The sequence below is a fragment of the Trachurus japonicus genome, unplaced genomic scaffold (genome assembly GCF_045865225.1).
Source record: "Trachurus japonicus isolate A0001 unplaced genomic scaffold, Traja_1.0 AP030224.1".
Taxonomy (NCBI): Eukaryota; Metazoa; Chordata; class Actinopteri; order Carangiformes; family Carangidae; genus Trachurus; species Trachurus japonicus.
In genome coordinates this window covers 3321-75409 of record NW_028220357.1, presented here as the reverse complement: position 1 = coordinate 75409, position 72089 = coordinate 3321, and the positions used below count along the sequence as shown (strand labels likewise).

Sequence of the window (72089 nt, the reverse complement as noted above, 5' to 3'; positions counted from 1 at the left end):
AATGGATGCATTTGTTGTTATTTAAAACAGTTTAGAATTTTTTTTTTTGAACCATTACTAATATAGAAGAAACAATATCTGAAGTGTAAAGTAGAATAATATAGAAGTAGTTACAATCCGTTAAAGGGCAGAATAACTACAACATATCTGAAGGGTAAAAGTTAAACATGTAAATAAAAAGTTTGAGGAAAATGTAGAAATCCTGCATCTTTATAGTTTAACAGTTGAATGGTTGAAATCTGAAATAGGTGAGAAAAAAATTAAAAAGAAGAACTTATAAGAAGGATGTTGGAAAATTGCTTGAATTTTTGAAGATTGGTGTGGAAAAAATAGGTCTACTCAAATGAATAAATATATTAAGAGCTTGAAAGTATTTGTTGAACAAATATGTATAAAAATGAAGCAATACCTGAAGTGTATAACTTGTAAGCAAGAGACTGAATGATAGGGAATGGATGCAAATCCCAGAATTGTTTAAGTGTAAAAAATAGTGTGAAAATATAAATTTATAAATGAAAAATATGAAACTCCTTACATGGTTGAGAAATGGCCTGAAATTGTTGGAATTAATGAGGAAAAAGTCAAAGTCCTTCAAAGTAAAATGTACGGATTGAAGGTGGAAAAGTCTAAAGTCAGGACATGAAGAAGCTCCAAATCCTGAAATATCCATTATGAGAACTGGGGTATATATAGAAATGGGGTAGAAACAAGGAAACAAGGAATGAAGTAAAAAGAAAGAGAAAGGGAGTAGAAAGAAAGAAAGAGGACTGAAATGATGTGCAATGGATGCAAATGCCAGAAAAGTTTAAGATACGTGTAAAAAAGAGTGTGAAGATATACATTCATAAATGAAAAATGTGAAAGTCCTTAAATGGTTGAGAAATGGTCTGAATTGTTGGAATTAATGAGAAAAAGTTCAAGTCCTTCAAAGTAAAGGGTTAAAGAGGAAAGTCAGGACATGAAGAAGCTCCAAATCCTGAAATCTCCATTACAAGAATAAACAGAAATGTATGTAAGAGAAATAAATTATTAGAGATGTTTAAAAATTCCCCTCAAAGATATGAACTCATTTAGAGGCTGATTATGAGCTGTAAGCCAGTGTGTCTCTGTGTCTGTGTGTCTGTGTGTGTGTGTGTGTGTGTGTGTGTGTGTGTGTGTGTGTGTGTGTGTGTGTGTGTGTGTGTGTGTGTGTGTCTCTCACTCTGTCTGCACCACACAGAGAAGAGCAGTGAGATTTGAGCTCTGTGCAGCTCCGAACAACAGCCTCTGAAAAGAGAACGTACCTCTTAACAGAATGTGGTCATGACTATCGGGGCAAGGAGACCTTCCTGAGCGAGCCAATGTGCATTAAATGTTTGTAGGGCAAAAACTTTTCTCACCGTCGCAAGAAAGATAAGGAGGTCATTTCTGCTTTTCTCAGAAAATCTGCTCCTACTTTACAATGGGAGTCAATGAGAGGAAGAGAGGGAACTGGCTGCACTTAGAGGCTCCCAGTTTAAATTCTGTTAGCCTCTCTGCGTTTTCGAGCACACTGTGAGACACAGGACAAGTTTGTCTACCAAAGTGGGGGAAAATTATGTGTCCAGAGTGAAATTTGTGGCCGTGGTGACAGGATAGAGAGCAAAGTGTCAGAGGATTTTTTGAACCTCTGTCACTCTAGCTGATGTCATCACCACTCTACCTCTGAACATTCCGTGCCATTGACTTGCATGTTAAATTTGAATTTTGTCAAAAAATGATCATGAACAGTTGAAGTGTACTGATCAATAACGGTAGAAGATATGAAAAAGTTGAATGTACCGTGAATACTTGAAAGTTTTGTGAACATTTTAAAAGTGGAATGAAGTCTGTAGGTGAAAGTATGTTGAAGCAGTTGAAGTTCAAAGAAGGAGAAGATTTTAAGAGTTTGAAGACCGTTTCAATGTATTCCTATGGGAAAAAAATTTCAATAAAGTTTGAATATTTTGAAAAGTATGAATGATATGAAAAAGTTGAATACATCCAATGATCTCCTGAAGAAGCCGCACGTTTTGATATATGAATTGTTTGAATGTTATGAAGTATGAAGAAGTAGTTGAAGACCGAAAAAGGGAAGAAGAAGTAAGAATAATAATAATAATAAAGATTTGAATAACAATAGTGTGAATGCTTTCAGCATTCACCCTAACTAGAGAATGCATTTCCTAAAGGAAATACGGGTGAATGCTGAAAGCTGGAAGCTGAATGAGCTGAATAAAATTGTTGAAACTATGCTGAATTAAGTTAAGAAAACTGCTGAAGAAATCTTGAATATATGAAGAGTATGAAATGGTTTGAAATTACTTGAATTGTTGAAGATCAGTATGAAGAAATTGAAAGTCCTGAAGTCTACTCAGATTTACTTAAAAACTGACAGTTTTGAAAACATTTTTGAACCATACTAATGTAGATTAAACAATATCTGAATAGTAAAAGTAGAAGATGAAAGATGGAGGATGTATGAAATGGGTGGTAATTACTTGAATTAATGAAGAATAGTATGAATGAATTGAAAAGCTTGAGTCTACTCAAAGAAGTTTAAAACTGGTGGCTTGAAAACATTGTTGAACCATTACTAATTTATGAAAGAATATCTGAGGAATAAAAGTAAAATAACATAGAAGTTGTTACAATCCTTTAAAGGGAAGGATAAGTTAGAATAACTACATCATATCTGAAGGCTAAAAGTCGAGCATGTAAGAGTAGAAGGGTTGAAATCTGAAATACGTGAGAAAAGATTAAAAAGTAAAACTTATAAGAAGGACGTTGAATTTGTAAGAAATGTTTGGAAAATTACTTGTAAGCAGGAGGCTGAATGATTATGGAATGGATGCATTTGTTGTTATTTTAAAACAGTTAGAATTTTTTTTTGAACCATTACTAATATAGATGAAACAATATCTGAAGTGTAAAAGTAGAATAATATAGAAGTAGTTACAATCCGTTAAAGGCAGAATAACTAAAAATAACTACAACATATCTGAAGGGTAAAAGTTAAACATGTTAATAAAAAGTTTGAGGAAAATGTAGAAATCCTGCATCTTTATAGTTTAACAGTTGAATGGTTGAAATCTGAAATAGGTGAGAAAAAAATTAAAAAGAAGAACTTATAAGAAGGATGTTGGAAAATTGCTTGAATTTTTGAAGATTGGTGTGGAAAAAAATAGGTCTACTCAAATGAATAAATATATTAAGAGCTTGAAAGTATTTGTTGAACAAATATGTATAAAAATGAAGCAATACCTGAAGTGTATAACTTGTAAGCAAGAGACTGAATGATAGGGAATGGATGCAAATCCAGAATTGTTTAAGTGTAAAAAATAGTGTGAAAATATAAATTTATAAATGAAAAATATGAAAACTCCTTAAATGGTTGAGAAATGGCCTGAATTGTTGGAATTAATGAGGAAAAAGTCCAAGTCCTTCAAAGTAAAATGTAAGGATTGAAGGTGGAAAAGTCTAAAGTCAGGACATGAAGAAGCTCCAAATCCTGAAATATCCATTATGAGAACTGGGGTATATATAGAAATGGGGTAGAAACAAGGAAACAAGGAATGAAGTAAAAAGAAAGAGAAAGGGAGTAGAAAGAAAGAAAGAAAGAAAGAAAGAGACTGAATGATGCCAGAATTGTTTAAGATACGTTAAAAAAAGAGTGTGAAGATATACATTCATAAATGAAAAATGTGAAAGTCCTTAAATGGTCTGAATTGTTGGAATTAATGAGAAAAAGTTCAAGTCCTTCAAAGTAAAGGGTTAAAGAGGAAAGTCAGGACATGAAGAAGCTCCAAATCCTGAAATCTCCATTACAAGAATAAACTGAAATGTATGTAAGAGAAATAAATTATTAGAGATGTTTAAAAATTCCCCTCAAAGATATGAACTCATTTAGAGGCTGATTATGAGCTGTAAGCCAGTGTGTCTCTGTGGTTGTGTGTCTCTCTGTCTGTGTGTGTGTGTGTGTGTGTGTGTGTGTGTGTGTGTGTGTGTGTGTCTGTGTGTCTGTGTGTCTCTCTCTCTGTGTCTGCACCACACAGAGCAGAGCAGTGAGATTTGAGCTCTGTGCAGCTCCGAACAACAGCCTCTGAAAAGAGAACCGTACCTCTTACCAGAATGTGGTCATGACTATCGGGGCAAGGAGACCTTCCTGAGCGAGCCAATGTGCATTAAATGTTTGTAGGGCAAAAACTTTTCTCACTGTCGCAGGAAAGATAAGGAGGTCATTTCTGCTTTTCTCAGAAAATCTGCTCCTACTTTACAATGGGAGTCAATGAGAGGAAGAGAGGGAACTGGCTGCACTTAGAGGCTCCGAGTTTAAATTCTGTTAGCCTCTCTGCGTTTTCGAGCACACTGTCAGACACAGGACAAGTTTGTCTACCAAAGTGGGGGAAAATTATGTGTCCAGAGTGAAATTTGTGGCCGTGGTGACAGGTTAGAGAGCAAAGTGTCAGAGGATTTTTGAACCTCTGTCACTCTAGCTGATGTCATCACCAGTCTAGCTCTGAACATTCGTGCCATTGACTTGCATGTTAAATTTGAATTTTGTCAAAAATTATCATGAACAGTTGAAGGGTACTGATCAATAATGGTAGAAGATATGAAAAAGTTGAATGTACCGTGAATACTTGAAAGTTTTGTGAACGTTTTAAAAGTTGAATGAAGTCTGTAGGTGAAAGTATGTTGAAGCAGTTGAAGTTCAAAGAAGGAGAAGATTTTAAGAGTTTGAAGACAGTTTCAATGTATTCCTATGGGAAAAAAATTTCAATAAAGTTTGAATATTTTGAAAAGTATGAATGATAATGAAAAAGTTGAATGGATCCAATGATCTCCTGAAGAAGCTGCACGTTTTGATATATGAATTGTTTGAATAGTAGAAAGTATGAAGAAGTAGTTAAAGACCGAAAAACGGAAGAAGTGTACAGAATAATAATAATAATAATAATAATAATAATAAAGATTTGAATAACAATAGTGTGAATGCTTTCAGCATTCACCCTAATAATAATATTAATAATAATAAAGATTTGAATAACAATAGTGTGAATGCTTTCAGCATTCACCCTAACTAGAAAAAGCATTTCCAAGAATGGAAATGGTGTGAATGCAATGCTGAATGAGCTGAAGAAAGAAAGAAAGAAAGAAAGAAAGAAAGAAAGAAACAAACAAACAAACAAACAAACAAACAAACAAACAAACAAACAAACAAACAAACAAACAAACAAAGAACTAAAAAGACATAAATGGAGTGAAAGAAAGAAAGAAAGAAAAACAAAGGAAGAGAAAAGGAGTAGAAAGAAAGAAAGAAAGAAACAATCAAGCAAACAAAGAAGTAAAAAGACAGAAATGGAGTGAAAGAAAGAAAGAAAGAAAGAATAGATAGATCAGAGGGGTTAAAAAATAGGGAGGGGTACAGATAGATAGATAGATAGATAGATAGATAGATAGATAGATAGATAGATAGATAGATAGATAGATAGATAGATAGATAGATAGATAGATAGATAGATAGATAGATAGATAGATAGATCAGAGGGGTTAAAAAATAGGGAGGGGTATAGATAGATAGATAGATAGATAGATAGATAGATAGATAGATAGATAATAGATAGATAGATAGATAGATAGATAGATAGATAGATAGATAGATAGATAGATAGATAGATCGATCGATCAGAGGGGTTAAAAAATTGGGAGGGGTATAGATAGATAGATAGATAGATAGATAGATAGATTAGATAGATAGATAGATAGATAGATAGATAGATAGATAGATAGATAGATAGATAGATAGATAGATAGATAGATAGATAGATAGATAGATAGATAGATCAGAGGGGTTAACAAATAGGGAGGGGTATAGATAGATAGATAGATAGATAGATAGATAGATAGATAGACAGATAGATAGATAGATAGATAGATAGATAGATAGATAGATAGATAGATAGATAGATAGATAGATAGATCAGAGGGGTTAACAAATAGGGAGGGGTATAGATAGATAGATAGATAGATAGATAGATAGATAGATAGATAGATAGATAGATAGATAGATAGATAGATAGATAGATCAGAGGGGTTAACAAATAGGGAGGGGTATAGATAGATAGATAGATAGATAGATAGATAGATAGATCCTATGTCCTAGGCTCCACCTGGAATTACACTACTATTTATAGAGGTGGAAAGGTTAAATGTCTGAACTGAAATTCATGAGAAAAATATAAATTGTTGGAGATGTTTACATCAAAAGTATAAAATAATTGAGAGGCTGATGAATTTGAGCTGAAAACCTGTGTGTGTGTCTGGGTGTGTGAGTCTGACGGTCTCTCTGTCTGTGTGTACATGTGCAGAAAGTAAAACTGTTGATAAGCGCCACAGAACTCCTCTCTCCCTAATGATCTGATTGATTGGCAGCCTGCCCTCAGAAGTTACCATGGCGACTACCATGCTTACATTTTACTGTATGGAACAGTGTTGTGTTTGTGTGTTTGTCTGTTTGTGTATGCGTGCATGTGTGACTGTGTGTGAGTGTCTGTGTGTGTCTGTCTGTGTGAGTGTGATGCCTGTGTTTGTGCGTGGACATCCTCTGTCAGTCTGGTTTATCATGTGTGTGTGTGGGGCTGTGTTTAAAAACATCTTAACGAGCGGCCAGGCTGCACCTGACCTGTTCTATTAATAGACATGATAACGAGCTGGCCCCAACAGCTGGACCAACTGCACACAGAGCAGAGCAGAGCAGAGAGATTTGAGCTCTGTGCAGCTTCCCAAAACAGCCCAGAAAAAGAGAACCGTAACTCTTATCAGAATGTGGTCCTGACCATCGGGGCAAGGAGACCTTCCTGAGCGAGCCAATGTGCATTAAATGTTTGTAGGGCAAAAACTTTTCTTGCCGTCGCAAGGTAGAAAAGGGGGGCATTTCTGTTTTTCTAAAAAAATCAGCTCCTACTTTTATATTGAAGTGGATGAGCCACTGGAGCGGGTCTAGCTGGACAATTAGGCTCACTGAGACAATTCTGTAAGTCTGTCTGCTGTTTTGAGCACATCAGATGAGACACGACAAGTGTGGCTACAAACCGGTGAGGAAATCATGTGTCTAGAGTTTAATTTGTGGCCATGCTGGCAATTTATCCAGAAAAAATCCTGAATGTTTTTTCGATCCCTCTCACTCTAACGATGATGTCACTCACTCTAAGCCCTGCTCGTTAAGCGCAATACACAACCATTATAAAGTTGGATTTTGTCGAAAATTTTAATGATTTTAAAACAGCCAAATACCTAAAAACTGTTGAAGATATCAATAAGCTGAGTAATATGTGAATAGATTAAAAGTTCGTCTACAGTTTAAAAGTCAAATGGAGTCTGTGGGAGAAAGTATGCTGACGTTTTAGAGGTTCAAAGTAGTAAGAAAATTTTAAAAGTTTGAAGATGTTTTCAATGCATTCCTATGGGAAAAAATTAGCAGAAAAAGTTAAATATTTTAAAAAGTATAAATAGTTAAAAAGAGAAAAGTAATGCCGATAAAGTTCAAAAAAAGCTGCACGTTTTGATATATGAATTGTTGAAATCGCACAAAGTATGAAGGACTAGTTTAAAACCGTAGAAAGGCGGAAAGTAGTAAGAAGAAAAACTAGAAAAAACATTTCCAAGAATGGAAATGGTGTGAATGCTTCCAGCAATGCTGAATGAGCTGAAGAAATTGTTGAAAGAAAGAAAGAAAGAAAGATTGAAACAAGAGAGAAAAAAGAAAAGGACAGAAAGAAAGAAAGAAAGAATCAAACAAACAAAGAAGTAAAAAGACAGAAATGGAGTGAAAGAAAGAAAGAAAGAAAGAAAAAAGAAAGAAAGAAAGAAATGGAGTAAAAACAAAGGAAGAGAAAAGGAGTAGAAAGAAAGAAAGAAACAATCAAACAAACAAAGAGGTAAAAAGACAGAAATGGAGTGAAAGAAAGAAAGAAAAAAGAAAGAAAGAAAGAAATGGAGTAAAAACAAAGGAAGAGAAAAGGAGTAGAAAGAAAGAAAGAAACAATCAAACAAACAAAGAGGTAGAAAGAAAGAAAGAAAGAAAGAAAGAAAGAAATGGAGTAAAAACAAAGGAAGAGAAAAGGAATAGAAAGAAAGAAAGAAACAATCAAACAAACAAAGAAGTAAAAAGACAGAAATGGAGTGAAAGAAAGAAAGAAAGAAGAAAAAGAGAGAGGGGGATGATAGATAGAAAGAGGTAGATGGATGGATGGATGGATAGAGAGGGAAGGATAGAAAAAGTTACGTAAAATACAAATGAAGGAGTAGAAGAAAGAAAGAAAGAAAGAAAGAAAGAAAGAAAGAAAGAAAGAAAGAAAGAAAGAAAGAAAGAAAGAAAGGAAGAAAGAAAGAAAGAAAGAAAGAAAAAAAGGAGACAGGGGTTAAAAAATAGGGAGGGGGATGATAGATAGATAGATAGATAGATAGATAGATAGATAGATAGATAGATAGATAGATAGATAGATAGATAGATAGATAGATAGATAGATAGATAGATAGATAGATAGATAGATAGGACACATGTTAAAAGCTGCATCCTATGTCCTAGGCTCCACCTGTAATTGTACTACTATTAATAGAGTTGGAAAGACTAAACGTCTGAACTTAAATTCATGAGAAAAATATAAATTGTTGGAGATGTTTACATCAAAAGTATAAAATAATTGAGAGCCTGATGAATTTGAGCTGAAAACCTGTGTGTGTGTCTGGGTGTGTGAGTCTGACGGTCTCTCTGTCTGTGTGTACATGTGCAGAAAGTAAAACTGTTGATAAGCGCCACAGAACTCCTCTCTCCCTAATGATCTGATTGATTACACCTGTGTGGCAGCCTGCCCTCAGAAGTTACCATGGCGACTACCATGCTTACGTTTTACTGTGTGGAACAGTGTTGTGTTTGTGTGTTTGTCTGTTTGTGTATGTGTGCATGTGTGACTGTGTGTGAGCGTCTGTGTGTGTCTGTCTGTGTGAGTGTGATGCCTGTGTTTGTGCGTGGACATCCTCTGTCAGTCTGGTTTATCATGTGTGTGTGTGGGGCTGTGTTTAAAAAACATCTTAACGAGCGGCCAGGCTGCAGCTGCACTGTTTATAGACTTTGATAACGAGCTGGCCCCAACAGCTGGACCAACTGCACACAGAGCAGAGCAGAGCAGAGAGATTTGAGCTCTGTGCAGCTTCCCAAAACAGCCCAGTAAAAGAGAACCGTAACTCTTATCAGAATGTGGTCTGACTACTGGGGCAAGGAGACCTTCCTGAGCGAGCCAATGTGCATTAAATGTTTGTAGGGCAAAAACTTTTCTTGCCGTCGCAAGGTAGAAAAGGGGGGCATTTCTGTTTTTCTAAAAAAATCTGCTCCTACTTTTCTATTGAAGTGGATGAGCCACTGGAGCGGGTCTAGCTGGACAATTAGGCTCACTGAGACAATTCTGTAAGTCTGTCTGCTGTTTTTGAGCACATCAGATGAGACACGACAAGTGTGGCTACAAACCGGTGAGGAAATCATGTGTCTAGAGTTTAATTTGTGGCCGTGCTGGCAATTTATCCAGAAAAAATCCTGAATGTTTTTTCGATCCCTCTCACTCTAACGATGATGTCACTCACTCTAAGCCCTGCTCGTTAAGCGCAATACACAACCATTATAAAGCTGGATTTTGTCGAAAATTTTAATGATTTTAAAAACAGCCAAATACCTAAAAACTGTTGAAGATATCAATAAGCTGAGTAATATGTGAATAGATTAAAAGTTTGTCTACAGTTTAAAAGTGAAATGGAGTCTGTGGGAGAAAGTATGCTGAAGTTTTAGAGGTTCAAAGTAGTAAGAAGATTTTAAAAGTTTGAAGATGTTTTCAATGCATTCCTATGGGAAAAAAATTGCAGAAAAAGTTAAATATTTTAAAAAGTATAAATAGTTAAAAAGAGAAAAGTAATGCCGATAAAGTTCAAAAAAAGCTGCACGTTTTGATATATGAATTGTTGAAATCGCACAAAGTATGAAGGACTAGTTTAAAACCGTAGAAAGGCGGAAAGTAGTAAGAATAAAAATAAAAGAGAATAAAGATTTGAATAACAATAGTGTGAATGCTTCCGCATTCACACTAATAAAGAAAATGGCCGAACCGAATAACAATAGTGTGAATGCCTTTTGCATTCACACTAACTAGAAAAAGATAGCATTTCCTGCAGAAAATGCGTGTGAATGCTGAAAGCAGCTGAACGCTGTTGCTGAAGCAATGCTGAATCAGCTGAAGAAATTGTTGAATCAATGCTAAATTAGTTGACGAAACTGCTAAAGCAATGTTGAAAAGACTAATGCTAGAGTAGAGTAGAGTAGAGAGTAGAGGAATACTTTATTCATCCCTAGGAGGGAAAAAGCTGAAACATATAACTTGTAGTGTGAGATGAATGCCTTTTTAAAGGTAAAAAGCAGTAGAAATGCTAAAGGGAGAAGAAAACATTGAAATTCTGCATGTTTAAATGTAATGGTTAAATAGTTGAAATCTGCAGCTAACCTAACAGGAAGGACAACTGATGAACCAGCACTAACATAGCCGAAGCAATGGCTGAGAATATATTTAAAAGTAGAAGATGTGAGACTTTGTATGAAATGGCTGGAAATTACTTGAATTGTCAAAGAAGAGTTTGAAAAATTCCTGAATTTGGAAAAAAGTTAATGCCTACTGAAATACATTGTAAACTGACAGCAGAAGAACATTGTTGAAGAATATAGATCATTAGCATTAGCTGAGAAGTAGAACATGTAAACAGCGGGTTTAATGGTGTGAAATGGTTGAGAAGAGCCTCAGTAGTTTAGGATACGTGTAAAACAATGTGTTCAACATGACCAAAATGGGGAAATGTGTATTTTCAGTTTAAATAGCTAAAGAACAAAATTAACAGCAACGAGTCCATTAACTACAACAGGAAGATAGAGAGGTACACAAAACAGTCAGACAACTGTAGGAAAAGTGTGTGTGTGTGTGTGTGTGTGTGTGTGTGTGGTGTGTGTGTGTGTGTGTGTGTGTGTGTGTGTGTGTGAGGAAGATATACATAAAGTTCTGACCTGACAACTGTATGAAATGTGTGTGTGTTGGACGTGTGTGTCTGTTTGTGTATGGTTAGTGTGTGTCCATTTGTGTGTGTGTTTGTTGTGTGTGCATGTTTGTCTGTTTGTGTGTAATTGTGTAAATTGTGTATGTGTTTGGTAAGTGGTTGTATGTTTGGTGTGTGTGTGTGTGTGTGTGTGTGTGTGTTTGTGTGTGTGTGGTAGTTAGTGTGTGTCCATTTGTGTGTGTGTGTGTGTGTGTGTTGGATGTGTGTGTATGGTGAGTGTGTGTCCATTTGTGTGTGTGTGTCCATTTGTGTGTGTGCGTGTGTGTGTATGGTGTGTGTGTGTGTGTGTGTGTGTGTGTGTGTGTGTGTGTGTGTGTAGTAGTAGTTAGTGTGTGTCCATTTGTGTGTGTGTGTTGGATGTGTATGCATGGTGAGTGTGTGTCCATTTGTGTGTGTGTTGGATGTGTGTGTATGGTGAGTGTGTGTCCATTTGTGTGTGTGTGTGTGTGTGTGTGTGTGTGTGTGTGTGTGTCCATTTGTGTGTGTGTGTGTGTGTGTGTGTGTTGGATGTGTGTGTGTGTGTGGTAGTTAGTTTGTGTCCATTTGTGTGTGTGTGTGTGTGTGTATGACCGACAGACAGTCAGACAGAGAGAATGTGTGTGCGTTGCCATGGTGACGTTGCCATGGTGAGGTTACCATGGTGAGGTTGCCATGTTGAGGTTACCATGTAACTGTTGGCTGGTGGCTTTAAGGCATGGTGGCAGCTTTAACCATAGGCTTTAACTGCTCTGTGACACCCTCAAACAGATCTAATGTACGACAAATCTGTACTTAGTACGAGCAAAAGGTTTACATTTTCCGAACCATAAGGCCTTGCTGAATGCGTCCGTGTCACTTTGGTGTTTCTAGAGTAAAAATTGTTGATTGTGTCGCAGGTTGGAAACTTTGGGACGTTTAGAAAATCAGCGCCTACTTTTGAATGGGAGTCAATGAGAGGAAGGGAGGGAAGTGGCCGCACTCGGAGGCTCCCAGTTCAAATTGTGTTCGTCTCTCTGGTTTTTTGAGCACATGAAGAGATCAAGGATGAGCTTGTCTACAAGCATGCCCGAAATTATGTGTGTAGAGTGTAATCTGTGGCCGTACTGACAGGATAGAGAGAAAAATGTGAGAGGATTTTTAGACCCTCTGTCACTCTGCCAACTGCCAACGTCCGAACATTCCGTCCCATTGACTTTCATGTTAAATCTGAATTTTGTCAGAAATTTTAATGATTTTAAAACTATACATATATCTGAAACTGTTGAAGATATCAATAAGCTGAGATATAGCTGAATAGTTGAAAGGTTTGTGAACAGTTTAAAAGTTGAATGAAGTCTGTAGCTGAAAGTATGCTGAAGCTATTAGAGGCTGAATGAAGCAGAAGATTTGAAGAGTTTGAAGACTGTTTCAATGTATTTCCTATGAGAGAAAAATTGCACAAAAAGTTAAATATTTTAAAAAGTATAAATAGTATGAAAGAGAAAAATAATAGCAATATTGTCCTGAAAAAGCTGCACGTTTTGATATATGAATTGTTGAAATAGCACAAAGTATGAAGGAGCAGAAAACTGCTGAAAAAGGGTGAAAGAAGTAAGAATAATAACTAGAAAAAGATAGCATTTCCTGCAGAAAATGCGTGTGAATGCTGAAAGCAGCTGAACGCTGTTGCTGAAGCAATGCTGAATGAGCTGAAGAAATTGTTGAATCAATGTTAAATTAGTTGACGAAACTGCTAAAGCAATGTTGAAAAGACTAATGCTAGAGTAGAGTAGAGTAGAGTAGAGTAGAGTAGAGAGTAGAGGAATACTTTATTCATCCCTAGGAGGGAAAAAGCTGAAACATATAACTTGTAGTGTGAGATGAATGCCTTTTTAAAGGTAAAAAGCAGTAGAAATGCTAAAGGGAGAAGAAAACATTGAAATTCTGCATGTTTAAATGTAATGGTTAAATAGTTGAAATCTGTAGCTAACCTGACAGGAAGGACAACTGATGAACCAGCACTAACATAGCTGAAGCAATGGCTGAGAATATATTTAAAAGTAGAAGATGTGAGACTTTGTATGAAATGGCTGGAAATTACTTGAATTGTCAAAGAAGAGTTTGAAAAATTCCTGAATTAGGAAAAAAGTTAATGCCTACTGAAATACATTGTAAACTGACAGCAGAAGAACATAGTTGAAGAATATAGATGGAGCATTAGCTGAGGAGTAGAACATGTAAACAGCGGGTTTAATGGTGTGAAATGGTTGAGAAGAGCCTCAGTAGTTTAGGATACGTGTAAAACAATGTGTTCAACATGACCAAAATGGGGAAATGTGTATTTTCAGTTTAAATAGCTAAAGAACAACATTAACAGCAAGGAGTCCATTAACTACAACAGGAAGATAGAGAGGTACACAAAACAGTCAGACAACTGTAGGAAAAGTGTGTGTGTGTGTGTGTGTGTGTGTGTGTGTGTGTGTGTGTGTGAGAGAGAGAGTGAGGAAGATATACAAAAGTGTGTGTGTGTGTGTGTGAGTGAGGAAGATATACAAAAAGTTCTGACCTGACAACTGTATGAAATGTGTGTGTGTTGGACGTGTGTGTCTGTTTGTGTATGGTTAGTGTGTGTCCATTTGTGTGTGTTTGTTGTGTGTGCATGTGTGTCTGTTTGTGTGTAATTGTGTAAATTGTGTATGTGTTTGGTAAGTGGTTGTATGTTTGTTGGGTGTGTGCGTGTGTGTGTGTGTGTGTGTGTGTGTGTGTGTGGTAGTTAGTGTGTGTCCATTTGTGTGTGTGTGTGTGTGTGTTGGATGTGTGTGTATGGTGAGTGTGTGTGTGTGTGTGTGTGTGTTTGTGTGTGTGTGTGTGGTAGTTAGTGTGTGTCCATTTGTGTATGGTGTGTGTGTGTTGGATGTGTGTGTATGGTGAGTGTGTGTCCATTTGTGTGCGTGTGTGTTGGATGTGTGTGTATGGTGTGTGTGTGTGTGTGTGTGTGTGTGTGTAGTAGTTAGTGTGTGTCCATTTGTGTGTGTGTGTTGGATGTGTATGCATGGTGAGTGTGTGTCCGTGTGTGTGTGTGTTGGATGTGTGTGTATGGTGAGTGTGTGTCCATTTGTGTGTGTGTGTGTGTGTCCATTTGTGTGTGTGTGTGTGTGTGGTAGTTAGTGTGTGTCCATTTGTGTGTGTGTGTGTGTGTGTGTATGACCGACAGACAGTCAGACAGAGAGAATGTGTGCGTTGCCATGGTGACGTTGCCATGGTGAGGTTACCATGGTGAGGTTGCCATGGTGAGGTTACCATGTTGAGGTTACCATGTAACTGTTGGCTGGTGGCTTTAAGGTATGGTGGCAGCTTTAACCATAGGCTTTAACTGCTCTGTGACACCCTCAAACAGATCTAATGTACGACAAATCTGTACTTAGTACGAGCAAAAGGTTTACATTTTCCGAACCATAAGACCTTGCTGAACGCGTCCATGTCACTTTGGTGTTTCTAGAGTAAAAATTGTTGATTGTGTCGCAGGTTGGAAACTTTGGGACGTTTAGAAAATCAGCGCCTACTTTTGAATGGGAGTCAATGAGAGGAGACAGGGAACTGGCCGCACTCAGAGGCTCCCAGTTTAAATTGTGTTCGTCTCTCTGGTTTTTTGAGCACATGAAGAGATCAAGGATGAGCTTGTCTACAAACATGCCCGAAATTATGTGTGTAGAGTGTAATCTGTGGCCGTGCTGGCAGGATAGAGAGAAAAATGTGAGAGGATTTTTAGACCCTCTGTCACTCTGCCAACTGCCAACGTCCGAACATTCCGTCCCATTGACTTTCATGTTAAATCTGAATTTTGTCAGAAATTTTAATGATTTTAAAACTATACATATATCTGAAACTGTTGAAGATATCAATAAGCTGAGATATAGCTGAATAGTTGAAAGGTTTGTGAACAGTTTAAAAGTTGAATGAAGTCTGTAGCTGAAAGTATGCTGAAGCTATTAGAGGCTGAATGAAGCAGAAGATTTGAAGAGTTTGAAGACTGTTTCAATTCATTTCCTATGAGAGAAAAATTGCAGAAAAAGTTAAATATTTTAAAAAGTATAAATAGTATGAAAGAGAAAAATAATAGCAATATTGTCCTGAAAAAGCTGCACGTTTTGATATATGAATTGTTGAAATAGCACAAAGTATGAAGGAGCAGAAAACTGCTGAAAAAGGGTGAAAGAAGTAAGAATAATAATAATAACTAGAAAAAGATAGCATTTCCTGCAGAAAATGCGTGTGAATGCTGAAAGCAGCTGAACGCTGTTGCTGAAGCAATGCTGAATGAGCTGAAGAAATTGTTGAATCAATGCTAAATTAGTTGACGAAACTGCTAAAGCAATGTTGAAAAGACTAATGCTAGAGTAGAGTAGAGAGTAGATGAATACTTTATTCATCCCTAGGAGGGAAAAAGCTGAAACATATAACTTGTAGTGTGAGATGAATGCCTTTTTAAAGGTAAAAAGCAGTAGAAATGCTAAAGGGAGAAGAAAACATTGAAATTCTGCATGTTTAAATGTAATGGTTAAATAGTTGAAATCTGTAGCTAACCTAACAGGAAGGACAACTGATTAACCAGCACTAACATAGCCGAAGCAATGGCTGAGAATATATTTAAAAGTAGAAGATGTGAGACTTTGTATGAAATGGCTGGAAATTACTTGAATTGTCAAAGAAGAGTTTGAAAAATTTCTGAATTAGGAAAAAAGTTCATGCCTACTGAAATACATTGTAAACTGACAGCAGAAGAACATTGTTGAAGAATATAGATCATTAGCATTAGCTGAGGAGTAGAACATGTAAACAGCGGGTTTAATGGTGTGAAATGGTTGAGAAGAGCCTCAGTAGTTTAGGATACGTGTAAAACAATGTGTTCAACATGACCAAAATGGGGAAATGTGTATTTTCAGTTTAAATAGCTAAAGAACAAAATTAACAGCAACGAGTCCATTAACTACAACAGGAAGATAGAGAGGTACATACAAAACAGTCAGACAACTGTAGGAAAAGTGTGTGTGTGTGTGTGTGTGTGTGTGTGTGTGTGAGAGAGAGTGAGGAAGATATACAAAAGTGTGTGTGTGTGTGTGTGTGTGTGTGTGTGTGTGAGTGAGGAAGATATACAAAAAGTTCTGACCTGACAACTGTATGAAATGTGTGTGTGTTGGACGTGTGTGTCTGTTTGTGTATGGTTAGTGTGTGTCCATTTGTGTGTGTGTTTGTTGTGTGTGCATGTGTGTCTGTTTGTGTGTAATTGTGTAAATTGTGTATGTGTTTGGTAAGTGGTTGTATGTTTGTTGGGTGTGTGTGTGTGTGTGTGTGTGTGTGTGTGTGTGGTAGTTAGTGTGTGTCCAATTGTGTGTGTGTGTGTGTGTGTGTGTGTGTTGGATGTGTGTGTATGGTGAGTGTGTGTCCATTTGTGTGTGTGTGTGTGTGTGTGTGTCCATTTGTGTGTGTGTGTGTTGGATGTGTGTGTATGGTGTGTGTGTGTGTGTGTGTGTGTGTGTGTAGTAGTAGTTAGTGTGTGTCCATTTGTGTGTGTGTGTTGGATGTGTATGCATGGTGAGTGTGTGTCCATTTGTGTGTGTGTGTGTGTGTGTGTGTGTGTGTTGGATGTGTGTGTATGGTGAGTGTGTGTCCATTTGTGTGTGTGTGTCCATTTGTGTGTGTGTGTGTTGGATGTGTGTGTGTGTGGTAGTTAGTGTGTGTCCATTTGTGTGTGTGTGTGTGTATGACCGACAGACAGTCAAACAGAGAGAATGTGTGTGCGTTGCCATGGTGACGTTGCCATGGTGAGGTTACCATGGTGAGGTTGCCATGGTGAGGTTACCATGTTGAGGTTACCATGTAACTGGTGGCTGGTGGCTTTAAGGCATGGTGGCAGCTTTAACCATAGGCTTTAACTGCTCTGTGACACCCTCAAACAGATCTAATGTACGACAAATCTGTACTTAGTACGAGCAAAAGGTTTACATTTTCCGAACCATAAGACCTTGCTGAACACGTCCATGTCACTTTGGTGTTTCTAGAGTAAAAATTGTTGATTGTGTCGCAGGTTGGAAACTTTGGGACGTTTAGAAAATCAGCGCCTACTTTTGAATGGGAGTCAATGAGAGGAGAGAGGGAACTGGCCACACTCAGAGGCTCCCAGTTTAAATTGTGTTCGTCTCTCTGGTTTTTTGAGCACATGAAAAGATCGAGGATGAGCTTGTCTACAAGCATGCCCGAAATTATGTGTGTAGAGTGTAATCTGTGGCCGTGCTGACAGGATAGAGAGAAAAATGTGAGAGGATTTTTAGACCCTCTGTCACTCTACCAACTGCCAACGTCCGAACATTCCGTCCCATTGACTTTCATGTTAAATCTGAATTTTGTCAGAAATTTTTAATGATTTTAAAACTATACATATATCTGAAACTGTTGAAGATATCAATAAGCTGAGATATAGCTGAATAGTTGAAAGGTTTGTGAACAGTTTAAAAGTTGAATGAAGTCTGTAGCTGAAAGTATGCTGAAGCTATTAGAGGCTGAATGAAGCAGAAAATTTGAAGAGTTTGAAGACTGTTTCAATGTATTCCTATGGGAAAAAAATTGCACAAAAAGTTAAATATTTTAAAAAGTATAAATAGTATGAAAGAGAAAAATAATAGCATAAATGTCCTGAAAAAGCTGCACGTTTTGATATATGAATTGTTGAAATAGCACAAAGTATGAAGAACGAGTTAAACGCAGAAAAAGGGAAGAAGACTCAGAATAATAATAATAAGTTTAAAGAAACAAAATGGCCGAACAGAATAACAATACTGTGAATGCTTCCAGCATTCACACTAATAAGTATAAAGATTTGAATAACAATAGTGTGAATGCTTCCAGCATTCACACTAACTAGAAAAAGCATTTCCAAGAATGGAAATGGTGTGACTGCTGACAGCAACTGAACGCTGTTGCAGAATTAGCAAATAGTGCAAGCTGTGATCACCATACAAATGTTTGACCAAGGTCAGAATCGAACCCACATCCTCATGGTCATTAGACTTCCACTCTGCCTCTAGGCCACGGTGCACACACAGTTGCAGAGACTGTTGTCTGTTAATGATCTGCACACTGTCAACATCAAGAAAGCTTGAGAGTCAAGCTTGAATGACTTAGAATGAAAATGTCTGTGAATTTCAGGCTGAGCACTAACCATATGGCCACAGAGAACCTGAGTTACAACGAGCTTTATACTATGAGGAATCAAAGACTGTCCAATGACAGCTGAATAATTGGAATCAAAAGTCAAGCAATGAAGTGAAAAGACTGAGGCAGGAATCGAACCCATGACCATATGATCACTAAACCTTTACTCTGCCACTCGGCTACAGAGAGCACACTGCATTCAAGACTGTTGTCATTCATTGTAATGTGATGATGTGCTGCAAACTGGTATGAGTAATCAAGGAGATAACAAACACCTGTAACCAATTGAAGGCGGGGGAGGAGAGCAGAATTCAACATAACATAATAAGTGTTCTTCCCTTGGATTCGAACCAGTGACGTTAGGGTTGGCAAGCAGTTACCCTACCCACTACACTACAGTGGAGTTGTGAAGAAGAGAGGTTGAGACTTTGATGAATGTGAGATTTTTTGTGAAAAAGTTAAATATTTGAAAAAGTATAAATAGTTAAAAAGAGAAAAGTAATGCCGATAAAGTTCAAAAAAAGCTGCACGTTTTGATATATGAATTGTTGAAATAGCACAAAGTATGAAGGACTAGAAGAAGACCGTAAAAAGGCGGAAGAAAATGGCCAAACAGAAGAACAATAGTGTGACTGCTTCAGCAGTCACACTAACTAGAAAAAGATAGCATTTCCTGCAGAAAATGCGTGTGAATGCTGAAAGCAGCTGAACGCTGTTGCTGAAGCAATGCTGAATGAGCTGAAGAAATTGTTGAATTAATGCTAAATTAGTTGACGAAACTGCTAAAGCAATGTTGAAAAGACTAATGCTAGAGTAGAGTAGAGAGTAGAGGAATACTTTATTCATCCCTAGGAGGGAAAAAGCTGAAACATATAACTTGTAGTGTGAGATGAATGCCTTTTTAAAGGTAAAAAGCAGTAGAAATGCTAAAGGGAGAAGAAAACATTGAAATTCTGCATGTTTAAATGTAATGGTTAAATAGTTGAAATCTGCAGCTAACCTGACAGGAAGGACAACTGATGAACCAGCACTAACATAGCCGAAGCAATGGCTGAGAATATATTTAAAAGTAGAAGATGTGAGACTTTGTATGAAATGGCTGGAAATTACTTGAATTGTCAAAGAAGAGTTTGAAAAATTCCTGAATTAGGAAAAAAGTTAATGCCTACTGAAATACATTGTAAACTGACAGCAGAAGAACATTGTTGAAGAATATAGATCGAGCATTAGCTGAGGAGTAGAACATGTAAACAGCGGGTTTAATGGTGTGAAATGGTTGAGAAGAGCCTCAGTAGTTTAGGATACGTGTAAAACAATGTGTTCAACATGACCAAAATGGGGAAATGTGTATTTTCAGTTTAAATAGCTAAAGAACAAAATTAACAGCAACGAGTCCATTAACTACAACAGGAAGATAGAGAGGTACATACAAAACAGTCAGACAACTGTAGGAAAAGTGTGTGTGTGTGTGTGTGTGTGTGTGTGTGTGTGTGTGTGTGTGTGTGTGTGTGTGAGAGAGAGAGTGAGGAAGATATACAAAAGTGTGTGTGTGTGTGTGTGTGTGTGTGTGTGTGTGTGTGTGTGAGTGAGGAAGATATACAAAAAGTTCTGACCTGACAACTGTATGAAATGTGTGTGTGTTGGACGTGTGTGTCTGTTTGTGTATGGTTAGTGTGTGTCCATTTGTGTGTGTGTTTGTTGTGTGTGCATGTGTGTCTGTTTGTGTGTAATTGTGTAAATTGTGTATGTGTTTGGTAAGTGGTTGTATGTTTGTTGGGTGTGTGCGTGTGTGTGTGTGTTTGTGTGTGTGTGTGTGGTAGTTAGTGTGTGTCCATTTGTGTGTGTGTGTTGGATGTGTGTGTATGGTGAGTGTGTGTGTGTGTGTGTGTGTGTGTGTTTGTGTGTGTGTGTGTGGTAGTTAGTGTGTGTCCATTTGTGTGTGTGTGTGTTGGATGTGTGTGTATGGTGAGTGTGTGTCCATTTGTGTGCGTGTGTGTTGGATGGTGTGTATGGTGTGTGTGTGTGTGTGTGTAGTAGTTAGTGTGTGTCCATTTGTGTGTGTGTGTTGGATGTGTATGCATGGTGAGTGTGTGTCCATTTGTGTGTGTGTGTGTGTGTGTGTGTGTGTTGGATGTGTGTGTATGGTGAGTGTGTGTCCATTTGTGTGTGTGTGTGTGTGTGTGGTAGTTAGTGTGTGTCCATTTGTGTGTGTGTGTGTATGACCGACAGACAGTCAAATAGAGAGAATGTGTGTGCGTTGCCATGGTGACGTTGCCATGGTGAGGTTACCATGGTGAGGTTGCCATGTTGAGGTTACCATGTAACTGGTGGCTGGTGGCTTTAAGGTATGGTGGCAGCTTTAACCATAGGCTTTAACTGCTCTGTGACACCCTCAAACAGATCTAATGTACGACAAATCTGTACTTAGTACGAGCAAAAGGTTTACATTTTCCGAACCATAAGACCTTGCTGAACGCGTCCATGTCACTTTGGTGTTTCTAGAGTAAAAATTGTTGATTGGGTCGCAGGTTGGAAACTTTGGGACGTTTAGAAAATCAGCGCCTACTTTTGAATGGGAGTCAATGGGAGGAGAGAGGGAACTGGCTGCACTCGGAGGCTCCCAATTTAAATTGTGTTCGTCTCTCTGGTTTTTTGAGCACATGAAGAGATCAAGGATGAGCTTGTCTACAAGCATGCCCGAAATTATGTGTGTAGAGTGTAATCTGTGGCCGTGCTGACAGGATAGAGAGAAAAATGTGAGAGGATTTTTAGACCCTCTGTCACTCTACCAACTGCCAACGTCCGAACATTCCGTCCCATTGACTTTCATGTTAAATCTGAATTTTGTCAGAAATTTTAATGATTTTAAAACTATACATATATCTGAAACTGTTGAAGATATCAATAAGCTGAGATATAGCTGAATAGTTGAAAGGTTTGTGAACAGTTTAAAAGTTGAATGAAGTCTGTAGCCTAAAGTATGCTGAAGCTATTAGAGGCTGAATGAAGCAGAAGATTTGAAGAGTTTGACGACTGTTTCAATGTATTCCTATGGGAAAAAAATTGCAGAAAAAGTTAAATATTTTAAAAAGTATAAATAGTATGAAAGAGAAAAATAATAGCATAAATGTCCTGAAAAAGCTGCACGTTTTGATATATGAATTGTTGAAATAGCACAAAGTATGAAGAAGTAGTTAAACACAGAAAAAGGGAAGAAGACTCAGAATAATAATAATAATAATAATAATAAGTTTAAAGAAACAAAATGGCCGAACAGAATAACAATACTGTGAATGCTTCCAGCATTCACACTAATAAGTATAAAGATTTGAATAACAATAGTGTGAATGCTTCCAGCATTCACACTAACTAGAAAATTTCCTCTCGGGAAATTTTGAATGGGCCACGGGAGCTACTGCGGGTTGTGCCATCTCTGTCAACATGGGAATCAAACCCACGATCTTAAGGTCAAGACAGAGCTGATCAGACAGACACATGATCATCTTTCTATAAGCACTGATATGGAGGAGCTGTAACCACATTAGGTTAACTGTGTGTGTGTGTGTGTGTGTGTAGGTGTGTGTGTGTTTGTGTGTGTGTGTGTGTGTAACTGTAATCACATGAAGCTGGCTCTAGAGTCTGTGTGTGTGTGTGTGTGACTGACTTGACACATAGTTAGTTAGTAGCTGCATCCTGTGTCAGTCTGATTTAGCTGTGTCTGTGTTTATAAACATTTAAACGAGCGCCAGGTGGATTGTTTATGAAGTTAACGAGCTCTGGCCTGAGGATCAAAGAGGTTACCACGGCGATAGGGGCCCCCGCAGGCTGAGACAGACAGAAACGTGGAGAAAAACAGCCATTTTCTGCCTCTAAACCGGCCTCACAATTAGGCTTAGCATGACAAAACGGTAACTCCTATCAGAACAAAACACAGATCAATGTTGCTCTAAGGACTTACTGAAAATTTCGGTACGATTTGGTGTTTCTACAGTAAATATTTTGGCGACGCTGGCAGTTTTAAAACATCAGGCCGTTCTGCTCCTCTCAGAAAATATTTGTATTGGACTCAATGAGGAGCAGGGACAGACGTGGCCGCACTCAGAGGCTGATTCTGTAAGTTCTGTAAGTCTCTCTGATATTTTGAGCACATGACATGAGAGATAACAAGTTTGTCTTACAAATTCTGAAAAAATTATGTCTGTAGAGTGTAAATTGTGGCCGTGGTGGCAATTTATCCAGAAAAAATACAGAATGTTTCTTCACTCTCTCCCACTCTAACCGATGATGTCACGCACTCTGACACGAACATTCCATGCAATACACACCCATTATAAACTCATAATTTCTCCAAAAATGATCATGGTCATTGATCAGGGATTGATCAAAAACTATATGACCTATCAAAACGTGGAGTAATACGACAATACACAAGACTTGTGTCTACTGTTTAAAGTTTAAATGGAGTCTCTAGGTGAAAGTATGCCTGAGCAGTAGACTTTTGTTAAACTCCAATGATTGGTCTTTTTCGGTCTTTTTTTTTTCGCCCGTCCCATTGACTTACATGCAAAATTTTTGCGCAGTTTTTCGCGACTACGTCGCGAAAAATTCGTAAACTGTTGAGAAAAGTAATAGCACACCGATCCCGATCAGGACGCACGTTTTGATATATAATTTGTCCTGCAACTCTTCGAGTTGCAGGACTAGTAGCGCATCGAAAATCGGCCGGAAGTGGAAAAATAATAATAAGAAGAAAAAATCCACACAATAACAGTAGTGCCCGGGCTTCGCCCGGGCACTGGTCCCTGCAGCTATTTCATAGCTGTTGGGACCAGTGCCCGGTGCGATTGCCCGTGGCCCTAACTAGAAAATTTCCTCTCGGGAAATTTTGAATGGGCCGCGGGGCTACTGCCGATTTTGCCATCTCTGTCAACATGGGAATCAAACCCACGATCTTAAGCGCAAGACAGAGCTGATCAGACAGACACATGATCATCTTTCTATAAGCACTGATATGGAGGAGCTGTAACCACATTAGGTTAACTGTGTGTGTGTGTGTGTGTGTGTGTGTGTGTGTGTGTGTGTGTGTGTGTGACACCAACAAGGTTTAACTTTAAAACCAGATTAAATCATGGTTTAAGTTTAAATTCTGTTGCACGTTAACTGTGTTTTAATCACATGAAGGTGTGTGTGTGTTTGTGTGTGTGTGTGTGTGTGTGTGACTGTAATCACATGAAGCTGGCTCTAGAGTCTGTGTGTGTGTGTGTGTGTGACTGACTTGACACATAGTTAGTTAGTAGCTGCATCCTGTGTCAGTCTGATTTAGCTGTGTCTGTGTTTATAAACATTTAAACGAGCGCCAGGTGGATTGTTTATGAAGTTAACGAGCTCTGGCCTGAGGATCAAAGAGGTTACCACGGCGATAGGGGCCCCCGCAGGCTGAGACAGACAGAAACGTGGAGAAAAACAGCCATTTTCTGCCTCTAAACCGGCCTCACAATTAGGCTTAGCATGACAAAACGGTAACTCCTATCAGAACAAAACACAGATCAACGTTGCTCTAAGGACTTAATGAAAATTTCGGTACGATTTGGTGTTTCTACAGTAAATATTTTGGCGACGCTGGCAGTTTTAAAACATCAGGCCGTTCTGCTCCTCTCAGAAAATATTTGTATTGGACTCAATGAGGAGCAGGGACAGACGTGGCTGCACTCAGAGGCTGATTCTGTAAGTTCTGTAAGTCTCTCTGATATTTTGAGCACATGACATGAGAGATAACAAGTTTGTCTTACAAATTCTGAAAAAATTATGTCTGTAGAGTGTAAATTGTGGCCGTGGTGGCAATTTATCCAGAAAAAATACAGAATGTTTCTTCACTCTCTCCCACTCTAACCGATGATGTCACGCACTCTGACACGAACATTCTGTCCAATACACACCCATTATAATCTCATAATTTCTCCAAAAATGATCATGGTCATTGATCAGGGATTGATCAAAAACTATATGACCTATCAAAACGTGGAGTAATACGACAATACACAAGACTTGTGTCTACTGTTTAAAGTTTAAATGGAGTCTCTAGGTGAAAGTATGCCTGAGCAGTAGACGTTTGTTAAACTCCAATGATTGGTCTTTTTCGCTCTTTTTTTTTCGCCCGTCCCATTGACTTACATGCAAAATTTTGCGCAGTAAATCGCGACTTACGTCGCGAAAAATTCGTAAACTGTTGAGACAAGTAATAGCACAGTGATCCCGATCAAGCCGCACGTTTTGATATATAATATGTCCTGCAACTCTTCGAGTTGCAGGACTAGTTGCGAATCGAAATTCGTCCGGAAGATGAAGGAGAATAATAATAACTAGAAAATTTCCTCTCGGGAAATTTTGAATGGGTCACGGGAGCTACTGCGGGTTGTGCCATCTCTGTCAACATGGGAATCAAACCCACGATCTTAAGGTCAAGACAGAGCTGATCAGACAGACACATGATCATCTTTCTATAAGCACTGATATGGAGGAGCTGTAACCACATTAGGTTACCTGTGTGTGTGTGTGTGTGTGTGTGTGTTGTGTGTGTGTGTGTGTGTGTGTGTGTGTGTGTGTGTGTGTGTGTGTGTGTGTGTGTGTGTGTGTGTGTGTGTGACTGTAATCACATGAAGCTGGCTCTAGAGTCTGTGTGTGTGTGTGTGACTGACTTGACACATAGTTAGTTAGTAGCTGCATCCTGTGTCAGTCTGATTTAGCTGTGTCTGTGTTTATAAACATTTAAACGAGCGCCAGGTGGATTGTTTATGAAGTTAACGAGCCCTGGCCTGAGGATCAAAGAGGTTACCACGGCGATAGGGGCCCCGCAGGCTGAGACAGACAGAAACGTGGAGAAAAACAGCCATTTTCTGCCTCTAAACCGGCCTCACAATTAGGCTTAGCATGACAAAACGGTAACTCCTATCAGAACAAAACACAGATCAACGTTGCTCTAAGGACTTACTGAAAATTTCGGTACGATTTGGTGTTTCTACAGTAAATATTTTGGCGACGCTGGCAGTTTTAAAACATCAGGCCGTTCTGCTCCTCTCAGAAAATATTTGTATTGGACTCAATGAGGAGCAGGGACAGACGTGGCCGCACTCAGAGGCTGATTCTGTCAATTCTGTAAGTCTCTCTGATATTTTGAGCACATGACATGAGAGATAACAAGTTTGTCTTACAAATTCTGAAAAAATTATGTCTGTAGAGTGTAAATTGTGGCCGTGGTGGCAATTTATCCAGAAAAAATACAGAATGTTTCTTCACTCTCTCCCACTCTAACCGATGATGTCACGCACTCTGACACGAACATTCCATGCAATACACACCCATTATAAACTCATAATTTCTCCAAAAATGATCATGGTCATTGATCAGGGATTGATCAAAAACTATATGACCTATCAAAACGTGGAGTAACACGACAATACACAAGACTTGTGTCTACTGTTTAAAGTTTAAATGGAGTCTCTAGGTGAAAGTATGCCTGAGCAGTAGACTTTTGTTAAACTCCAATGATTGGTCTTTTTCGGTCTTTTTTTTTCGCCCGTCCCATTGACTTACATGCAAAATTTTTGCGCAGTTTTTCGCGACTACGTCGCGAAAAATTCGTAAACTGTTGAGAAAAGTAATAGCACAGCGATCCCGATCAGGACGCACGTTTTGATATATAATATGTCCTGCAACTCTTCGAGTTGCAGGACTAGTAGCACATCGAAATCTGGCCGGAAGTGGAAAAATAATAATAACTAGAAAATTTCCTCTCGGGAAATTTTGAATGGGCCGCGGGGCTACTGCCGATTTTGCCATCTCTGTCAACATGGGAATCAAACCCACGATCTTAAGCGCAAGACAGAGCTGATCAGACAGACACATGATCATCTTTCTATAAGCACTGATATGGAGGAGCTGTAATCACATTAGGTTAACTGTGTGTGTGTGTGTGTGTGTGTGTGTGTGTGTGTGTGTGTGTGTGTGTGTGTGTGTGTGTGTGACTGTAATCACATGAAGCTGGCTCTAGAGTCTGTGTGTGTGTGTGTGTGTGTGACTGACTTGACACATAGTTAGTTAGTAGCTGCATCCTGTGTCAGTCTGATTTAGCTGTGTCTGTGTTTATAAACATTTAAACGAGCGCCAGGTGGATTGTTTATGAAGTTAACGAGCTCTGGCCTGAGGATCAAAGAGGTTACCACGGCGATAGGGGCCCCCGCAGGCTGAGACAGACAGAAACGTGGAGAAATAGAGCCATTTTCTGCCTCTAAAACCGGTCTCACATTTAGGCTTAGCATGACAAAACGGTAACTCCTATCAGAACAAAACACAGATCAACGTTGCTCTAAGGACTTACTGAAAATTTCGGTACGATTTGGTGTTTCTACAGTAAATATTTTGGCGACGCTGGCAGTTTTAAAACATCAGGCCGTTCTGCTCCTCTCAGAAAATATTTGTATTGGACTCAATGAGGAGCAGGGACAGACGTGGCCGCACTCAGAGGCTGATTCTGTAAGTTCTGTAAGTCTCTCTGATATTTTGAGCACATGACATGAGAGATAACAAGTTTGTCTTACAAATTCTGAAAAAATTATGTCTGTAGAGTGTAAATTGTGGCCGTGGTGGCAATTTATCCAGAAAAAATACAGAATGTTTCTTCACTCTCTCCCACTCTAACCGATGATGTCACGCACTCTGACACGAACATTCCATGCAATACACACCCATTATAAACTCATAATTTCTCCAAAAATGATCATGGTCATTGATCAGGGATTGATCAAAAACTATATGACCTATCAAAACGTGGAGTAATACGACAATACACAAGACTTGTGTCTACTGTTTAAAGTTTAAATGGAGTCTCTAGGTGAAAGTATGCCTGAGCAGTAGACTTTTGTTAAACTCCAATGATTGGTCTTTTTCGCTCTTTTTTTCCCGCCCGTCCCATTGACTTACATGCAAAAATTTTGCGCAGTAAATCGCGACTTACGTCGCGAATAATTCGTACACTGTTGAGAAAAGTAATAGCACACCGATCCCGATCAGGACGCACATTTTGATATATAATTTGTCCTGCAACTCTTCGAGTTGCAGGACTAGTAGCGAACCGAAAGTTGGCCGGAAGTGGAAAAATAACTAGAAAAAGCATTTCCAAGAATGGAAATGGTGTGACTGCTGACAGCAACTGAATGCTGTTGCAGAATTAGCAAATAGTGCAAGCAGTGATCACCATACAAATGTTTGACCAAGGTCGGAATGTATGGAAGTTTTTCTGTGCCATCTGAGTTTGAATATGAATCTCTAAGACTGAATTTTTTAGCATCAAAATCAGACTTTGAATTTTAAAAACCATCAAATTTCTAGCACTGAATTTTTTTTTGCCTCTTGATTTTTTTTTAAATGTTGAAATAAATTCAGTGTAAAGAAAATCAATGTCTCAAAATATTCTGTTTTTCAAAATTCGACATGTAAAAAAAATTCAACATAAAAAAATCTGTATAAAAAAAAAAATCAGTTTCTAAAAAAAATTCACCATCTCAAAAAATTCAGTGTCCAAAAATTCAACTACAAAAATTCAACGTCTCAAAAAATTCAGTGTCCAAAAATTCAACGTCTCAAAAAATTCAGTGTCCAAAAATTCAACTGCAAAAATTCAGTGTCAAAAGAGTCAACATCCGGGTCACCAGGGAGAAGCAATCGATCCCTGTCTCAATAAGGACTGCTCGGGGACTGCTTCACTAACACACACACCGGTAGGACAGACCGGTCCGGCCATGGCCACAAACTCAGGCGACGGTGCTTCGGTGAGTCTGTTTACTTTATTTGTCATTTGTGTTCGTTAAATTGAGTATTAGATATTAGCCGGATTTATTTAACAATATCTACAATGAACTTTTAATGAGGTGACGTTCGTGCTAAACTACGTTAGTAACTAGCTAACGGTATGTGAGCATAGGTTGAGGCTAACTTACTTTCGGTTCTGAGGCAGCGAGTATGACGACTGACAGTAATTAACAGTACTACATTAAACAGTGATAGTGTTAACTGGTGACACAGGATGTTGGGGGGGGTATAGCGGTGCGATATAGCGCATTTACCGTTAATTAGCGGACAAGCGCGACCTGCCCGTGCGCGCGCGTGTGTGTGTGTACGTGCGGTGCTCTAAGTTAGTAATGGCAGCTGTGGACCAACGGCTAGATGCCGCGTTCCCAGGCGGGAATTGAGTGGAATACGTCAACGTGGCCACCATTTTTGGGTCGGGGGGAGCCGTGTCTACTTAACTGCATAGTCAACAGTGGCAGATGTCTATCAACGATTAAAATCGCCATAACTCACTGAATATTCAACAGATCTTAAAGCCTTTTCGTTTATTATAAATGTCAGACATGTTACATACATATTTATAAAACGGAAAGGTGAAATCCGGCGATCTGATTGGTTGTTAACCGTGGTATATTGAGCATATACCACGGCTACTATTCTAAAGCCTTATCACAGCGTAAGCTATCACTCCGCGTCAGGCACGTATGACTGGTATGAATCATAGATGAATGGAAGTTGTTGTCATGTATCCATGACAACGGACTGTTGCAGTCCGTAGCCCAAGACAGCTGATGTTTTTACGATGTTAAAAAACGGACTAAAGTAGTTGAATCCACATGTTTAAGGTGAACTTTCACCTCCGGAGAGGGTTTTAACAATGGTAGAGGGGATTGAGCAGTGACTTTCATCTGAAAAAAAAGCGGAAGAAAAGACGAGATGCAGAGCTAACTAGGAGCTAACGTCTGGAGAGGTGGGACTATTTTTTTCACAGTGAGGCTATTTTATTGGATAATATGTATTTCTGGTTGAATAAAACTACATGAAATTGATTGCGTATCCCTCTTTCATATTGCCTTTATTGGTAACCGTTTTATAAAAGCAATATATCACTCCAGTCCGTGGTATATGCTCATTATACCACTCTAAGGGGGTTGTCGTCCCTCCGCTTCGCGTCGGGCCGAACAACGCCCCTTAGCCGTGGTATAATGAGCATATACCACGGCCTGTCGTGATATATTGCTTAAACATACCGGGTCTGACTGCTTGTCAGAAATGTCTATGGTCCGATGGATTTTTTCATTTTCACATTATTATTTCATTCCAGAGGTTTTTGTTTTTATTATGTTTGTACTATTGAAAGTTGAAAACAGATTATTTTAGGCATAATCAGGAATGTTGAAAAAGCCTATCTGAGTTTGTGTCTTTACCTATTCAGAGATAATATTTTATTGTATAACTTGTATAAAATTGTTGTGTAATCCATAAAGAGAAGCCATACCTTAAGTGTCCTCTTTTTTGGAAATCAAAATATGGTCACGTTAATTAAAGTCCATTAACATTTAGGCCTAGCTGTTTAAAACATGGTAAACTTTGTGCTGCTGGTTTGTAATACCCTTCTTACTATTTCTTTGTTGTTTGTGATGTCAGGGCAGTCATGGTGATAATATTTTGCAATCAGCTCGTCGCTTATTGCAATTACTGAGTTCATCACAAGGTGCAGCCAGTGGTGGCGTCACAAATCAACATATAAGGTGTGGTATTCATTCATGTTAATACATGTACATCATTTTACTATACATCGTAGATGTATTGGTGAATAATAAATGTATTTGGATACAATCCTGCAGAGAACAGAGACAGACAGAATCACTTCCAATGGAAATGACCAGGTAAGAAGAAGTTTATTTTAAATGAAGCCCTATACTAATTTTGACACTGTTGATTTATATAGGCAAAACCAAAGTAATGATAGTAATATGCTCTGTTTCCTCCCAGTATTTCAGATCTTTAGGGCTGCCCGCGACCAAATATTTTATTGGTCGACCAGTGGTCGTCACTTATGGTGATTAGGCGACTAATCCCCCCCCCCCCCCCGACACGTTCCATTCTTTTTACAGTCTATGGTTCCGCTATAGTAGCTCACACACACACACGTCACACAGCTTATGAAGGCAGTGTGGAGCGGTGCGCGACTCTGACTGTAGCGGGGACCATCATGTCTCTGCTCCGTGACACCGTGACAGGCTGCAGCCGCTGAATTGGAACACAGCTAGTGACCGCCTGTGAGCTCTGTGGGATTGGGCCGACTGGGGCACGGCAGCACAGCACCCACTAATGGTTTAAACAGCAGTAATACATGCTTGCACGTCAGAGTCAACATCGGAGTAACAACAGCGGAAAAAGTCGTTTTTTGACAAAAAAGAGAGAGAGAGAGACCTGCTGTGCGGTGTAAAAAGACAACAAAAGTCTCTCGTGTCACAACTTCCTGTATCTGGCCCTTCAAAATAAAAGCCCCATAGCCTTTATACAGTTAATTCAGTCATATAGATTTTGACTTAATTTTGACAAGACACGGCTCCAAATGTTTTTTTCTTTTTTTCTGCGACCAATCGACCAAAGAAATTTTGGTCGGCTAATGATTTTTTGGTCGACTATTTGGGGGCAGCCCTACAGATCTTTAAGTCTAAGTTAGTAAACACTGGAAGAAAGCATGATGTTTTGTGTCTATTCTGAAAATGTGTATGGTCCATTTCACTTAAAGAGTAACTAAACCCCTCAGTTTGGGATGACGTCCTCTAAGCTGGAAATTAAAAAAAAATGCCTTGATTATGCTCCAGGAGCATTTAGATTTGGCTCTCCACCTCGGCTGCATTCACACCCGCGAAATCACACAAAGGAGAAAAAAAAGTAATAAACACACATCGACACTTATGCTATAGCGCTAACGAGCGACTCTAACAGCACTTGTAGCGCGGACATGACTAGGAGAGTCATGTCTGCCCCACCGCCGGCCGGGACAGAGCCGCAAACGATTCCCATCCAGCCAGCTGTTAGCAGCCGTTAGCCGCAGGCAGCAGCCGGTGCTGATTGGTCGGGGAGCTGGTGGCCGGTGACGAAAGCTGCCTCCAAAACGTCATCGCCATCTAAGCCAATAGAAAAATTCAGTTGTAACAGCCGTGTTTCAACCCATAGAGGGCAGTCACTCTTACATTTTTACTACTAAATACACCAAATTGAAATATTTTGACTAAAATGTCAAGACTTAGACCAGAATCAATCAACAACACTACTTCATACCCAAATATATTTGTTTTCAGCAGAAAAAAGTGGTTTAGGGGTTTAGTTACTCTTTAAGGCTGAATTTGTTTGCTTTTCTAATGTAATTACCAAAACAGATGAGGTTGTTAATATTTTTTAATTTTTTTTTAGGTCCTTTCCAGGTATTTTCAGCAGGGGCAGAGGGAAGAGGCGCTTTCCCACAGCAAGTCCTGTTCCTGCCAAGAGGCCTAAACCATTGGATGTGGCTTTCTATTTGTTGCCAAAGCAATGTGAAAAAACCCCCAAAGAGCAGGAGCAATTAGTCCATATGCGTGCAGGACTGGGCCGTAGGACTGCTCATCTAGATGAAAGCACAACACATGAAGAGGTGATAACATGCAAGTAGTTATTTGGGCCAGTTTTGTTGTATATTGTATAGGGATGTAACGATTCACTCAACTCACGATTCGATTCACGATTTTTTGTTCACGATACGATTTTCTCACGATTCTTTTTAGATCAAAAATGAGCTACAGACAAATTATGACCTAATAAAATGATCTTTTATTCATAAGAGAAATAGTCTGAAAATTTCACCTTTCATTACAGATACACCGCACATCATCATTTATCACCTTATCACAAGTAAAACTGGTCTTATTTACAAATAGTTGTTCAATTAATAAAGAAAATCTAATAGTTCATGAACCAATTTCATTGCTCGATTGGTCTGAGAAAAAAACAATCGTTACATTCCTAATATTGTATTCAGGCTATGAAGTTACAGTGATTTGCTAGTTTGTAACGCTGTGTCATTTATGCTATTCCTGATTTGAATGATGAGCAGTTTTTGACGCTGTATTTGGAGAAGATTACAGTTGTTTCCATTTTTTCGTCACAGTTATGTGATGCCCTCACAGTTTTATTCCCAAAATTGGGAACAGTTACCGGTGGATGGCTACTATACAAATCTGCAGGTGGGCCAACATAAGTTTGTGTGTTAGTGTTGCTCTGTCATAAAAAAAAGTACATAATGCAGCAGTTAACTTCACATTATGCAGTGCACAACACTGTTACTTTATGGTTCTTTAGCTTGGTCTGTTGTCAGACAAGAAGTCTAATTGCTTTGACTTAACTTCTAGATATGATCTATCTAATAAACTTTTGAAAGTTCTCATTTTTCCTCTCCTCTTTTCTATAGGTGGATGGGGTAGCAGACACCTGTCTCTTGTGGCTCCCGATGTTTCCGGCTATACAGGCATGATGTTAAAGTCTGTAACTCGTGGGGCAAGAAATGTATTCATTGTCCCAATTCAAGAGGAACTATGCACAGATCCCCTACCATTGACTGATGAGGCATTCAGTAACATGCCAAAAGCTGCATGTCAGAAGTGTGAGGTTGCGGTCCCTCTTCCGCTACTGACAGAACACATCAAATCATGTAACGTCATAGATGTTGACAGTGACGACAACCTGGATAATGTGGATATCAGCGAGCCTGAAGAGAGAGACTGTAAGAAGTATAATATAATATAATCTGCTTTTGCAAGTATATTGCAAGGATATTGCAGTTGTTTGAAAATAACACTATTTTTGCCGGTAACCTCTCAACAGCACATATGCAGGAATGTCCAGTCTGCAAAGTTATGTTTCCTGCAGACTCCATTGAAGTACATGCTTCCTTGTGTGTGGAAAGGTATCCATTAACTTTCTATTGTTTTTTTTTTTTCTCTAATCAGCAATGGTCTTTGTTTTACATACTGTGCAGTTGTAACACAAATACTTTTATGAGGGTAGGGCAGGAAATGAGGTGAGCATTGTAATAGAGGAAGATCAAGCAGCAATGCCAGGGCCATCCACAAGTTCAGCAGCTGTTCAAGATGGTAGGTGCTGTTCAGGCTTAGCAGTGGCATAGGGAAGGATACACAGTTTGAATGAACATGGTTGTTTTTTGTATCTTTACAGTTAGCCATAACCACATTTCTATTTTTTTAAAATTCATATTAGGCTGGTTAACTGTCAGTGACCCTACCAAGGCCATATCTGACTGTGCTGACAGTTTTCGACGTGTTCATGAAACAAAGAGTCCCTTACTTCTCAGCATGGACATCAGAAAAAGCCCAGCTGAGCAGGACATGGCACTTATCTCCTTCTATAAACGGCATAATGTGGAATGGGGACGACCCCTGAATTGCACACTTGAAGGTACCTCCAATTACAAGTCACAGTTGTGCAAAACTAACAAAAGTATTTACTCTTGTCTTTATTCTGTCAAACTTCACATTGTGTTACAGGAGATACTGCTATTGGACAAGGCGTAACTCGTTTTTTTCTCTCCACATGCATGGAGAAGCTGAGGTCAGGCTTTTGCATCAATTTTGGTATGTATGTAATAGAATCCTTCCAAATGCAAGCTATATTACTTTTTTTATTATTATTATTCTCTCCACAAAGGTTTATGGTATTTTGCTTTATCCTGAAAGTTGAAAGGGTTCTTCTAAATGTATAATGCCTGTATTGATGATAGGCTTGGGCGATAGGACGAATGTAAATGGTAAATGGACTTGCACTTATATAGCGCTTTTCTAGTCACTCGGACCACTCAAAGCGCTTTACAATGTAATGGTCGCATTCACCCTTTCACACACATTCATACAGCACTGTTCGCAGACAGGCTTTTGGAAGATATATTCACACACATACACACAGGGCAGGTGTGGTTCAGTGTCTTGCCCAAGGACACTTCGACATGCAGACAGGGGGGAATGGAACCACCTACCTTACGGTTAGTGAACGACCCACCCTACCACCTTAGCCACAGCCGTCACGAATGTATCGCCAATCGACCACCGGCTGAGTCTGTCACGGTTGATTTAATTTTTGGCGATTGTCTGGGCGATTTTTTTGCATTTTGTTTCGCCAAATTAATGGTCTGCCTCCACAGAATTAAACTCTAATTTACATGGAGCACAATTCAACGTGTGTGTAAATTGGATCTGGCAGCTATAGTTATGTAATATGTATGTTATTCACACTGATTTCCAACGAGTCTATCACAAAATACGGCAGAGATGAAACCAACGTCAGTTCATAAATCATTAGGGCCGGGACTTTAACGCGTTAAGATGAATTAATTACACAAAAATTAACGCATTTTAATCGCACTTGTTTTTGCACAGCGGAACATTTCTCACTGGATAAGTTTCAGGAGTACCGATTACACTGGAGCACAATTATTTAACCAGTTGAAAAGCCGTCGACACTAATCACTGCCTGAGGAGTTTTAATGTAGCCTGAACGCAGCTCAAACCGACCCGGTGACTCAGCACGTCGACCAAGCTTTGATAAACACACTCTGTGCCGTTTTACAGTATCCTCCCATATTTTAGCCGGTCGCTACAGGAGCTTAATTTAAAAAAAAAAGGCGCTTGTGTCGGTGGAGATGAGAACAGCAAAGTTTCCTCTGCCGCAGCTGAACAGCTGACATGTGGTCAAGACATAGGCAGCCTACAGACCTGTCACTGCCTCACGGTGCATTTCACCCAAGCCTAATTGATGATATCTCTGACTCTGGAATGAGGCCCAGGGTTTCCCGCAGCGCTTTCCTGTTAAGGCGGCCGCCTTAACAACAAAGAGCTGCCGCCTAAACTAACATCTTAAAAAAAAAAAAATTGCAGCGATATTCGCCGCCCCCCCCCCCGTCGGACGAGTGGCCGCATCCTCTCACACACATACACACCACAGAGAAGCGCGCACGCAGAACAGCAGCGCGTGTTGAAAGCGAAACTTTAATACGGCACGGCGCGGTGCGTCCTCCCCCGTCAACAGATCTCCGCGCTACCCCCCCCCCCCGTCAACAGATCTCCGCGCTACCACCCCCCCCCCCCCCCCCCGTCGACAGGTCAGACACCACCTTAACTAACAAATTTTCTGGGGGAAACACTGAGGCCTATTTCTTTTCTTTTTTTTGCCTTTATTGGATAGCACATAGTTTGATAGACAGGAAAGGGGGAGGCAGGGAGAGGGGGAATGACATGCAGGAAAGGTCTGCCCGACGCGGGATTCGCCTGCGTTGAGGACTGTAGCCTCTATATGGGGCAGCCGCTTTAACCACTGCGCCACACATCGCCCCATGAGGCCTATTTCTTTGTTGTTCTAAACTCTAATTTTTGATATCTTGACAGCAAATTCAAGTCTTACTGGACTTTTTGAAGGACAGCCGGGCCACTTGGTCCCCTCAGCTTCTCACTTTCTAGTGGAAAGTGAGATGTTCTTGGTTGCGGGCCGAATCATTGGCCACGCTTTTCTTCACGGAGGACCGTGCATACATGGGCTCAGCCCGGCTGTTGTGCATGTGTTACTTGGAGGGAGTCCTGACACCGCAACAGTAACTCTTCAGGACTGTCCAGATATGGATATAAGGGAAACCATCAGGCTTGTATGTTTGATTTAAAAAAAAGTTTTTTCTTTTCAGTAATATGTTATGTGGGCCGCCCTTTTGTTGTGTATCCATTGTCCTTTATGAATGACATTTATATGACTTATTGTCTTGAAGCTTGAAGGAGATTCCATGCTGTCCGATAAGGATAAACGAAGTGTTCAAGACCTGGCCTATGCATGGGACCTCCCTCCCATAAGTGACGACAACAGGAAGTGGCTCTTTGAAAAGCTGCTGATGCATGCAGTGAGTAAAAGTTGGAGAAATGTCTGTCTAAAAACACAAGTCACAATTAACTCATGACATTGAGTGCCAACCACGTAATTTTACGTTTTTCGTTCCCATGCGCTGAGTGCCAATAATTTAAAATTATGAAACTAGACGCTTAGACACACCTTTATGTGTAAATTTGGGGACTCTACGACGAGCAGAACTGAAATAGATGACGATCAAAGTCTCATGACAGCTCATGATCTGGAAGTTTTCATCATAACTCGGCTTCTGCAAACGGAGTTCTGCATGCAGATGCAGCGCAGCTACTCTGCTCTCACCCGCGAGGCTGCAGCTGCTCGGAGCAGAAACAGTCAGCTCTCAGCCGACTGTCCCGCCCGGTCTTCATCTGGAGCAACACCGTGTCCTCTCCAAAGTCCTCCCGCGGTAAAATCTGATGGTCTCTGGGTCAAAGCAGACCGGCACCGACCCGTACCACAGAAGAACCGCGACCACCGGTGGGACCGGTGTTCCCGACCTGCTGTGGCCGACAGACCCTCACGTTCCGCGGCGAGAGGCTGTGACACGGCACGGTGCGTCTGTGTTATTGTTGTTTAGTGGCGCCCCCCCCGCCCCCGATGGTGGTTTTGTGAATAGAACAACATTTGTTGTATATATTTATCTTACACGAGCCCTTTGATCCAGAAATGCGAGTGTCAGAAGAGCGACAGACACAAACAGAGCAGCTTTCATAAAAGACGCTGTATCTCCTTTTCTAGAAAAAAAGGAGGGATTTTGGTGAAACCCAGCCATGTTTAGCTTGACTTTTCTCAGGAACGGAGGCACGTTTCACCTTTCAAATGAGCCACAGTATGTGTTGGTGGCTATAATATAGAATACACTGTGGCTCTACAAAAATCGTCAAAAATGGTCTAAATTGTCGGTACACTTGAGTAAAACTTTGGAAAGGAGCGCGGCACTCAATGAGTTAATGTATTTCGATTTTTTTTATCCTGTGGGTGATGTTTTGGTTATAAATGCACATTGCAACGGTTCTAAAAAAAAAAAAAAAGAGTTGTCTGTTGAAATTAAAATGCAGCACTTTTTCCTGATAAATTTGATTCTCAGGTTTAGTGGGTGGTCTATAATACTGCAAGTGTGCAGGACAACAGTATGATTATTTCCTCATTCACCGGTGAAATGCAGCATAATAAGTGTATTTAAATGAAATTATTCTTTTCATATTTTACTCTTCAAGCCTACTTTTACATAAAGTAATTTTATGGGTTATATTCTCTCTGTCTTATTACTATTAACAGGTAATAGGACGTATCATGAGACAAATCAAGCAGCTGAGGAGAGGCATTAAGGAAACCCCAATGTGGACATTGGCGACCCACAGACCTGACACAGTGGCCTTGCTTTTTCCTGAAGACACGGCAGGGAATCTCAACGCTGAGGTTAATTTGAATTACTCTGGTCTTGTAGCATCGCATTTGTAGTAAATGTTATGGTTCATACTAGGGATGGGCATGATTAATCGATGATCGTTTATTGATCGTTAAGAATTTCATCAATCATGTACATTTTTTTATTGATTTACTATAAGGGATCATGTAGAGCAGGGGTACTCAAATACATTTGTCGAAGGGCCAGAATTTTTCTTAACAGACACCTTGGGGGCCGCACATTCAAATAGGCCTAGATTGAAATTAAATTCACCTTTTTCATCTAATAATTTAAATATGTTTATTTTACTTGTAAGCACATAATTTTTATTTATACACTTCACGGTGTTTTGTAAATGTCTTAACATTATCATATCATCATTACATATCATGCTGGAGTTTTACACTGCTGACTTGTATCCTCAGACATGCCCTGTGATTTTCAGCTTAAATATGAAAGGAGGCTGACCATCACAGGACATGTCTGACTCTGTTCTGAGGATACAAGTCATTGGTCCTGAAATGTGTGTTTCTCTTCTATAATACACATTCTACATCTCGAAGGTGACGTCTTTCCACACACGGGCTTCCTTCACCTGTCAAACGAGGCAGAGCTCAGTGGGAAACAGTAGGAGAGACACAGGCCGATGGAACCGGGGCACAACACCGGGGGAGAAGCAGGTCGTGCGCAGCTGTGCACCGCTGACGTGCACGGAATAACAATCGCGTCTCATCAAATGCGCGCGGCTACGGCTTTTGAGTGACTACATTGAATGGGTTTGAGCGCGCGCAAAAGACGCTTCATCTGAACGGCCCCCCATGCATGATGCACACACAGTTGAACCAAGACGGTGGTGAAAATCACCCACGGTCTCTGCAGACAGGCAGGGAAAACCCTGCAGTCCAGCCCGCTCCCCAAACACTCGCGCATGGTGATTTGGGTTCGTCGGCGTTTCTGTATCCCAGTGCAGCGCCTCACAGGCACGCACAAACGCTCCGCACGTGTTTCCATGTCCCAGCGCATTGACTTACAGGCGCACGGAGCCCGAGAAATACAATATACAGTAATATGTAGAACTCAGTCGCGAGCCTGATTGGAAGGTTTGGCGGGCCGGATGCGGCCCGCGGGCCGCCTATTGAGTACCGCTGATGTAGAGGGCAGAGGTTGTTATGGATAAATATACCCCGGTTTCATTTTTTCATAACAACCAATAAACTCTATTATATTATTATTATTATTATAATTATTATTATTATTTAGGGCCGGGACTCGATTAAAAAATTAAGTAATTAATTAATCACAATTAATCGCATATAAATATTTGACCTGAGAACAGTGAGAAGCATTTTTTTTTTCACATGGATTTTAGTATACCATTGAATGACTGAATACATAAGCTTAAGCATTCAAGGTGGTACTTAACCAAGACCAACAGACTAGGGATGCAAATTATCCATTAATTCATTAATCGATATTTGATACATACAGATTAAATGGTCTTTCCTTCCAATACACTATGATGATTACTGTAGTATTTAACTAGGCTACTTACATCACAGTAGCATAAACTGATTTGTTGAACTCAGCCTGATGTAAACATTAATAAAACTCAGTAACCAATCACACAGCAGCTCCATGTTGTCCCTGTGTGATGTTCAGGGACAGGTCAGGACAGTCTGAAGACAGACAGCTCTGAGGGTGAAGTCCTATCATAATGAGATGAGCTGCACCTGTGACAGTGACAGGTCATAGATATAGCGCTGCAGCTGAGCAATTAGCGCTATATAGCGCATTTAGCGTGCGGCCGTGTCTGTGTATCTATGTGCAGTCAGAGATCAGAGATGGTGTTTTAAATAACCATGCTAGCGTTTCACCAGCTCTCATCTCTGCCAGTCAGCTTCTCAAACTGCCGCCTCTCTCGCGTCCTGGCGCACCGCACGTAGACACACGTGAGGGGAAGAAAAAAAAAAATTTTGGAAAATTTTTTTTTTTTTTTACTTTTTATGTAGAGCCATAGTGTATTCTATCTATATTATTACCTAGAAATGGCCACAAACCGTTTGTTTCTACGTGCCTCCGTTCCTGAGAAAAGTCAAGCTAAACATGGCTGGGTTTATAAAAAAAAAAAGCTTCTCACTGTTCTCAGGTCAAATATTTGCGATTAATTGCGATTAATTAATTACAAAGCCTCTAATTAATTTGATTAATTTTTTTACTCGAGTCCCAGCCCTAATATATAAATAACTGATAGTATTATTCGGTCAAGTTGTTGTTATAGGTTAATGGTTAAACGGTTAACCATGTGCATCCCTAAAATAAACCTTTTAGGAAAAAAAGGCAAACTTGACTCCTTTATTCCACACAAAAATATTCTAATACCTATGATATGTGTTAAAAATGCTTATGAGTGTATTATAACAGTTCAACACAATGAAAAATATACAAAACAGCTATACATAATTTTTGGCCAGTAAAAAATCTTTCTGGCCAGTAGATTTTTAAAGCTCACTAGCCAGTTGGCCAGTGAGCAAAAAAGTTAAGGCTGAATTACACGGTTTAAGAGTGAAATAATTCATGAAATATGACGGGGCGCGCTTGTGTCGCCGACTGCAACAGAAACGAGAGCATGTGACACCGCGGGTCCGCCCGCTCTGATCGCAGGTTTGGTTTTAATCAGCGGTGTGGAAGGAGCCTCCACTCTCTCTGTATCACAATTAGTCCAAAGCTGTTTAACGATGGTTAAAGTTAAACTTATATCCTGCATAGTTTGTTTCTCTTTTCTGTGCTCCTGTGATCAGAGCGCCGCTCCGCGAAATAACAATAAAACACACACTTTCACATTTTGAAAGTGCTTGCGATTTGCGATTCCGCACAAGTGAAGCCAAACACGAGGCTGAAGAGAGAGGGACAGCAGAGCTGCTCTGACAGCTCAGCTGCAGGTGCAGGCAGCGCAACGATCCTTTTTTTTTTAATGCCGGCACTGCCCCTACAAGTGAGGCACAAGCACACAGACGTCCGTATACGTTGTCTGACCTTTCTTCACGGGGACTGCCCTGGATTAGCCACACGCATTCTGTTTTTAAATATGAAATTAATATTAACGATTAATCAAAAATTGATCATTCATTTTCCCAATGAACGATCAAAAAGATTTCTTCAAATGCCCATCCCTAGTTCATACCTGGGCGGCATCTTCCATTACTGTCTGCAATAGAATAAAAAATTATCAAAGTCTTTCTCATGCTGTTTTTCCAATGCAGGTCCTTCTTCAGCGTATCACATGGCCTCGTGAGGGTGATGATGACGATGACGATGATGAGTGTCCAGTTGAAACAAAATGCCGCATTGCAGGGTATCTACGACAGTTCATAGCCGAAGGTAGGTTTACTTGTCTCAAGGGCTTGACAATTTCTGTATTCAGTAGAGGTGGGTGCAATTAATCGATGTGGCGATGCGTCAAGTTATGATTTGGCATTGATTAAGGCTATTAACGTTGATGCTTTGCCGCAAGACTGGAACAAAAAACAGACGTTAGTCATGGAGATGTTAGCCACACTGGTTTGTTATGCTACGTGTGCTGCAGTCAGCTCCCATTCAATTTCACGTCACATTCTGCGGAGACGGTGATTGTCATCATCAGTGCCATAGTTGGCTATTTATCCTGATGACTAATCATCATCCATTTGAATGTACTCCATAGCAACACCAACTGAACTGAACGACCTGGTCAAATTCTGGACCGGATGGGAGGTTCTACCATCAAGTCTCTCTGTCGAAGTCATCGAGGGCAGGTACCTCACAGCCTCCACCTGCTTTGAGACCTTGCGTCTCCCAGGGCATTACAAGGACTACAAGTCTTTTCAAAATGACATCCTGGCATATATTAGCACTTGCAATACAGGATTTGGTCTTATCTGATCAATTCAGATTCATCTGACACTATGGAGTTGTTGTATTTGTAGATGCCTTGCCGTCCTTACTCTGATGTTGAAAATATTCAAGTTGTTAAAAGGTGGACTTATACTGATTTTATTTTCACAATTTTGTGCATTGTTAAATTATTATATTGTTGTTATTATATTACATCTCAACCACAGGTTTCATAGATAAATGTGGTACATGCATTTTATGATTGACATTTTAATGTACTGTATTCTCTGTAATAATTTCTGCAGTCTAATAAACCATTAATGCAGGAGTTTAAAGTGCACTTGTACTTTTCACTGATACAACTGAATATAATTTTAACCGTCATGATTCCCTATCAGATCTATCTACCGTAGATGACCAAATAGTCGCCCGCGTGCAAATACGTGCCTGTGCTCTAATAGCCGCCGGGGTCCGAGCCCATTTGGCATAATAAACGCCGGTTCAATTAAACACCTGGGCGATTAAGTGTTTACCATAGCCTTGCACAGAAAAAAAAAAGTTTTTTTCAACAGCGACTCCTACCTCTGTCAGTCAGCCCCTCCTCTCGCTCTCTCTCTCGCATGCAGGCGGACACACACATAGACACACAAACACAGTTGCGCTGGACGACAAAGACAAATTGTCTCCTCCTCCCGCTATCGTTAATAACACTGATCTGATTGGCTGCTCTGATCAGCTCCCTGTGTCGCCGTAACACAGACAAAACTGTCTTTGTATTTATTGTCTGATGTCAACAAAGATGTGTCGGGGAAAAAAGTAGTGTTGTTCCAGTGGTCCTATGGTGAAATCCTTGATCTTTGCATGATGGTTTGGTGCTGCTCATTGCAAAAATAAATTGTAGCCTGTTGCAAATACATTACTGGTTCTGGGGTCCAAGTCGATTTAGCATATTAAAGGTGTACACAAAAGAAAATTGAATTTGAGCCCACTTTGGGTCATAAAATTAATGTAATAACTTATATTTCAGACGATGTAGGCCAAACTTTGTGCAAAATTCTATTTTTGAGTAAATCCGGGATGAAAGTGTGTATTTTTTTTTTCGCATTGGATAATGCAGGCGCACAGATTATACGTCAGCCTGTACACGATTCAGCCACTGATATTGGATCCGTCATCCGTCAATCAAACGTCTGAGACACGCACACACACACAGACAATCAAATTCGTTTTCCTCACTCGGGTAAACTCGTGTTGCAGCTCGTGACAACTCGGCGCGACAAACAGGACAAACGGCCATTTCTGTACACCTTTAAACGCCTGGGCTACTAAATGGTCATCTACGGTATCTATCTAGAATTCAATTTCTCAATGAAGACAGAGATTCTTTTCTTGGGTTTGGAAATTTCATGAAAGAAACGTTTCCTCTGCATTACCTGAATCCAATACAGCTCTGCATCAGAGATTTAAATGGTTTCTCTTTAGCATTGTAAATGAATCTTTTAATCCAAGCAGTCAAATGTAAAACTCGGTTGAGGTCTATAATTTTTCAACTCCCACAATTCCATTTCCACTATATTTTCAGAACCAGTCAGTTTTGCAACTTGCATGACTTTCATTTACAACCTCAACACTCACAGTTGGTTCAGGTTCGGGTTCACAGAACTGTATTTCTCTTTGTTTGAGCCAGGTTGGACCTGTCCACCACAATGAATTTTCTTTCAACTGATTCACTTTACACTGATTCCTCTATTCACAACATCAGCAGGATTATCACTTCCACTGCAGTGACGCCACTGAGCTGGTGAAGTTAAACCGAGGGTTCTGGCAGACCTGCAGGTTTCTGGGAGTTTGTTCCAGATAATGGGTGCATAGAAACTAAAGGCTGCCTCACCTTGTTTACCTCTGACTCTAGGTATAGACAGAAGACCAGACCTAACCCTAACCCCAATATATTTTTTAATCTCTTTTATGGAAGAAAATCCCCTAAATCCACTTAAAATGGTTCAACAGCGTTGCCTGCAGGCGGAGGAGACAGAGCAGTCTGTGAGGAGCAGGGAGCAGGAAGGTGGGGGCTTAGGGGAGGACGGAGGGCTTCTGTCCTCCGGGGTTGGGATCTCCTTCCATTCACTCAATGCATTTAGGATTTTTTCATGCTGATCTATGATTGGATAAGACACGTAAAATGATGCGCTAAGGGAGTCTTTTCATTAGGCCTGTGTTAATCTGAAAACAGTAGGATTGAATAAAATGATCTTGTTTTTAAGAAATCTTGTAAGACATTGTTTTACTGTTTAATTTTCATTGAATATCAGAAAGTAGTCAACTAGTAGAAAATGACGCAGTGGACTGGTGTTCCACATAACCTATAATCCTCCCCTATTTTTTCAGTCACCAGCCGCCACTGATCACAACCTTGGCATGGAAAGCCCCGGGACCTCACATCCCAAGAACAGTTTCTTCCCCTCTGCAGTCAGCCTAATGAACATTTCCCCTTAAATAACCCCAAACCTATGGACAGTCACTCTCACAGTATTTTGTATATCTCTTTTATAAAGCATATGTGTATTTATAGTATATGCAGGGTTTTTTTTGCATATAGTATGCGTATCTTTTGCACTAGAATATTTTAATTCATTCTATTTTATTTAAATTCTTAATTCTATTTTTATCCCTCCCTTTAAACTATTTTTGGTACCTTTATGTTTGCACCTGACACCAAGGCAAGTTTCTCGTGCTGTTAACTGACCTTTACTGCTCTTGGCAATAAAAACAGTTCTGATTCTGATGCTTATGTATATTTACTGTATTATGTAGCATTCATAATAAGAGGACAAAGGGGTTAATCATTGGGGACAGTGTGACCCCTGAGACATGGGATGTAGGTTTATTATGAGGACAACAGGAGGGATAAAATATCAACAAAACAAAAAACTCAAGTTTTATCTGATCAGTTTTATTCAGAGATCAAGAAACTGCTCACAAAACTGAACAGCAGCAATATAAATATCGCTGCCAAAGGACTGGGATGCAGCTCTTGGCTGAACTGCAGCTCTAAAAGCTGTCAGTTGTCCATCGGTCAGTGGGCATGCTGTGTGTGGAACGATGATGCAGAAGTGGTCATCACACGACAGTCCACTGTCTTCCCACTCGATGTGAGGAATATCCATGCCCTACAAATAGAGAGCATTTTAAATTGAATGCAGTGACAGTAGGCACACTTTAAAGGGATAGTTCAACATTTTGGCAAATTGGCCCATTGCCATAATCGCTATAGTCATAGCAGTAGGTTTGCTACCTTTAATTGTCGGTGCAAGGTATTTTAGAACAGCGGAGCAGAGCGGCTAGCTGCTCAGAGCTACGCTACGGAGGCTCATGGGATTTCTTGGTTTCCCTCATCACCACGCTATGAGATAATAATGGAACGTTACGAAACTGAGTCGTATTCGAGGTAAATACAGAAACTGCTTGCTGAAAAACTGTCCCTGAACGCAACGCGCATCAGTGGTTTTGCATGAATTTCCCTCTAAAACAACTCTGTCTGGTAACATTCCGTTATTATCTCATAGCGTGGTGAATGTGCAGCTCACAACTTGTCCACTAGGGGTGTCAACGTTTTAAATTTTTTCTACACATGCACACGGGGCTTGTAACCGACGTGGACACGGTTACACGGGGGGGGGGGGGTATTATTATTCATTTCAAACAATTCTTATGCTCAGTCAGCACAGATGGAGAATCTATAATATAATCAAATGGTTTTGTTGTTACTGTTTAAAAGAAGGAGGAAGGGTCAGATTGAGAGCAGCATTCATTTAGTAATTTATCAAGTTTATTCTGCACCAATTAGCCTACACTTTTTCTGAATAAATGTATGCTCCGGCCACACACTGTAGATAGGCTACCGGCTCTTCCCTTGACTCGGTCATCGGACCAGGCCGAACACGACCGGACACACCGGGTTCGGATCGAAAACATTTACTAGCTCCGCTCCGTTCAGACGTTGTGCTGAGTGTGAACGCACCACCGGCACAGCGTGAAGAGAGAGAGAAGGAGACAGAGGGGTGTAGGCTACTGTGAAGCGAGTTTAGTGCGTTAGCGAGGTAAGTTGAGTCTAAAGCTTGCAGGCTCTCCTGTACTACAAATAGGGCTGCGTACCGAACTTCGGTTCTTTTGTGGCACCGACCGAAATGCTTCGGTAGCACCGAGTATCAAAACATGCCTTGTTTTTCGGTGCCAAGTTTCGATACCCGGAGGTCAATCACGTGATCAAGATCTGATAATGCTGCCGGTGATCAGCTGTAACATTACGTGGTTGCAGCATGCAGGGTGAATGTTTTACCTCTTTTACCCGCACATGTCTTTTACGTCCTGTCCAGGGCGTCCGGGTTTGTTTTGTTTTTTTTAATATAAATTCATTAAAACGTCCGGTTTCCATTGTTTTTCATGTGCTTAAATTGACTGGCGCTTTGCACAGAATGCTCCGGTATTTCGTTGCGATGTGACCACAGCTGGCCCGAGTGGTCTATAACAGCTGTCCATATGAAGCGAGCACAGTCACGAACTGAGACAAAGTTATTTAGCTATAGCAGGCGTTGACCTTAAGCATTGTTCCTATTATTAAAAAATGAATGACAAGAATAAGAGGTGAAAAGTAGCAGACTGATGCGCCACAGACCTGAGTGCTCATGAACTGTTACAGTAGGCTACTTCGGCTTTTACAAAGGCTGATTTTCTGCTTGATCCATGATGGTAAATTTACCTACAGAAAAACTAAATGCATGGTAAAAGTAACATTACTAATATTTTAGAGATCTCAAATTCACAAATGGTGTTTTCTATTATTATAATTCTGATTAAAAATTGGGTCAGGTCGGACCACGGGGTTCTTTTATTTATCTTTGCCGTGGTCCAGCTGAGAGACTGCTCGTGAGTCCGGCTGCATCAGGTCCAGGCTTCAACACCTGGATCGGACCGGGTCGAGTCTATGCTGGTATTACGCATAACGGCCGGACGCTACAATATGACTATTGCATCTACCGACAGTGAGTGTGTAAATCTATGCCCCGTAACAACCCAAACTCCATGGCCCCCCCACCTCTAAAATGAACCCGGCGCCGCTGATGGGTAGGCTACGCGGAGATAGAGTGAGGGGGGACTGACACGCAGTTCCATTATTATCTGAAGCTTTCAGGCAACATTATCACCCCTAAAAGTAATATTGGTGAGAATTGAACGAGGAGGAGGGGAAAAAAGACGTGTAAACGATTATTCATTCATTCATTTATTATACCGCTTATCCTGCACTAGGGTCACGGGTGAGCTGGAGCCAAAATATTGAACTATCCCTTTAACAGCTTAAATTCAACAGCTTAAACATGAAAACCAAATGATTCATGTACCTCTGCGTTATCTGGTCTTTGAACTGGGTAGTGTCTACGACCCAGCTCCCACAGCTGGTTGGGGGTCATGTTGCTCTCTGTTCTCAGCGGATGGTTGTCCCAACCATTCCGAAATGTATCCAAGTCATCCTGCAGGCGTGGTAAGAAAACAAAGTGGCAGCAGAAGAGGTGTGTTGGATTGGCGATGCTCAGGAAGCCCTCTTCTTCAAGGTAGTGCAGGACATCATAGTAGATGCAATTAACAGCTACCCACAGGTCTCTCCACAGCCGCTCAATCCTTAATTTTAATACAAAAATATATTAATATTTACAATTTGTTTAATAATTCACAATGAGTACATAACAATTAAAATGTAAAATATCCAACCTATTTAATAGCTGAAACGTAAGCATGTCCTGAGTGAGGGTAAAAAAGCCCCGAAGAATCCCATTAGGGGAAAGTTTCGAAAAACACCCAAACATATCCCATTTATACACATATAAAATTTTTTTTTTTTTTTTTTTAACCTTTAGATATCTCCATGAAAATTACTGAGTTGATTACTTACATTAAAGCAGAAGTAAGTGATATATTTGTGTTAATATAAGTCTTAAATAGTTGTATCTTCCGACAGCAATCACTTACATAGAGTGTTTGGACTGAAACACGGGTCTCTCAGTCCCTCTGCTCTGCTCTGAGCCCAGGAGAAAACATTTATCGTATCCTACAGTTTTTATCCAATGAGGAGAGAGAACGGCCTGCAGGGCTGTGTGTGCAGCCAAGGAACGCCTTGAATGTGGCGACGTAGGGACGAGGACTGTTATGGTGCGTTCAAGGAAACTCGTAACTCCTGTTTTTCCGACCTGTGAAGTCGTACCAGTTCGATCTGGTACGAGTTCAGCGGTCAGAAGTTACGAGTGGCCGTTATAGTGACTTTCACAGGTAAAACAGGTCGGAGAAACACGAGTGGGTTGCCTGGAACGCTACAAAGTCGTAAGTTGTTACTTGAAGCTGTAATTTACGGTTTCAAAAGCCTGCCTGGAACGCAGCATTAGCCAAAACGACCGGATCGCTTACTTCTGCTTTAAGACAAACAAAAAATGTATTACAAGTTTTTTGAAATTCTTTGTTAACATGAGCAGATTTGCATACATTTGCATAAACCTGCATAAACTCCACCGTTTTGACGGCACATGTATATATGAAGGTGCTGTGGTGGTACCAGCATGAAAATTGGAATGAGTTGACTCCATCAGTCAACCGACAAGTTGACCACTTTAAATTTCAAGATGACTGCAATTTTTCAAGACAGCCACATCCTTAGTAGAGCAGGTATGACATGAGCCAACAGTGCATAATCCAATTACGTATGGCTAATTTGCATACATACAACACCTGATCTAAACATTGGGTAGAGCAGGTAACATATTATATGTTAACAAGATTGAACAAGACATTTTTTAACTGTAATATGATATTACAGTTAAAAAACTTAAGGAATGGAACCAATTTAGGCAACCCATGAGCATTAATAGAGATGGAGCATGTCATACCTGCTCTAAGGATGTGGCTGTCTTGAAAAATTGCAGTCATCGTGAAATTCATCATATATATTCATAAATATATGGGAACGTCAAAACGGTGGAATTTATGCAAATGTATTGTTCTCATGTTAACAAAGAATTTCAAAAAACTTATAATACATTTTTTGTTTGTCTTAATGTAAGTAATCAACTTTATATGCGTATAAATGGGATATGTTTGGGTGTTTTTCTAAACTTTCCCCTAATGGGATTCTTAGGGGCTTTTTTCCCCTCACTCAGGACATGCTGAGGATACAAAATCAGTTGAGTTTGCTTCTGTTGCAATTTGTTCAACCTTTCCTCATAAAATGACTGGACTATTACTGTCCTACCAGAGCACCAGAGCTCCCAGAATGCAGGTCTGTGACTCCCAGTACTTACTGTGGAACCAGCTCTCTCCATGGGTCAGAGAGGCAGACATTTTAACTACATTTACAGTAAGTCCAGGCTCCTCTCCTCTCCTCCAACCAGAAGCTGCCTCCATCAGCTCTTGTTAACATTTCCATGTTTCCCACATTCTGTGTTATAAACTGTTTTCTTGTCTGTAACAATATCTCTGTCACGTCTGTCCGTCCTGGGTGAGGGATCCCTCCTCTGTTGCTCACCCTGAGGTTTCTCCGATTTTTCCCTGTTAAAAGGGTTTTCTATGGAGTTTTTCCTCAGTCGATGTGAGGGTCTAAGGACAGAGGATGTTGTTACGATGCCATGTAAAGCCCTTTGACACAAACTGTTTGTAAAAACGGGCTATACAAATAAAATTTCCTTGCCTATTATCTAGAAGTACATCTTGTTTCATGCATACTATATGTTATTGCACCCTATGCAAATGTGACAAATAATAGTACATCGTGGTACTCCTTCTAGCAGCTGCGTGCTGACATAGTATCACTACATGGTATCAGGGGCAATTTCCAATTAGCAGTATCTATTCTACTGAACAAACCGTTGGTTGTGAACACTCTTGCCAGATATAAAGCTGCTCCTTCCAGTGCCACGGACTGTAAACATGAAACGCGCCACATCTACGTTTTCAACTCCCTGATCTCCACGTACCCTAAAGGAGACACAAAACACTTTCAAATATCATATGAAAAGTTGGTTACAGTTTATTGGTTGATTAATACAACAGTGCAATGAGAGTGTTTGAAGTATCAAGAGAGCAAAATTCTGAAAATAAAATAAAAATAAGTCTCTCTAACTAAAAGGTAGGAAACAGGGATAATACATATAGGCTTTATTTAGCCACATAAGTGTTATGAACAGTGTTTATCTTTGACCTGGTATTTCCCACCATACAACCCATACACATAGTTATACAGTTTTCTGCAGGTACCACCAGATCTAATTTAATGCTTTAGACTGCAAATACTTACCTATATTAGGGATTTCTACAGCTTAAAGGACAATTCCAGGCGAATTCAACTCGGGGGTGTATTTTCCTATCATTTTAGGTCTAAAAGAATGAATCTGAAGATTTTCAGTTTAATGTCTCCTGTTTTGCGGTAGTTGCGTCTGTAAGTTCCGCTGTTTAGGCTGTTTCCATCCCTCAAAGCCACAGACAGCGTCAGATGGAGACTCAAACATGCACCGAGAAGTGTATTTACTTCAAGCAAGTCGACATGTTTGTAAAACTAGGTCTAATTCAAAGTCTCCCGGAGTCTCGCGCGAGCCCGAAGTTGCAGTGCTGGTGTATTCAGGCGCAGTCGGAGCTACCGCTTGTGTCATAAACACAGGAATATCAACTCTTTACTTGCTTGAAGTAAACATTTTTTTCCACAGACAGCATCAGATGGCTACTCAAACATGCACCGAGAAGTTTTTTTTACTTGAAGCAAGTAAAGAGTTGATATTCCTGTGTTTATGACACAAACGGGAGATTTTCCCACTGCACCTGAACACACCGAGCACGGCAACTGGGTCTCGCGCGAGACTCCGGGAGACTTTGAATTAGATCTAGTTTTACAAACATGTCGGCTTGTTGAAGTAAATAAACTTCTGGCTGCATGTTTGAGTCTCCATCTGACGCTGTCTGTGGCTTTGAGGGATGGAAACAGCCTAAGCAGCAGAACTTCAATCCGCTCCCATTCATCGCTGCCGTGGCGACGCAGGGACAGACCATAACTACCGCAAAACAGGAGCGATTAAACTGAAAACCTTCAGATTCCTTCTTTTAGACCTAAAATGATAGGAAAATACACCCCCGAGTTGAATTCGCCTGGAATTGTCCTTTAAGTCAAGTTAAATTTAAGACTTTTTAAGACTTTTTTTTTTTTTTTTTTTTAAAGTATATTTTTCGGCTTTTTGCCTTTATTTGATAGTGATGACAGTAGAGATAGACAGGAAATGGGGAGGCAGAGAGGGGGAATGACACGCAGGAAAGGTCTGCCCGACGCGGGATTCGAACCGGGGACGCCTGCGGCGAGGACTGTAGCCTCTACATGGGGCGGCCGCTCTACCCACTGCGCCACGCACTGCCCCTTTAAGACTTTTTTAAAGCCACTTGAAATTAAATTTAAGACCGACTTCACAATAAACACAAAAGCAGAAAAAAGAGAAAAAAAACACCACATCAGTTACATAGGGTTATAGGGACAATTTGACCCACTTCCCTATGTGATCCAAGGTAAAGTGACTGCTACATGAACATTGGATTGTGTCTCTTTCCAGCTGTCCTTTCAAAATAAATGCATAAAAAGTCTGAAAAAAAAAAAACACTGACTGAGCTGGTGGTGGTGAGAAATTTAGCGTTGACAGCCACCACTAACTTCTCTATGTCGAAATGTTACCAATTATTTTGAGATTTGAGACTAATTACAACCATAAAATCCCACTTACCAAGAGTTAACATTTTTAAGACCTTTGAAAATTTGATTTAAGACATTTTAATGCAAATTAAGGCCTTGTTTTTAGATTAATGAATTCAGTGCCTTTTAAGACTTTTTAAGGATCTGTAAGAACCCTGCTATATACACATACACACACCCAATTACTTGGTTCTGAATGTTTCTCACACCAATAGTGGAGCACCGACTGCAATTTTCTGGCTGATCACCGATTTTTAAAAAGCCTGACCTACCGATTCCGATTTTTGCTGATAGCGATTAAAAAAAAAAAAGTCAACAGTATCCTGCCACCACCTAAAAATATTAATTTAGAAAGTTTCTTCACCCACGTTTAATTTTACTGTAGATTAACTGTATAATCCCCCTATTTTTTCTGCTCTTTGTGCTCTACAGGGATGTAATGATATCAAAATCTCACTGTATGACTCAATCAAGTTTTTAGAAATGATTTAATGCCTTTTAATGCCATTTAAGGCCTTAATTTTAGCCAAATATATTTAATGACTTTTAATGCTTTTTAATGACCTGCAGAAACCCTGAGTTAGTACTGTTATAGTGTAAAATAATCTCCTAGTTCATAATATTCACTCACCTGAGAGGAACACCAAACTTGTCGACAGATTCCTGAAAGAATGCCAGGGTGGTAGAGGCCATGTTGTTTGAGGCTGCACCAAGATACATTATCTGCAGGACAAATACAATTACATGTCTATGTAAGCTACAAGCTGCAGTATTTAATAATTATAGAAATATGTGCACATTGTGCTAACCTTACGAGAAAAACCATCAACGCCTCCAAAGACAACAATGTTGTAGCTGAAAGAGTGAAAAATGAATTTGTCAACATAACATACTGCTAGTTGAAAAAAAAAAGGTTTAACACAGTTGCTGAATGTAATAGACAGTGTGTGCCATTATGAAAGGTTAGCTGTTACAGTACATGTACAGTAGCAGAAGCAGTATAAAAATGTGTGGATACTGATAACTAGAGCTGCAACAATTAATTGGCTTTATGCACAGCTCCACTACTTCCTGAAATAAGCCAGCTCCTTTATTTCCTGTCTTACATTATTGGACCAACTGATTAATCCAGGTGTGTAGACCTCACAACAATGGTCAGACACACCTGGATTAATCAGTTGGTCCAATAATGTAAGACAGGAAATAAAGGAGCTGGATTATTTCAGGAAGTAGTGGAACTGTGCATAAAGCCAATTCATTAAACAATAATAAATTATTAAATTACTCATCAACTATTTTGATTTGATTGAAATAATCGGGTTGAGAAGTTTTTTAAGAAAAAAAGTTTTCAAATTCTCTGATTTCAGCTTGTAAAATCTGAATACTTCTGGTTTATTTGTACCTTTATGACAATAAACTAAATATCTCTTTGGTTTGTGGACAAAACAAGACTTTGAGGACGTCATCTTGTGGTTTCGGAAACACTGATTGACATTTTTTCGATTTTATTGACCAAACAACTAATTGATTAATCATTTCAATAATCAACAAATTAACCAATAATGAAAATAATTGTTAGTTGCAGCCCTATAAACTTTAAAAAACTGCCTTAAAACTCACACATTTTGTGAAAAAGATTGCTAAATATGAATTTACCGAATCAATTTATGGTTCGTATCAATGTGCCACAAAGCCTGGGGTCCGGGTACTGAATAGGTCCGTCTCGCTAGACACCCAACATGGACCATTCTGTTTATGACACCAATGGTGTCAACGCGGTGCATGGAGGCTCTGACACGGTTATACTGCACCCTCAGTCCTCTGGCTTGCAGGAGGCCCTTCATCATCCGATATCCAGAGTTAGGCTGCCTAGATTTGATCTCTATCACACACTGATCTAACTCATCATCTGTCATTGGGCTGTAGAGTGCCTTTACTGAGAGATCAGATTCAGCCATGCGTCGGTATACTGTACGTCTGGACACCCCCAAGAGTTTAGCAATACACGGAACAGACAAATTAAGTTCCAGAAGTTTGCTAAGGTAGTCTGGGGATATGGTCATCCGCTGTCGCCCTGCTGGTCCTTGCTCAAACTGCACAACTCCAATGTGTTGCGCCCTTTTGTCTTTTTCCAAATTGATGAGACTGTGTAGCTGTGTCAGTGCATCTAAAATAGCTGGACAAACTGTTACTTGACTGGATACAGCATTTAAGAACACAAGTTCTTGTGTGCAAGTGAAATCTAAGAAGTCCAGGTCCAGAGGCATGCGTCCCACAATATGTTCCAATCGAGAGCGAAGTCTTTCTAAAAGATGGTTAAGCAGTTGTTCCTAGGAGAGAAAAACAAAACAGAAAATTAAAAATAGAAAAACAAATCCATGACTGTAACAGCTGATGTTGTCAGTGATGTTTGAAATGTGCAATTTGTAACAACAACAGCTTCATCAGATAGTAGGCCTACTTGAATAGTTCAAAATCCGATGCTTGCATTAAAATTATTGTACAATAAACTCTGTGTTCACATAAACGGACTGCGAGCTTGACTGCAGCTGCACCGACTCACGCGTGTGTACTGCCCGTCTATGTCCCGACAGGACTCGACAAAGCGCGCAGAGGGGAAAGTTGTAGGCTATATCCGGTAATCACGGTACCGAAAATGCAGGTACTGACATATTTCTTACGTCTTGACATTAACTTGGTACCGAAGTATCGGTTCTTGTGACAACCCCAGGCTATATGAAAACATTAACTAATGAGAAAAAATAGACCGCAAATGGAAATTCTGGGACGCAGCTGGCCACAGTGGTCTATAACAGTTATTTAAGGAGCGCAGTCCGAGGAATAAATACTCAGAAATTAACTACGTTTCATTTTAGTAAGGAGTATGGAAAAAATATGGGAAATGGGATCGTTCAGTCAAAGAGGAGCTGATGAATGCAGCTTCTGGTGAGCAGGCTGGGCCAAATACAGGTAAAGCAAGGAGAGTAGTCCAGCTAATGGGAGGACTGGTGGGTATAGACTGGTTTGTTGTTTGTAGCCGTTTGTCAACAGCTGCCATCACTAACTTAGCGCAACCACGATATGCTGTCACCCAGTGTTTCAGAAAAAAAGCGTTTCACCATCGTACACGCACGTACACGCACACACACACACGCGCGCGCGCGCGTGCAGGTCGCGCTAATTGTACAGCATTAAAATTACCCCCCCCCCAACATCCTGTGTCACCAGTTAACACTATCACTGTTTAATGTAGTACTGTTAATTACTGTCAGTCGTCATACTCGCTGCCTCAGAACCGAAAGTAAGTTAGCCTCAACCTATGCTCACATACCGTTAGCTAGTTACTAACGTAGTTTAGCACGAACGTCACCTCATTAAAAGTTCATTGTAGATATTGTTAAATAAATCCGGCTAATATCTAATACTCAATTTAACGAACACAAATGACAAATAAAGTAAACAGACTCACCGAAGCACCGTCGCCTGAGTTTGTGGCCATGGCCGGACCGGTCTGTCCTACCGGTGTGTGTGTTAGTGAAGCAGTCCCCGAGCAGTCCTTATTGAGACAGGGATCGATTGCTTCTCCCTGGTGACCCGGATGTTGACTCTTTTGACACTGAATTTTTGCAGTTGAATTTTTGGACACTGAATTTTTTGAGACGTTGAATTTTTGGACACTGAATTTTTTGAGACGTTGAATTTTTGTAGTTGAATTTTTGGACACTGAATTTTTTGAGATGGTGAATTTTTTTTAGAAACTGATTTTTTTTTTTATACAGATTTTTTTATGTTGAATTTTTTTTACATGTCGAATTTTGAAAAACAGAATATTTTGAGACATTGATTTTCTTTACACTGAATTTATTTCAACATTTAAAAAAAAATCAAGAGGCAAAAAAAAATTCAGTGCTAGAAATTTGATGGTTTTTAAAATTCAAAGTCTGATTTTGATGCTAAAAAATTCAGTCTTAGAAATTCATATTCAAACTCAGATGGCACAGAAAAACTTCCATAGAATCGAACTCACAACTTCATGGTCATTAGACTTCCACTCTGCCTCTAGGCCACAGTGCACACACAGTTGCAGAGACTGTTGTCTGTTAATGATCTGCACACTGTCAACATCAAGAAAGCTTGAGAGTCAAGCTTGAATGACTTAGAATGAAAATTTCTGTGAATTTCAGGCTGAGAGCAGCAGTTTCAACATGAAGCAAGTTATCAGAAGTCAACAGAGGACGACTGGGAAAATAATTCACTATAATTGTTGTTGAGGCAAGATTTGAACCAGCAACCTCCAGGTTTCCAGACCAGCAAGCTAACCACTAGGCTACAGACAGAGACAGTATGTGAAGGGTAAAGAAAACCTTTGATAAGAGGATCACTGGCTTCTGCTGAGAAAAAAAGTAAGGAATCGAACCCATGACCTCATGATCAATAAACCTTTACTCTGCCACTTCGCCACAGAGAGCACAGACATAAGCATGTTGCCATTGTAATGTGATGATGTGCTGCAAACGGTGGCAGAAGCAATTAATGCGTCTCTTAACGAACACCTGTAACCAATTGAGGGTGGGGGAGGGGAGCAGAATTCAACATCACATAACAAGATTGCTCAGCCTGGATTCGAACTAGTGACCTTGGGATTGGCAAACGGCCACCTTACCAACTGGACTACAGACAGAGTTGTGGAGAACTCTCAGCATTGGGCTGAATGAGAGCAGAGAGCTCCCTGGCTGCATTTAAAAAATATTTTAAATTATTATCTAAGTCTCTTTGCATTTTTGACCAGAATTTTAGCCAGAAGACAAGTGTGGCTACAAAACTGGAGAAAATAATATGTCTAGAGTTTAATTTGCAGAAAAAGTTAAATATTTTAAAAAGTATAAATAGTTAAAAAGAGAAAAGTAATGCCGATAAAGTTCAAAAAAAGCTGCACGTTTTGATATATGAATTGTTGAAATAGCACAACACCTAACACACTAACCATATGGCCACAGAGAACCTGAGTTACAATGAGCTTTATACTATGAGGAATCAAAGACTGTCCAATGACAGCTGAATAATTGGAATCAAAAGTCAAGCAATGATGTGAAATGACTGAGGCAGGAATCGAACCCATGACCATATGATCACTAAGCCTTTACTCTGCCACTCGGCTACAGAGAGCACACTGCTTACAAGACTGTTGTCATTCATTGTAATGTGATGATGTGCTGCAAACTGGTATGAGTAATCAAGGAGATAACAAACACCTGTAACCAATTGCAGGCGGGGGAGGAGAGCAGAATTCAACATAACATAACATGAGTTCTTCCCTTGGATTCGAACCAGTGACCTTGGGGTTGGCAAGCGGCCACCCTAACCCCTATACTACAGTGGAGTTATGGAGAAGAGAGGTTGAGACTTTGATGAATGTGAGATTTTTCAATGATGCTTAAGATAAAGAGTAATTAGTATAAATTAGCCACACCAAGTAAGAAGAGGACTTTTTTGTGACCTGTGACTATTTTTTGGTGAATTAAAATGAATTAAAAAGCACTTAACGGCAAGTTACAAAGTTGAGCTCCTTCTCCTGCTGTTGTGAAAAAAATGCATTGAGCTGAATGGGAGCAGAGAGCTCCCTGGCTGCATTTAAAAAATATTTTAAATTATTATCTAAGTCTCTTTGCATTTTTGACCAGAATTTTAGCCAGAAGACAAGTGTGGCTACAAAACTGGAGAAAATAATTTGTCTAGAGTTTAATTTGTGGCCATGCTGACAGTTTAGCCAGAAAAACTCTAGAATGTTTTTTTGCCTCTATCCACTCTGGCACCACTCTAGCTCTGCTCGTTAGACGCAATACACACACATTATAAAGCTGAAAAAAATCAGAAAAAGTTGAATATTTTAAAAAGTATAAATAGTTAAAAAGAGAAAAGTAATGCCGATAAAGTTCAAAAAAAGCTGCACGTTTTGATATATGAATTGTTGAAATAGCACAAAGTATGAAGGACTAGAAGAAGACCGTAAAAAGGCGGAAGAAAATGGCCAAACAGAAGAACAATAGTGTGACTGCTTCAGCAGTCACACTAATAAGAAAAAATCCACACAATAACAGTAGTGCCCGGGCTTCGCCCGGGCACTGGTCCCTGCAGCTATTTCATAGCTGTTGGGACCAGTGCCCGGTGCGATTGCCCGTGGCCCTAACTAGAAAATTTCCTCTCGGGAAATTTTGAATGGGCCGCGGGGCTACTGCCGGTTTTGCCATCTCTGTCAACATGGGAATCAAACCCACGATCTTAAGCGCAAGACAGAGCTGATCAGACAGACACATGATCATCTTTCTATAAGCACTGATATGGAGGAGCTGTAACCACATTAGGTTAACTGTGTGTGTGTGTGTGTGTGTGTGTGTGTGTGTGTGTGTGTGTGTGTGTGTGTGTGTGCACTGTTGTTCCTATCTAAGAGGGGACATCGGCGTCGTTACACATTCACCAACAGGGGACCAAGCAGCCAACAGGGGACTTTTTTTAGGTCCCCTGTTGGACATGCTTTAAATCAACTTAAAATCATGTGAAAAACCTTCTGGTTAATTTTTTCAACTTTAGCCAAGAGGGGACCTGAGTGTGTGTGTGTGTAAAATACCATATTCAGCAGTGCCCCGGCAGGCTGGAGCAGGGGTTTTAACGACTCATTCACACACGTCGTTTCTTACACTCCTCCAGCGTGTGAACGACTTGCAGCCCCGGCAGCCTTTCAGACTGTAGAGAGGCTATCAAACAGGCTCCTTAGTGAACAAACCAGTACCTTGAAACATAATTTGTTATTCTTCGTAACAAAATATGAAGGTCCCAGTTTCATGGATGTCTTAAGTTTAAACTCAACACTGTATTAGGTATAATAGAAATTTTAAAATATTGAAAAAATTGATCACCCATGACAAAATTTGAGATAAAATGGTCATTTAGATAATTTCTGTTAAATTCTGATTAAACATTAAAAATAATTGACCTTGCTATTGTTGCTTGTCCAGTTTTTTTAAGCACAGGGTTTCAATTTTACAATATACATGTGTTCTCAATCTGTATAGGAATTATTAGTTGACTTACATTGCAGAACAAGGTCCACACTTGGTTTATATGGAATGACAGGGGTCCACTGTTGGTTGGTGCATAATGACACACGATCCCACTTAGTTAGCATGGAGTGACATACACACTCCATCATGTATGAATAAGAAAGAAATAAGCAAAAGTGATAGTTTTTAAGAGAAAACTTTCATCAAAACTTAAAACAAACATTTCTAATAAAGTAGCACCAATAATGTTGTAATTATTTTTTAAATGTAGGGTGTACTACTGCAACACACATTTCTACAGTCTATTAATTTTTTAATAGAGGGTTTTAGGATTTAGGGTAATCTTAATGTACTTGCATCATAAATCTGTAAATTTTATTTACTGTTTTATATTACAGAAAACTCAATGGCAACCTATGATGATATATTATGTACAAGTAAACCATCAAAGAGTAACTGATATTAAAGTATTGGCACGGCAATTTGTTATCTTTGAGGAAAATACAGAGGGTTTGGGAGATCATCAGTTTGTCAGAGATACAAGGGATAATTCATTGAGAGGATTAATCTCACAAAGTCCCTATGTTAAACTATTGCCAGACACATTTCTACAGTCTATTAATTTTTCACTGTACTGGTGTTTTATACTACTTAACTGCATTGTTGTCACGGGAAAATACTTAAATAATATAATGAAGTAGCAACGGTAATGTTGTGTTTTTTTATGTGGGGGGTACTGTGAAAACTCAATGGCAACCTACGATGATATATTATGTACAAGTAAACCATCAAACTACTCACAGTTTGACATGGCCTGATGGCTCAGAGCCACAAAAAGTTACTTTTTGGCCACGTACATCTCATATAAATGAAGCCCTGTTGGGGCCACCTATCAGACTTTTACTTTTTAAATGCATGTGATTGCAATTAATTTTAATGTATTTGCGTCATAAATCTGTATAGGAATTATTCGTTGATTTACATTGTAGAAAAAGGTCCACACTTGGTTTATATGGAATGACAGGGGTCCACTGTTGGTTGGTGCATAATGATACAAGTGCCCACTTAGTTAGCATGGAGTGAAATACACACTCCATCATGTATGAATAAGAAAGAAATAAGCAAAAGTGATCATCCGTAAGAGAAATTTTTCATCAAAACTTAACACAAACATTTCTAATAAAGTAGCACCAATAATGTTTTCATTATTTTTAAATGTAGGGTGTAGCCTACTACTGCAACACACATATCTACAGTCTATTAATTTTTCCCCTACAAGAGTTTTATACTCCTTGACTGCATTTTTGTTATAGGAAAAATATTTGAATTAAAACTCAGGATTTTAAGTCATTTTAATGTACTTGCATCATGAATCTGTATTTATAAGGATGTATTTTATTTACTGTTTTACATTACAGAAAAAGGTCCACACTTGGTTTATATGGAATGACAGAGGTCCACTGTTGGTTGGTACGGAGTGACACACACACTCCAGCATGGGTGGATAAGCAGAAATGAGAGAAATTGCTAAGTTTTAAGATACATTTTAAATCTAAATTTAATACAAACATTTGTAACTATTAATACACATAACACACACACACACACACACACACACACACACACACAGACACAAACATGCAAACACACATATTTCAACTTAAGTAGCACTGGTAAAGTTGTAATTGTAGTTTTGTTTTTAAACATGGGGTTAGGGTTAGTTACTGTGAAAACTCAATGGCAACCTATCATGATACTTAAGGGAATATTTCAGTTATTGACATTTATGGATCAACAATAAAACATGTATGGGAAAATAAAAGAGGAGCTGGAGGGTCATCAGTTTGTCTGAGATACAAGGGATAATTCTTCTAGAGGATGGATTAACCTCAAAAGCTCAAAACTTTCATCAAAACTTAATACAAACATTTATAATGAAGTAGCAACGGTAATGTTGTGTTTTTTTATATGGGGGGTACTGTGAAAACTCAATGGCAACCTACGATGATATATTATGTACAAGTAAACCATCAAAGAGGTAGCCTACTGATATACGATAGGGATGCAAACAATTAATCGACTATCGATTAATTGTCGATAAGAATTTAATCGATTAAATTAAATTACTTGCAATTAATCGTTCCTTTTCAATGGGAGTTTTACTGTGAAATGTAAACAAGCAAAGCCGACATAATGTAGCAGATCTCTGTGTAAACGTGTGCAGCGCTGCGCACTGCAGCACACAAGGGAGAGAGGGAGAGGAGGTGAAAAGAGACAACACTGTTACCTGTTGTAGCTATACGGGACTCAGGCTGTACCATCGCTAACACACAGACGACCGGTGAGTAACGAGTCAAAAAGCCGCCGACACGGAGCTGCCTGAGGAGTTGTAATGCAGCCTGAACGCAGCTCAAACCGACCCGGTGCCTCAGCACGGCAACCAAGCTTTGATAAACACACCGGATCCGCGCTGGTTTACAGTATCCTGCCATAGTTTAGCCGGTCGCTACCGGAGCTTAATTTAAAAAAAAAAAAAGAAAAGAAAAAAAAAAGCGCTCGTTGCGGTGCCGCGGAGAACAGCGCGTGTGTCCACGCTGTGTTGGTTTATGTAACTTGAGGGGACAAATGAACCACATGTTTATTGTCATGCATTGCTGACCTGGGCATTGTTTCTCAATAAATTAGAAAACCCTTTCCTATCATTCCCCTTTTCCCTGCATGGTTGAAGGAGACTGGCTCGCATCCACGCTCCCACTCCCTCCTGCGCCAAAATGTCACCTTAAGTCACATAAACCAGTACGGGTGTGTGGACACAATATTGTTGTCAGCGCGACAGCGCCTCATCACCGCTGGTGTTAAAAGGCTCCGTTCTTTCTGCAGTCAGGTTAAAGCGCACATCCGCTGTGTTGGTAAACAAATAATCCCTCTATATCAACGGAGGCAGCCGTGCTTGAGCAGCTTGGGTTGGAGGTGGTGTGAGTGCGGGCCAGCGGGGGACAGGGGGGGGGGGGGGGGGATTCGGGCTTCAGCACGGTACGGAACAACTGGCCCGTGTGAGTGCGTCCTTATTTGTGGCCGCTGCAGCGCCACACGGGCTTTGCCTTTCAGCAATCAAGCGCTGTTTTCGTCTTTGTTAATAACAATAACAGCAACAGCTGTCGGCAGCTGAGATTGCTGTGCCGTCACCATAGAAACGCAAGACGCATTACGGCTCATTCGCAAAATACCTTTCAATGGAAACACCCGCAAATGGCAATTGCACTTTTTCGAAGTTTCAGAAATATCGCTTTTATTTTGCGAAAATCTGTAATGGAAACGCAGCTCTCTCACCTCATCTCATCTCATTATGATAGGACTTCAACCTCAGAGCTCTCTGTCCCAAATAACGTGCTACTTAAACATTTTCATTGTGCTGTGCTCTTAAAATAAATTAACAAATACTAGTGTAAAGTCCATAAGGAATTTTCCCCTTAAATTTAGGTTCTCAGGAAAATCGCCGCTTATCAATTAATCGATCATCGATCGATAAGGTCTATCAACTATCGATTAATGAATTACTCGATAATTTGCATCCCTAATATACGACAATTTGATATGGGAAAATACAGAGGGAATGGGGGATCATCAGTTTGTCAGAGATACAAGGGATAATTAATTGAGAGGATCCCTATTGCCACACACATTCACACAGTCAAAATGTTTTTAAACTGTCACGACCTCGAGAAAGCCATCCATGCGTTGCAGTAATCAGTTATAGATTGGACTATTGCAATGCACTTTATGTTGACGTCTCCCAGTCTTCACTCAGTCGCCTCCAACTTGTCCCAAACGCTGCTGCCCGTCTTTTAACTAACACTAATAGATGTGAGCACATTACTCCTGTTCTTAACATATAACTTTTTAAAGCACTTAACGGCCTGGCCCCACTGTATTTATCTGAGCTACTTTATTAGAAATGTTTGTGTTAAGTTTTGATGAAAAATTTCTCTTAAGGATGATCACTTTTGCTTATTTCTTTCTTATTCATACATGATGGAGTGTGCATTTCACTCCACTTACTTACATTCAAATCAGACTGACTGAAACATGGGTAAATGCAATATAGAGTCACAGAGCATTTTTATGAGCTACCATTCTCTGCCAGAAATGTTGTCTGGGAACAACATCTTACTTAACATGGCACAAGAAATTAGGATTCATCAGATTGTCAGAGTTACAAGGGATAAGGCATTGTGTGGATGGAATAACCCCAAATAGCTCAATGTTGAACTGCTGCAACACAAATAAAAAAAGTTGACAGTGGTGTGGACCGTGTCTGAGGAATATAGTTCTTGCTGTGTCCTAATTGTCCTTTACAAAGCTTTGTAAGGCTTTGCATGTATTTTTATATTTATGCGTTCCTTTGTTTCCCTTGATTTTCTAAATACCTTTTAATGAGTAGTTTAACAGGGGGCTTTTTGGGGTTATTCCGTCCACACACTGACATATTCCCTGTATCCATGACAATCTGATGAATCCTAATTTCTTATTCCATGTTAATTGTTCTCAGACAGCATTACTACTAGCAGACAATGGTGGCTCATATAAAGGCCCTGTCACAGAATATTATAACACACCTTCACAAAACTCATTAAAGAACTGACAATTCTTTAGACAAAATGGAATATTGCTGGTACACCCACTCTTTACAGTTGCCACAGAAGTTGAGTCACCAAGGGCCATAGGTGCGTATGTAGCACATGGCCAACCTAAGACCTGGGAATACCTGTGTCTCAGTCGGTCTGATTTGGATAAAGATATTGGCTGAAAGAAGGTAGGAACTCTGAAGCCCAACCTGAAAAAGCTTGACGACCATCGTCAGCGACGACAAACCATCCCCCACACTGCCCACACTCAAGGACTGACACAGGTCATCTGGCTCTCACTCCGCTCTCACTCCATTCACTCACTTCTCAGATCCCAGTTCAACAACTCTACCTTAAAGTTAGGATCTGTGAAATACATGAGTGCTGGTGACTTAACTACTTCAATGTAGAGGAATGTTTTGTGCCCACATCATAGACTGAAACCCCATTAAAAATGTTCAACTCGACTTAGAAAACTGTGTGTAAATGTAATGAAGTCACATTGCTTACTACAACATGCACAAGGTTATACCTAGATAATAAGGAATATACACACTTGTGTTTAGCTGGGTACTGAAACGAAAGAAAATCATTAGGAAACAACCAAAATAGATAAGAAATGAATTACTTAAAAATATACATTAATTAGATAACCATCTTCTGAACACAATTAATTGAATTTGTTTATAATCCACTTCAGATGCTATGAATAAGGTAATATGGGATTGTTTAATGTACAATCCACACATCCTGAAAGCAATCAGACCCATTTCTGCTGAGCCCCAGTGTGAACTGAATACAGCTTTTATTGTGTACTTCCCACTTAATGTAAACTCTCTGATCCTGTGCCAATCCTGTACCTTTTGACAACTTTAAATTAGGTTTCAATTTATACACCAATTTCATCTATAGATGTGTATGACGATGTGATACAATGTGTAATATACAGAAAAAAACACAAATTTAGCTTTAGTTTTCATTTTTGTTGTGGACCAAAAATATTCAGACAGGTATACATGAACTCCAGTAGAGTTTGGTAAGTAAAAATGTGTGTTGCAGTAGTTCAACAGTGGGTATTTTGGAGTTATTCCATCCACTATAGCTGATTTATCCCCTGTATCTCTGGCAATCTGATTAATCCTAATTTCAGACAACATTTCTACTGGCACACAATGGTAGATCATATAAAGGCTGACAAAATATTATACTGATCACAAGGCATCACACACCTTTACAAAACTCATCAAAGACTTGACAGGGTGGATTATTGCTGGGACACCCACTCTTTACAGTTGTCACAGAAGTCCATAGGTGTGTAGCACATGGCCAACCTAGGACTGGGGAATTCCATTGTCTGCTAGTCTGATTTGGATATAAGATCTTGGCTGAAGGATGTTAGTTTTTTCCAGGTTGCCTTTCAGAGTTGCTAACGACCATCATCAGCTACAAGAAACCATCCCCCACACTGCCGACAGTCAAGGACTGACACAAGTCATCTGGCACAGATTTAAAGCCCTCACTCACTTCACTCACTTCTCAGAAGTCAGTTCCACATTTAGAGTGGAGAGTGGAGGTAGAGTTAAGCCTACCACACACATAAAGATAATCGGGCTGATTTTGCCCCGATTTTCCCCCTTCCGACCAAAGACAAAAATCGGCCAATTATCCTAAGGTTTTAAGATTATTTTATGAGATTCTCTTGTAGTGTGTGGTGTGTTAAGGCAAGACACGGCAGGCAAAAACATCGTTTTTTCATGCACTTATCAATTTTGAGATTTTGGGCTATTTTGCTTCCATAACATGTCTTCTTTCAGACTAATACAAAAAAATAGTCTAAAATACACATTATGGGTGTTTATTTTACTTCACTTTGACTGGTGTCGCCTGTAGATTTCTCCTGAATTCACCAGAACTGAGCGTTCTATCGCGGAGCGAGCCGCGTCTGTTCAGACTCCATATCAGGTATCGCTGTGAAGCTCTCTCTCTCTCTCTCTCTCTCTCTCTCTCTCTATCTCTCTCTCTCTCTCTCCTGCACTAATGTGTCGGTTCCAAAAATGGTCATTTCCTCCTACCAGCGACGAATCGTAAAAGTACGAGGGAGGGTCTCATTGGCTGGTGTCGTTTTCCGACAGCGTGATTCGTTTAGAAGCATCACGTGATGCGCTCTGAACAGCGGAGGGACTTTTAAAAACGGGGAAAGGAAATCGATTTAAATCCTCACATAAAATACAACAGCAACTCTCACTTGCTAGACAACAAAAGACACAGCACAGAAACTCACCGAGCCATAAGATCCCTTTACAAAGTGCGTCATCGCGGAAGCTGTCACCCGTAAAAAAACGAGTGTTTGCCGCCGGAGACCAGCGCGATACACAGCGGTGGCTTTTTTTTTTTTTTTTTACACATCAGACGTCTGAATGAACTGATCGGAGATTTAATATGTCCACATTGCGCTGGTACAGGGCTTAAAATGAGCATCGATCCTCAGAATCACGTGTTGTGCAGCAGTTTACTTCTCAGTGACAGAGGTGAAACGGATGTGACACTGACATGGGCCAGAGATGATTTTTAGCCAGACAGAGAGAAACTGAAAACATTGGTTGTCATATTACAGATGAGCCCAACTAGGCTACACCTAAAGTGTTTATTTTTTTTATTTTTATTTTTTTCTCTGACCTACTGGCCCACACACCTTAAAATTCACAGTGGCCAGACACCCTTGTTTCCAGTAACAATGGGCTCTATGCACAGCTCCACTGCTTTCTAAATTCAAGGCAGCTCTTTTATTTACTGACAAACTGATTAATCCAGGTGTGTCTGAGTAGTCACATTGGTCAGACACACCTGGATTAATCAGTTTGTCCAATAATGTAATACAGGAAACAAAGGAGCTGCCTTAAGTTCAGGAAGTAGAGCTGTGCATAGAGCCAATTTGTGGAATTTTTGCAATAGAATCTTTAAAGGCCGTTTTCTCAAAATGAGCTTTTTCTTATACTCTGGACCCGAAATCTCCAGTTCAGCAGCACTTACAGACACCAAACCTTCCAGTTGTATTCCTGCCTATATTCTGAAGGTTTTTACAGAGGGGATTGTTGATATATCATTCACAGCCTCATTTATACAACAATTTATACCTAAAAACAGGGCGAAATTTGATTTTTTAGGGCTGGTGACAGTATTTTCTCATTTACAAAGTGATAAAAAGAGATATCCAAAATCCCCTCTGTAAAAACTTTTGACTTTAATATGTCAACAAAATAAAACAAGAATTTTGAAAGTGGCTTTATCCAATCTTCAGATTTCGGGTCTGGAAATGTACACAAATTCACGCATATTTAATTATATAATGTATAATTTCCATATTTAAGCATAATATTTAAGAAAACATGTAATACAAAAAATAATTGTCTCAATCTAAGTAATAAACATAGAAAGTTTCATGGCAATAGCTGTTAGTTAAATTTTTTACCCTATTCACCTGGGGTGTCTCGCCTTAAGAGTCAAAATTCTCACAACAATCGCCTCGGAAAACGTTTGATGCCGATAATCGTAAATATTAAACATGTTCAATATTTACAAATCAAAAGTCATCTTGTGTCTGGAAAGCTGGTGTTGTGCTGAGAAGTGCCTGCTTGCCAAGCTCTGCATGCTGCTCGCGGCAAGCCACTTCTCGACACAACACCGGCAATCCCACAGAGAGCCACGGTGCAGCCCTGGCATTACCTGAGGTTCACACAGACATTCACGCATACACGGGAGATTTCCTGATAGCCGATAGCAAAGACGGTAGCGATCATAGCCGGCAACAGCCAGCAATAGAGCAGCCATGTTTAAGCAATCATGTGACCGCCGCTCACAGCCGCTTGACTGCTCGGCGTCCGAAGCCACAGACACACAGACAGGATCGTTGTAAAGGCTGAAGTGTCCCGCTTTCATTAAAAAAAAATTACATCGCTCTCATTGTCCATTCCGGAAATAGACCCGAAAGAGTAGCTACAACAATACTGATCTCTTTCTGAGTTTTCTGACCGGAGGGTCAAGATTCTGAAAAATCTTAATGTGTGTGGTGAGCTGTGTTATGAATATCACAGCACACCACACACAATACGATCAAAACTGTTCAATCACAGATTTTTTATCTTCATGTGTGGGGTCTTTCACAGATAGAAAAAATTGGTTGAAATTTAGAGAATCTCTATGTGTGTACCAGGATTTAGGATCTGTGAAATACATGAGTGTTGATGACTTCACTACTTCAATGTAGAGGAATGCTTTTGTGTCCACATCATAGACTGAAGTCTATGGGTGGGAACTGAGAACCGGTTCCTCTTCAGAACTGGTTCCCACGTGATCATTTCCTTGGGATTGTGTGTGTGCATGCTTAATGATTCCGCTAATCGATTTAGCTTTTTTTCCTTTGCAAATGTGCATGTTTCTAACCCAAACAACACATGCTGTGTTCAGGTCAGAACGAAGGCAAACACGTCGTCGAGACAGAAGCGCTCTAAAGTGTCGGGGTAGATGTGATGTGACAAAAAATATTCAGATTTATAAAACACTGCATACACACACTTGCAAGTAAAGTGCCTACAAGGCACATACATACTGTAGATAGTAAGGAATATACACACTTGTGTTTGGCTGGGTACTAAAACATCAAAAAATCATTAGGAAGCAACCCAAATGTGTAACAAATTAATCACTGAATCAGATTGCCAGTCTACTATTTGTTTTCAAAATAAATTTGATTAGAATTAGATTTATTGTGTACCTCCCACTTAACTCATCGAGTGCCATTGACGTACATATACGTCAAACGCAGTTTTCTGCGGCTGGTAAATGGGGACGCTGTCGCCCACACTGTGAGTAATTTTGGGGCTTCTGGGATGTGTAGAACGAATGAGACTGTAGATCAGAGCAAGAAGTGAAGAAGAAGGAGAAGACGAGTGCGATCGCTACGGAGATAAAAAAGTTGGAAAAAGTTTCTATTTCTAGAGAAAAACGACGGGCAGAGCCTGGAACAAGTGTAACGTGGAGCTGTGATGAAAGATTTCTCTTACGGATGATCACTTTTGCTTATTTCTTTCTTATTCATACATGATGGAGTGTGTATTTCACTCCATGCTAACTAAGTGGGCACTTGTATCATTATGCACCAACCAACAGTGGACCCCTGTCATTCCATATAAACCAAGTGTGGACCTTTTTTTTCTGCAATGCAAAACAATAAGTAAAATGCATCCCTATTAATATATATTTAGAATGCAAGTACATTAAAATTGATTGAAACCATGTGCTGTTAAAAAGTAGAAGAGTGACAATAGGTGGCCACCACAGAGCTTCATCTATATGGGACATTAGGTGACTACAGAATAACACTTTGTGGCTCTGGGCCATCAGACCATGTTGAATCCTGAGTTTAGTTATTTAAAGTAGTTTTCCCATGACAACAATGCAGGAGTATGAAACTTCAGTAAGTCAAAAACTTGACAGACTGTAGAAAGGTGTGTTGCAGTGGTATATCATATTACTTAGTGAGGTTAATCCATCCTCTAGAAGAATTATCCCTTGTATCTCAGACAAACTGATGACCCCCCAGCGCCTCCTTTATTTTCCCATACATGTTTTATTGTTGAGCCATAAATGTCAATAACTGAAATATTCCCTTAAGTATCTTGATAGGTTGCCATTGAGTTTTCACAGTACATTCCATGTTTTAAAAAAACTACAATGACAACTTCACCAGTGCTACTTTAGTTTAAATATGTGTGTTTGCATGTGTTTGTGTGTGTGTGTTGTGTGTATTAATAGTTACAAATGTTTGTATTAAATTTAGATTAAAAATGTATCTTAAAACTTAGCAATTTATCTCATTTCTGCTTATCCACCCATGCTGGAGTGTGTGTGTCACTCCGTACCAACCAACAGTGGACCTCTGTCATTCCATATAAACCAAGTGTGGACCTTTTTCTGTAATGTAAAACAGTAAATAAAATACATCCTCATAAATACAGATTCATGATGCAAGTACATTAAAATGACCTAAAACCCTTAGTTTTAATTCAAATATTTTTTCCTATAACAAAAATGCAGTCAAGGAGTATAAAACTCTTGTAGGGGAAAAATTAATAGACTGTAGATATGTGTGTTGCAGTTGTACAACCTATTTAAAAATAATGAAAACATTATTGGTGCTACTTTATTAGAAATGTTTGTGTTAAGTTTTGATGAAAAAAAAATATCTTAAGAATGATCACTTTTGCTTATTTCTTTCATATTCATACATGATGGAGTGTGTATGTCACTCCATGCTAACTAAGTGGGAACCTGTGTCATTATGCACCAACCAACAGTGGACCCCTGTCATTCCATATAAACCAAGTGTGGACCTTTTTTTTTCTGCAATGCAAAACGATAAGTAAAATGCATCCCTATTAATATATATTTAGAATGCAAGTACATTAAAATTGATTGAAACCATGTGCTGTTAAAAAGTAGAAGAGTGACAATAGGTGGCCACCACAGAGCTTCATCTATATGGGATATTAGGTGACTACAGAATAACACTTTGTGGCTCTGGGCCATCAGACCATGTTGAATCCTGAGTTTAGTTATTTAAAGTAGTTTTCCCATGACAACAATGCAGTCAAGGAGTATGAAACTTCAGTAAGTCAAAAACTTGACAGACTGTAGAAAGGTGTGTTGCAGTGGTATATCATATTACTTAGTGAGGTTAATCCATCCTCTAGAAGAATTATCCCTTGTATCTCAGACAAACTGATGACCCCCCAGCGCCTCCTTTATTTTCCCATACATGTTTTATTGTTGAGCCATAAATGTCAATAACTGAAATATTCCCTTAAGTATCTTGATAGGTTGCCATTGAGTTTTCACAGTACATTCCATGTTTTAAAAAAACTACAATGACAACTTCACCAGTGCTACTTTAGTTTAAATATGTGTGTTTGCATGTGTTTGTGTGTGTGTGTTGTGTGTATTAATAGTTACAAATGTTTGTATTAAATTTAGATTAAAAATGTATCTTAAAACTTAGCAATTTATCTCATTTCTGCTTATCCACCCATGCTGGAGTGTGTGTGTCACTCCGTACCAACCAACAGTGGACCTCTGTCATTCCATATAAACCAAGTGTGGACCTTTTTCTGTAATGTAAAACAGTAAATAAAATACATCCTCATAAATACAGATTCATGATGCAAGTACATTAAAATGACCTAAAACCCTTAGTTTTAATTCAAATATTTTTTCCTATAACAAAAATGCAGTCAAGGAGTATAAAACTCTTGTAGGGGAAAAATTAATAGACTGTAGATATGTGTGTTGCAGTAGTACAACCTACATTTAAAAATAATGAAAACATTATTGGTGCTACTTTATTAGAAATGTTTGTGTTAAGTTTTGATGAAAAAAAAATATCTTAAGAATGATCACTTTTGCTTATTTCTTTCATACATATTCATACATGATGGAGTGTGTATGTCACTCCATGCTTACTAAGTGGGAACCTGTGTCATTATGCACCAGCCAACAGTGGACCCCTGTCATTCCATATGAACCAAGTGTGGACCTTTTTTCTGCAATGCAAAACAATAAATAAAATGCATTCCTATTTCCTATTAATTGGTTGAAACCAAATGTCTAGAGCATTTTGACTATTTAAAATTGAGACGATAGTAGATCCCCTCTTGGACTGCTAAGAATGACAGAGGCAACACATTTATGGATGAGTAAAGACGGACGAGCAAATTATCTTTGTTAAGAAAAAAGAATTAATCTATATTAAAGCCGGTTTAAAGTAAATGTTGTTGCTTATACTGCAGAACTTGATATTAGTGCATGCAGTCATGTTACTTCTGAACTGCATGCAATTCAATAAAAAATATTCACTCTCAAATGTGGCCATGATTATATATTTATATACAATTTGTACTACAGAGACTTTAAAATAAGTAATGATAACTCTAAAGTTATATTATCCATTTTTGAAAGTAACTGAGAAAGTCATTGTTGTGAACAAGGACTCATTAGGTGAATGAATGGGTCGTTAGGTGAATGAATGGGTGCAGACAGCTCCACTGCAGTATGTGGAGGTCCACTCTTTGATAGGTAAATGTCGCTCAGAGATCCAAGTCCCCTCTTGGCAATTTCTTTAAAAATAATTAAAAGTCACATTTTCAGTAATATTATGGTAAAACACCTTAAAAGTAAATTTTATATTCCATGTTTGTTTTTTCAAAATAAGTGTAAACATAAGACCCCTCTTGGCAGCTTGGCCCGACAGGTCCCCTGTTCCCCCTATTGGTGTGTATGTGTGTGTGTGTGTGTGTGTGTGTGTGACACCAACAAGGTTTAACTTTAAAACCAGATTAAATCATGGTTTAAGTTTAAATTCTGTTGCACGTTAACTGTGTTTTAATCACATGAAGGTGTGTGTGTGTTTGTGTGTGTGTGTGTGTGTGTGTGTGTGTGTGTGTGTGTGTGTGTGTGTGACTGTAATCACATGAAGCTGGCTCTAGAGTCTGTGTGTGTGTGTAACTGTAATCACATGAAGCTGGCTCTAGAGTCTGTGTGTGTGTGTGTGTCTGTAATCACATGAAGCTGGCTCTAGAGTCTGTGTGTGTGTGTGTGTGACTGACTTGACACATAGTTAGTTAGTAGCTGCATCCTGTGTCAGTCTGATTTAGCTGTGTCTGTGTTTATAAACATTTAAACGAGCGCCAGGTGGATTGTTTATGAAGTTAACGAGCTCTGGCCTGAGGATCAAAGAGGTTACCACGGCGATAGGGGCCCCCGCAGGCTGAGACAGACAGAAACGTGGAGAAAAACAGCCATTTTCTGCCTCTAAACCGGCCTCACAATTAGGCTTAGCATGACAAAACGGTAACTCCTATCAGAACAAAACACAGATCAACGTTGCTCTGAGGACTTACTGAAAATTTCGGTACGATTTGGTGTTTCTACAGTAAATATTTTGGCGACGCTGGCAGTTTTAAAACATCAGGCCGTTCTGCTCCTCTCAGAAAATATTTGTATTGGACTCAATGAGGAGCAGGGACAGACGTGGCCGCACTCAGAGGCTGATTCTGTCAATTCTGTAAGTCTCTCTGATATTTTGAGCACATGACATGAGAGATAACAAGTTTGTCTTACAAATTCTGAAAAGATTATGTCTGTAGAGTGTAAATTGTGGCCGTGCTCACAGTTTATCCAGAAAAAATACAGAATGTTTCTTCACTCTC

The 72089-nt window shown here is 39.6% G+C and overlaps 3 protein-coding genes across 3 annotated transcripts; 2 read left to right on the top strand and 1 right to left on the bottom strand.

The window, feature by feature from the left end:
- The first annotated feature begins 28068 nt into the window (after positions 1-28068).
- On the top strand, positions 28069-33221 carry LOC146960572 (uncharacterized). Its single transcript, XM_085772271.1, has 5 exons — positions 28069-28136; positions 29803-29906; positions 30003-30044; positions 31585-31801; positions 32615-33221. Exons 1-5 carry the CDS (start codon positions 28107-28109, stop codon positions 32675-32677), a joined length of 456 nt encoding a protein of 151 aa, XP_085628397.1. The 5' UTR covers positions 28069-28106; the 3' UTR covers positions 32678-33221.
- Positions 33222-33232: 11 nt separating this feature from the next.
- Positions 33233-41527, top strand: LOC146960571 (uncharacterized). Its single transcript, XM_085772272.1, has 8 exons — positions 33233-33296; positions 33421-33618; positions 33708-33794; positions 35598-35851; positions 35969-36097; positions 37381-37521; positions 40771-40888; positions 41211-41527. Exons 1-8 carry the CDS (start codon positions 33257-33259, stop codon positions 41426-41428), a joined length of 1185 nt encoding a protein of 394 aa, XP_085628398.1. The 5' UTR covers positions 33233-33256; the 3' UTR covers positions 41429-41527.
- Positions 41528-44337: 2810 nt separating this feature from the next.
- LOC146960570 (uncharacterized) lies at positions 44338-53508 on the bottom strand. The gene is made up of 6 exons (XM_085772270.1): positions 52803-53508; positions 51956-52001; positions 51778-51869; positions 49286-49396; positions 46780-47056; positions 44338-44550 (listed from the first exon to the last, which is right to left on the bottom strand). The coding sequence occupies exons 1-6, from the start codon at positions 53411-53413 to the stop codon at positions 44338-44340; spliced, it is 1350 nt and encodes a 449-aa protein (XP_085628396.1). The 5' UTR covers positions 53414-53508.
- Between the last annotated feature and the right edge of the window lie 18581 nt (positions 53509-72089).

Coding starts and splice junctions, on each gene's coding strand:
- LOC146960570 (XM_085772270.1), bottom strand. CDS start 53,413: ATGCCTCTGGACCTGGACTTCTTAGATTTCACTTGCACACAAGAACTT. Junction 51,870..51,955: donor TTGATGGTTTTTCTCGTAAG/GTTAGCACAATG, acceptor TTTGTCCTGCAG/ATAATGTATCTTGGTGCAGC. Junction 47,057..49,285: donor AAGAGTGTTCACAACCAACG/GTTTGTTCAGTA, acceptor ATTAAAATTAAG/GATTGAGCGGCTGTGGAGAG.
- LOC146960572 (XM_085772271.1), top strand. CDS start 28,107: ATGGCCACAAACTCAGGCGACGGTGCTTCG. Junction 28,137..29,802: donor ACTCAGGCGACGGTGCTTCG/GTGAGTCTGTTT, acceptor TTGTGATGTCAG/GGCAGTCATGGTGATAATAT. Junction 30,045..31,584: donor CTTCCAATGGAAATGACCAG/GTAAGAAGAAGT, acceptor ATTTTTTTTTAG/GTCCTTTCCAGGTATTTTCA.
- LOC146960571 (XM_085772272.1), top strand. CDS start 33,257: ATGCCAGGGCCATCCACAAGTTCAGCAGCTGTTCAAGATG. Junction 33,297..33,420: donor TTCAGCAGCTGTTCAAGATG/GTAGGTGCTGTT, acceptor AATTCATATTAG/GCTGGTTAACTGTCAGTGAC. Junction 33,795..35,597: donor AGGCTTTTGCATCAATTTTG/GTATGTATGTAA, acceptor ATATCTTGACAG/CAAATTCAAGTCTTACTGGA.